This window comes from Trachurus trachurus, assembly GCF_905171665.1.
Source record: "Trachurus trachurus genome assembly, chromosome: 23".
NCBI classification, from domain to species: domain Eukaryota; kingdom Metazoa; phylum Chordata; class Actinopteri; order Carangiformes; family Carangidae; genus Trachurus; species Trachurus trachurus.
The window spans coordinates 10,327,857-10,398,392 of record NC_139912.1 but is presented as its reverse complement, the minus strand read 5'-3'; the positions used below and the strand labels follow the sequence as shown (position 1 = coordinate 10,398,392).

The following is a 70,536-nucleotide window of genomic DNA, read 5'->3' as shown; positions in this document are numbered from 1 at the left end:
ATAAATGATGAATTCAGTATTTAATGCGTAACTAATGCGTAATAGTGTGTACTTATTATAAAGTGTTACGCTAATCTTTGACCCATTATTTACATTGTTTTGTTTCTTTCTGTGTCTTTTCCAGATCAAGTTGGATGACAGAGTGCTGCGTACGGACCAGGGTCTGCTCATACGCAGCCTATCACAGTCCGACACAGGCATCTACCACTGTCAGGCTGTGGAACACGGCTTCATCCAGCCCCTCCTGCGCCTCAACCTCCAGGTCATCCCCACCCAGAGACTGGGCGACATCCTCCCAGGGATTCCCGGTACAGGAGGCGGCGTAGGTCACTCCCCTAAACACCGTGTGTGGTACAGAGATTTCCTCTCTCTGTTGGACCACCCGGACCTCAACAGCGTGGAGGAGTTCTGCGATCGAGTTTGGAAGAAAGAGCGCAAACAGAAAAGGGTGAAGACGCCCAACGCCAAACCTGACGGCGCCGGTGGTGGATCCAACTCTCAGTTAAGGCCCAAAGCTCTGGCTCCCAATGCTCAGAGGCAGCAAGGTAGTCCACCACAGAGCAGGGCCTGGCTTCAGGCCGGAGCTCCGACAGGGGAAGGGGCCGCCCGGGGCCAGAACACCCAGAAAGGTCAGTCCAATCTGGGTATGCTGAGCGGCCAGGCACCTAACAACAACCCGAAGGCACAAAACAGCCAGAAGGGGCAGGGCGGCCTGGGCGGCTCTCAGGCGGCAGCGGGGGGAACTCGGGCGAGCGGCCAGCACACGGCCAAGTGGAGACGGATTCAGGAAAATAAGAAGGGACGCAACAGGAGGACCCATGAGCTCCAGAGACCTCCACGCAGTGTTTGAAAAGAAGCACAGAGGTGCAACACATGCAACCAGATCTACACACACGAGCACAAACCAATGCATCCACACATACTGTATACACACAAACACACTCTATAGATTGTGTATCCAATGTATGATTCAGTGACCTCTCTGTAACAACAGCCAGAACAAAAAAAAGCTTAAAAAATACCCATTAAACACACTTTAAGGTAGACGTACATGAACTGCTCACATGTAACAACAATAAAGCTCTCATTCAAAGACTCATACACAAATGCACACAACCTGTGAAGATGAACAGAGGACGGACTAACTGGAAAGCATACTGTAAATGTGTGAGGATATGGCTGGTTGCCTGGGATACTGCCTGGCAGACACTTCAACCTCCTGTACATAAGCTACTAAAATAAGACTGGGATGAAAACGTTGCGCGAGGTGTTCGTTGGCGAGCAGATGAACTTAATATGCTGACAGGACAGTCGCAGAGACATTAATAGATACACGGACATTTAAGGAAGCAGGAGCGATGCATTCGTTTGCAACCTGCTGCCCCCGTTTGACCTGAGCATGTGAACTGCAAGATAGTGTACATGGGAATAGATTTAAAACAAAACCAACAAACTTCTTATTTTGAAGAACTCTCTGAGGATTAAAGAAAAACCTTCCATCTAATCTTTCGAGTCGATAACAGACAACAGCGCCTGAGAACGGAGGAACAGGAAGGGTTGCAACTCACCTCCAGGTGTGCGCAGCTTGCACCGGTGGCCCACTCGTTGTTTCAGAACAAACCGAAGCGTTACTACATGCAAAAAAAAAAAAAAAAACTGCAAACAAAACTCATGCTGAGAAAGTGCTTCATCACAACCCTCTCCACCTGTGGCTGGGAAAGCATTGTGCATGTTGTTGTCAATCAATGTTTTAATAAGCTATAGTTATTTTATGGAATTCTAGAGGCTTTTCTTTTTCTTTTTTCTTTTCTTTCTTTTTCTTTTCTTTTTTTTTACACCCTACCTAAAAAAAATTGTTACATGTTTCTTTTTTTTTTTATATTTTCTTTCCTTTCCAAACCGGTGGTTCTATTTTTGGGGGCGGGCAAAAATTACAAGCGACATTGTAGTCCGATTGTGCATTATCCCTTCTGCTCCCGACGATTCTGTGTAAGTTATTATGTCGTTGCTTTTTTTTCTGGGATTTATAGAATCTGGGCTCGAATTCCAGTTGTAGACTAATACTAAAAACCCAGTCTGAAATAGACTGCCACTTGTTTTGTGTACATATATACAACAAACTTAACTCTCTGTGTATATACAGTACATATACAGTACAAGAACACCACTTATTATTTATTGCTCATTGTTTTGTGAAAGGGTTGCATTTATTTTTGATATTATGGTATTTTTGGCTCATCAATATATTGGAGAAACAATGGCAACAGCAACGAAGAAAACTTTGATGGACCAACTGACTGAAATTGTATCACGGAGTCCCTTTTTGGGGATGTTAAGGTTTGAAAGTGATTTAGTCCAGGGATTTGTGTCGTGAAACCGAGATCCCACCAACGATAAGCACAATTTTGTCTCTTTTTGCCTTTCATGACGGTTCATTTTAATTTTCCTTTCTCCCAGATCCATCCGACATGTCTTTTTATTCATCGAGTAGCCATTATGTGTAAGATAATTCCCCAAACTGAAAAAACCTTAGCTGTGAATCTCTGTAAGAAATAGTGGAGAAAAATGTTAATTCTAGTCTGAGGAGAAGACATGTTATAACTGCATGTGAATGCTACCTACAGTAAGTGCATCTTTTTTAATTGTCTCTTTATGTGTTTTGTGTGAGAGGTAAAGTTCCCTTAAAAACCAAGGTGTGAATTACTTTTTGTCCTTTTTTGCCAAAACAGTAATATTAACAACTCATGATACTCTGGCCAAAGCTGTTTGAGATCCAAGCTCCAACAGTGGTTACCCCCCCACCTCTCCCTCCTGTCTTCCCTGTCCCCCTTTAATACATGACAACATAATGTGTCAATGCAATAAATTAGAGCAGATAGTGTCCTGTACCAACACTTCAAAAAGTTTGGTGTGTCCCTAATTTGGGTCTCTCCCTCCGAGTTAGAAAAGCGAGAGAGCTGAAAGTTACCCCTGTTGTAACACAGTTCTTTCTGGCATGCATTCAGTTGTCTAAATAAACATCTCCGTTACAAAAAAAAAAGTTTCTTTGTTCTCATTTCACTCATAAACTGTCTGCACATGGTGTTCTCATTCTGCCTCATTCTGTTCAATAGCAAAACACACAGCCACACGGAGCAGACAATCTGCAAGGAAAGCAAAACACTTGAATGAGAAACCAATGTTCCAGTCAGGGTCCTGGTATTTCTTCACTCATGTGTGTCCATGTGTGGCTGAGACATCGTTTAAAAAACGAGTTTCATCTGTTCATCCTTTGCTGCTGTAACGAGGCTGTTGTGTACAAGGTGTGTTGTGGAAATGAGGCAGAAATCGCACAGATGGTTATTTCAAATTCAAGGTAAGTGAGATTTTTGAAAACTTTAAAACTCACCTAAGAATAAACAAAGTAAAAACAGATCAAATGTATTTTATTTTGAAGGTCCAGTGTGTAAAATGAGGGGAAAACAGTGACATCTAGCATTCCGATTCTATTATTTATCTATTAAATAATTCTATTGTTCATATATGAATGTGAAACTCTTGAAACGTGCTCTCTGATTGGCTGGATTTTCCATTCCGTACAAACATGGCGGCACAAGATGGCAACACTCTCTAAGCAAGACCCTTGCTATATGTATATATAAAAGAAGAATTATAACCAAATGGATATCATTTTATAGCGATGATACACTTATATACAAATATATTCATTGGTCGTATGTTCAGATTTTTCCAATAAACCTTGACAAATATTACACACTGTCCCTTTAAGTTGATTTGTTTTGCCTTTATTTAAATAAGTGCAATGCAAGACAAGGAAAGTGCAGGATGTAGAAAGAGGGTGACAAAGGGCCAAAGGTTGGATTCAAACCCTTGTCTGCTGCAGTTAGGGCTGAGCCCACATGGTACATGCTCCACCAGGTGAACCACCAGGAGGACCCCAGATACTTCAGGTAATTTACATCAGGTTACAAAAAGAAATTCAGCCATTGTGCATTTTGTTATCTAAATAGTCTTCTCCTACTGTCACATATCAGGATATCTCTAGTTCAGAAAATAAAAGTCAGATAAAAATCAAATAGAAAGTGGGTTTGTGGCTTCCAGAGGATGTGGTGATTCCAGTGAAGAACCACCAGAGGGCGCTGTTGCAGCGTTTCCCCGCTTTTCCAAGCCCAGTCTGAGGCCTTGAAGTGAGTCCAAGTGGGTGCTGCTGTAACACTGAGACATGTTGCAATATTTTCACAGAGATTTCACACTCAGACACAATTACTTCTTAAAGCAACATGTCCTTGCTTCCTGGCTGATGCTGTTACCATGGCAACTGTCCTTGAATGTCCTGTGTGTGTGTGTGTGTGTGTGTGTGTGTGTGTGTGTGTGTGTGTGTGTGTGTGTGTGTGTGTGTGTGTGTGTGTGTGTGTGTGTGTGTATAACTGTCTGAGTCTTAAAAGTACATACCCTCAGCTGTAGAAAGCAGATGTCTTGACCATTATGTTGGAGGGTTTTATTACTGTGTGTTTAGCTTGAGGCGTCTCCACTGTCTGAAGTGCTCTGCTCTCCGCAGCTCCTCTCAGCTGCAGCACATGTCTGTTTGGAGCAACACTGGCAGACTCATCTACAGGATATAAGAAACCCTCATTAGAGCTCTATTGATCACAGTGTTTATATTGGACCCCCCCCCCCCCACTTATTTTCAAATACTTTATCTACTCTCAAATCAAATTAATTTATTCTCACATCCCACATTTCTTTAGTCAAACAGCGTGTGTTATGGTGACTGCACAATCTTGTAGTGCAGTATAAATTTGTACATGATTTAGAACAAAATTAGTAGTTTCTCAAATCGAATTTTTAGGTTGGAAAAACCACAAAGACTTCTGAAAAAAAAGAAAAGAAAACTCCACTGATATATCATATTCAGTTGTCATTATAAAGGCCTGTTACAATTTCAGTGAAGCTGATGTGAAAATGACTTTGCATTTTCTGTTACAAGAGAGTTTAATGAATAAACTTGAAATGTTAAATACTGTACATACAGACCCTTTGCATTCAAATGAAATCAGTACATTAGTGCATATCAAATGGAGAAGCAGGTTCACATTTCACATCTGATCAGACGACATCAGTTCAACATTTAAATCTCCCTCCATCACAGTGTGTTTTTGTGAATGTGCTTTAGGACGGACAAGAGAGTGGAAAGAGGAGCGACATTGATATTTAATATTATCATGTCGCCTGAAGCTAAACACATTTGAAAATGTGTGAGTGTATGTGTGTGTGAGTGTGTGTGTGCGTCCGAAGCTTCTCACGACTCTCGAAAGTAGTCTCTTTAAAATTCAAAAGCTCTGACTCATTCCTTCTTGCCCAGGAGCAAACCCATGGGATTGTGGGAAACGAAGTCTGTGGGCAAGGACAGATTTAGGTCAATGGCAGGACAGCCCACCAACAGTCTTCTCTTGTTTCTTCTTTCTCCCGCTCTCAGGCTGATGTTGAAACATCTGTAAAGCTCTGAACTCACCTGCAGCTCAGTAATGAACCACTGTGAAAAGCAGTGACACGTACTGTATACGACACATGTACAGTTACCGGCTTTATGTTAATGTGCTACAATGAACTGCAGTGAACTGTGATGTGCATTGCACTAATCTTCAAGTGATCCCATAATTAGGAACCCTGCAGGTGAGTGGCAGCTGCTGCAGAAACCATGGCAACCACAGGGGGGGGATCTGATACAGAGCAGCTCTCGTGGATGATAGATGACATTTTCCATCAAGACTGAATCCCAGTGTGGTTTCCAGGTGCAGCTTCTCTTTCTGCCTCCTCACTGACGCCAATTAGTGGACACAGAAACATACTTTTAAACGAAGGCATCAAATTATAGTCCTCACATTTTTATTATTGCAGAAGTTTAGTATGTAGTAGTGATTTCGTGTGGCATCTATACAAGGCTGGAAGGTTTACAGTCCAAGAAATCTTGGCTTTTTGCTCCAATGGCTCCAAACACTGGATTAGAGCCTACGTTTCCCATAATGACTTCCTTTTGACTGGTAATTGCCAATTCTTTCAAACTGCACAGTCAGCGTTCATTAGACACATTATTTATTTTGAACATTATGTTTTATTGTCTCCCACGCAATCTTAAATTGGCTACATGAGAACTAATAAAACACAAACAAGAAAAGCACACAGTTCATGATAAAGAGTGTAGAAAAAAAGGAAAGTCCGCACACCAGCCGCAGCTCAAAGCCAATAATTTATGATCACCCAGTAGGTGAGTAATGTTTCTGGGAAAGTACACACCTCTAATTATACCCAAGTCATGGGTAGGTAGGTTGGGTACCTGTAGGTTCATAGAATATTCAGAAAGATACGTACAAAGATATAAACAATAAATATTTCTATACACACACATATTATACAAAAAAAGAATATGTGCATTAACATGCTATGCTGCCACAATCAAACTTCAGGCAAAAACTCTGTCATACAGTCATGCAAAAAATCTCAAAGCAATGGCAAATGAAAATTCAGACCATTAACCAGGAGAGTATTGTTACCATATACAGTATATGGTAACATTACTCTAGTATATGATATACTACTACTAACTCATCCAAATACATTGCAATACCAGATACATACAGTATATCACAATACACTCAATCAGACACATATTGTATATGGCTGTACAACCACACAAAAGCTCAACACTTACAGCTGGATAGGCTAAAAAGTAATGTTTTTAACTTCGGAGGAGGACGCTGGGCAGGTTTGAATCCCAGTCATGGCTAGTATGTTGTCGGGGTCAACAAGATCTGCGGTAGAAGACCTTGCTCTGTTATAATGCTGTAAACAATAGCAGACGATTTCACCGATATGACTGATCTTGTTCTATCTCACAAGTTTGAGGCAAGACAAAGGGACACATGGGGTCAAGGAGTCAAGTTTGATTCCCATGTTGACAGGGACCACACCCCGGCAGTATCCCCAGCGCCGCTTTTAAAATGTCTTTTTCTTCTCTCAGGGCATATTTATAGTATGGTCAACTATTATACCACTACTTTTAAACAGTATTTCACTGCAATATTGATGATAAGAGCAAAGAAAGAAATGATTGATGGTGATAAATGATTGGTTCATCTATATTCCCTCCTCGTCCCATTCAATATGTTTGAATATCATGCTGACATCACATCAAGCTGATTTGAGCATTTTTGACCGTTTTACATTTTTGGACCAAAATTGATAAATTGATTAATCAAGGAAATGATTGACATTTCCATTCCATCTCACTGGAAAGCTGCTCAGCTGTGTTTACCACCCGTCTCTCCACTCATATATTCCTCTGGGTTGGACAGTATAGGTGTGGGAGTGCTTGTTTCCACGACTGCTGTTAAGAAGCCGTGATTTATGGCTGTGATCCCGCCTCCTCAACAGTGAGCTACAAGGTTGGGGAGTCATAAACAGAGACGCCTCACAACAGCTGCACAGCCACGGCGTGTGTGCAGGGACAGATATGAACTGACTCTCACACACACCAGTTTGACCTCATCCACGCTCCATTCACTGATTGCTGGGGATTGATGAGGTGATCAATGACCTATTCCTGTCCGTCTCCAGAGGGAGTGGTGATTCACAGTGGGCCGCAGGGTTACGTTCAAGGACTCGGTAAATCAACAAAGACTGCTGAAGCCACTCGGTCCAAACATCACATCAACCACATTATGGACAAAGAAAATAAATGCAAATTTCCCTTTTAGACATATCTGGCTTTAGACTCTATAACCACTCCATAAAATGTTGCTTGTGTGTTTGTATGTAGATGCACATTTGAATTTTCCTTCAGTGTGACTCATCTATGCACAGTCAAGCTCAACACAAGGGACTTACCCCCTTGTTGCAAAGTGATAACGTCACCAGCTGTGACGCACTACCTTGGCAACAGGTGTGTGTGTGTGAGGTCGTGTTAATGATTCATGAACCGCAGGGGTGTGCATGACTTGATTGACACTGAAATCCACATTACTTTGACATCATTTCTCATCCCTTTCTTTCTTAAATAAGCAGGTTTTTTTCCTCCTCTTCCTCTTCCTCCTCCTTCTTCTACTTCTCCTCCTCCTCCTCCTCCTCCTCCTCCTCAGTCCTCAGGACTCACTCCCAGTCCTCTTCCATTACTGATGAATCAGCCCATTAGATCCTGGGGCAACATCAGTTAAGATGTCAGCTGCTGTCAATTCACAAAGAAAAATGAAAGTGGAGTGCGGAGTGAGAGTGGGGGATGAAGAGGACGAAAAACAAATCCATTATAGCTACTGGTGAGGCATGCTTGTGAGGGCAACGTGCAACATTAATTTCTGTTCAACAAGAATATTTCCTAATTAAAGAGAGATTTTACATTGATTTAACCCTAAAGAAGCAGTTTGACATTCTGGGGATTATGTTCATTTTCTCTCTTGGCACTGGCTTGATGAGAAGCTCAGTTAGCTTTAACCTAAAGAGGCTAGTCTGGCTAAGAGATCCAACCATGGATCCATGTGTCCAACCAATTCAATTAACAAAGTTCTTCTGCGAATACGGTGTTAAAGCCCAACCAGAAGTGACACCTAAGTTACCATGGGATATAAGGTGAATAAAACTCACTATATGTTGTTTGTTTCATCCATAAAAAAACTCTCTATACAGTAACTATGTCTCGGAGCTGTGAATTCTTAGAGTTGCTCGCAGACACTCATGCTTTAGCATTGTAAAAACAAGCTGCAGCAACAGTAAAAGCAGTGTAATGGCTTTTATAGAGGTTATGATCAGGAGGTTATTGTGTCTTTGTGAGAAATGCCGATGCAACGAAATAAACAATGTTTTTAGTTCTTATATTTTAGAAGTGCTGGAGGGCAGATTTTATTACTCTGGGACACAGCCAAGCCAGCTGTTGCCCCCTGTTTCAACTCTATTATTTAGCATACAGACATGGGAGTGCTATCTTGGCCAGAAAGTCAGTGTATGTATTTCCAAGTCGATTTCTGCTGCTATTTTAAGGGTTATACTCAGGTCAGGTCACAACATTGTTGGTTTTCTGTCGTTTTTTAAAAACCACAGCCTTGGGGTCTCCAGCGGTTTTTTGACAGACAGATGTGCTGTCAGCAGTTTGTTGGGAACGCACCACAAAAAGAACTTTATTCAATTAGCCTGAGCCGCCATTGGACAGACAAAGAAAACCAAGTCTTGTTCTCACAGGGATTCAAACTTCCAAGAAAAAAGACATCAGAGAGCTGTCACATAGTTCTCAGAGTTTTTTTTATGTACCATTGCTGAGGTTATATCCTCAGCTTTGCCCTTGCACCTTTCACTGGCAAGGAGGTCATATTGCTGTTACAGCCGTCAGCCACTGGTGTGGCTTTGGAGATTGGCCTCCAGACAGTGATCAGTAAATCCTATTAACAGTCCTGTTACCACTTGAAGTTTCCTTCCCATGTCCTTCACCCAAACACCATAATGACCTCCTGGAAATAAACCTCTCCAGACACTGATTTCAGATCTGTTTCACCGTCCAGACATATGATCTCGATCAGTAAAATGTGAGGACGCCCCGGCCTGGCGGTGATCTGCACTGACAGGAGAAATGAAGGTGAACACAGGGATCCCCAAGTGATTCCATGCTCCTTTTAAATCCACTTTAGTCATGATGAGGAGATCGAGATGAGAACAGGTGACTGGGAAACCTTGAGACAACTGAAGCATATAATACAGTTTTCATTCACTGGTTAAATTTTACACATAAAATCCCAAAGACGTATCAATTCAGGCTTTTCAGCAGTCCAACACACACATACACACACACACAGTTGTCTTCTAGACTCTTTATACTCATGCCTTTGTATTTGTGCTGCTGCATATTTGTATGAAACAAAGGGACTTATGTAACGTCGTCACTGCGTTGAGTCTCTGAATCAGATGCCTTTGTGTGTCTTGAGGGAGCAAGGAACATTATTCACAGAGAATTTGGCTAAGAGGAAAAGGCCCATGCCTGCTGCAGGAGGGACATATGGCCTATTTCTCGGATAACGTAGAGCAATCATATATGTTTTCTGTTCGTGTTGAATCCACTTGCCTTCTTTGTGTTTACTGGGCTCAACAGATGGTCGTATCACGGTTCCTCGTGCAGCTTTAGAGGCGTTTGTGTCTGCTGTGAGGGAAAGAAAAGGAGTTCGAGGGTGAAATGTAGTTTGGCATGGGTTGAATAATTGATCCAGGAGGCTTTTTTCTGCTTGTTTGTTTTGTTGTTTCAGTTGATTGCCAGTGAGTTTGCTTGACCCTCAGCTGCAGTGGAGAGTTACAGCAGGACTTCATGCCCTGTGTGTGTACAAGAAAACAGCTTACAGCACCGAGCGGAGTGTGATTGGCCTATCTCTCAGAAGAAAAGAGGATTAGAGGGACCTCTTACGTCTGTGCATGAGCATGTCTTTGCCTGTGTTGCTGCTTGTGTGTGTGTGTTGGCAGCAGGTGCACAACAACTCGCGAGCGCGCGCGCGTGTGCACGTGTGATTACCTGATAGTAAGATTGAGAGTGGAGAGAGGAAGGGAGCCGCTGTGACTTTAAAGGTATTTTTAGTCGACAGTAACTCGCTGGTCAGAAGAAACATGGCATTGAGGGTGGAATTAGGCGCGTGCCAGGTCGCTAATAGGGATGAGAAAGGCTCAATCCTGTCCTAATGTACCAGAAATTAAACATCACTGGTAAGAAGAACACTGTCACTTGGGAGCCGACGCACCTCATCACACACGTTTGAGGATATCACCTGATACACACTCCACACACACAACCCACTGAAGTCAAGGTATGTAACTATTGCTTGCTCGTTGTGCTTCATATGGAAAGAGGAGGAGATTATGGAGTCCAAGCTCTCAGGGAAGGTTCTAGTAGTTTGTTTACATGCCTGAAAAAGAGACATGTTGATACATACAGTCTCAAAGGTGTCCTATATCTAAAGGTGTGTCTTTGGTGAATAGTTTAATGATGTAAACCTGCAACTTGCTGTGTTGGGAAGCTATTGCTAGTGCTTTGAACATGACTTTGTGCCACCATAGGTTGAAAAGAAATGCCCTTTGTTCTGCACTCATACCCCAACTGAGTATTCAAATTTAATGAACTCAGCACTGTGTGTGTTATCTGGTTACCTGACTCAAGTTACATCGGCGAGGCTGTACAGAGCAAACACACACTGTAATCGTCCAGGAGAGGGGCTGATCAAAAAATATGAATTCAGTGGTGGAAAATAAGTTAAATTGCTGTAATTAAATTTAATGTTAAGGTACTTCGGCTTTCTTCCACCTCTAACCCCAATTAACTTCTTATTTAGCAGATTTACCCTCTGAAGATTTCATTTAAATACCTAATTTGAATCTTATTAAAGGCCCAAAGAGTTTAAACTCTTTAATGTTTTCACAGAAAAAATAAAGGTTCAGAGCAAAGTTTTTTTTAAAAATGAATAAACATCTCTAAAGCAGGACTTCATAGTTCCCCACAGTATTTTCATGTGACCCATTGGAGTGGGCCTGACCTCCAGCTGGGAAACAACAAGTAGGCTACATTTTGCAGATATTACCCTAATATTTCTAGTGAAATTGGATTTTTTTTTACTGTGGGTCTTTTGCCTGTAGTATAATATTTGCTGGTACGTTTAACTTATTAAACAGAGGATCTGAATTCTTCTTTCACGACTGGATACATTTCAATAGCTAATATTATATGTTTGTTTTTGTAAGAGATTGTGTGTGCGTGCCTGTGTGTGTGTGTGTGTGTGTGTGTGTGTGTGTGTGTGTGTGTGTGTGTGTGTGTGTGTAATTTGCTGGGTTTGCACGTGCTCGTCCTCAGGCCTGTGTTTGATGTTGTGTATTTACACCTGTGTGTGTTTGTGGGATTGTCCGTCTGAGTGAATATGTTTGCTTTGCATGACTGAATGCTTTAGTCATTGTGTTTATGTGAGTATGTGGGTGAGACACAGAGAAAGAGAGAGGGGGGAGAGAGAGAGAGAGAGAGAGAGAGAGAGAGAGAGAGTGAGAGCGCATGCATGTACTGTATGGACCGCTTCCGCTTCACGGCGTAGAGACAATCAGACCATGCTTCAGTGATCAGTGAAGAAGGGGAGGAGCAGAGCGAACGCTACACTGCCATCATTTATCACTTAAGACAGGAACCAAAACTTATCTTGGCCTATAGGCTACACATACATTAAGGTGAGGAAGAGGAGGAGATGCAGGAAGACATTTTTATACATGAGAGAGCCAAGATGACATACATACGTAGAATTTATGATTATAAATATGCAGAAAAACTTGGTTGGGAAATGGGCATGAAAGGAAACAATCAAGGTTACACCACAGGCCAGATATGAACCCTGTGACTGCAGACTCACCAAGGTCAGCAGCATCTTCACCATATAAACCAACTCCCCCTCATCTACTGTATCAAAGGAACAATTTGACATTTTGGAAAATACCCGTGTTCACTTTCCTGCCAAGTGTTAGATGAGAAAGAATCACACCACTCTCATGAAGCTATAGGGAATAGAGAAAAGCACAAGGCTCTACCAAAATCTATTCACAGCTACTGGCACCTCTAAAGCTCAATATTGGTTTTAAATTGTTTGTTTGCCCACAATGTTGTGTTGGTTATGTGTCTGTCTGACTGTTCTCCAGCCAGACACATATAGTTTTGGCACCTTGGCTAGCTTTAGTTTAGCTAGTTTCTTTCTGTGCCTATAGTTTTTATGCTAAGCTAAATTTACAGCGGCAGCACTGGGCCTTTGTTGCAATGGTTACAACAATGAATGAACATACAATTAAGGTTTATGAAACAGTCATGGTGTGGTTAGCTGAAGGCACAGAAACTGGGGAGGATATCTTGTTGCAGGTTTTGTGACATTCTGTTTCTTTGTAAGGTGCCAAAACCACACTTTCATGTTTCTTGAAGTTTACCATGAACTTTTCGCAAAAAAATGTAGAAAAAAAGCGAGACATACAGTAATGTAGCCTATAACCCTCCATAGCTTATAGCTCGATGGAAAGACAGAAAACGAACCCAGCTTTGGCTAAAGCTGAAATCCGGCTTTGATTGGAGACTTTCCCTGACCCTTTATTGACTGACCACCAGGTTCTGCACAAACATAGGCCTACAGTAGACTACAGGATAGTGGAGGGATGAGTATCATCATCATGGCTGCTTACCCACCATACTCCACTGACTAAAGCTCCGTGGTGCCGTGGTATTGTTACGTCTAGGTGGGATGCTGACTTGGAGGCGTTCAGTCATAATCCCAGAGATGGTGGCTTCACATTATCGCCTCCTCAGCCAAGGACATCTGAATCTGCTCTTCCTCTCGTACTCAGCAGCATTTGTGAAGCTGTCTAATTAACACATTAAATCTTGTTTACTTAATGTAGGCTCTAAAAACTCAAGAAGCTTTTTTATTGGTTATATGCCAGGCCATATTTTTTTGGAAGAGACTTTCCTGAAGTCTCTGCTAGCCGGTTGCCAAGAAAAAAAAAGTAGCCTATGATATGCCCTGTTTTTCTATGGATTAAACAAACAAAATGCTAATTAGAGAGCTTTAGAGGTTCATGTAGATTGATTTTGTTAGCTTTAAACAGAGCCAGGCTAGCTGAAGCCAGTCTTTATGCTAAGCTACAGTAAGCTAAGAAGCCCTTGGCTCCAATTTTATATTTCCACAAACAGAGATGACAGCGATATTGATTCACTCATCTAGCTTTTGGCAAAACAATAAGTGCATTTACTAAAAATGCTGACAGCTATTCCTTTCACAAACTAAAGCAGCATTTAGGCTTACCTTTTGTGCATTAGCTACCCTCATGATTTCTACTTAATCACTATCATTTTTTTTTTTTAGCTAAAATCATAAAATGAAACTTTGCTGCGTAGGTGTATGGAGTCCTTTCAAAACACCCCACAGCAAAGATGTGCAGAGGATGGTATCTAACATCCCACTTACAGGAGCTGTCATCACATCTAAAATGTGGTTTCAATGATGATCTGTAGTGTCACATGGTCCAGAAGCTTTTCCATGTAACAAGAGCAAACACAGTTGATATTGGTCGTTGGTCTTGTTTCCCCTGGTATTGGATCTAGTCACCCAGTCTTCCCCTACACCCCTGCCCAGGTACCGGGGGCTTTGAACTGTGGGTGCAACCAGGACACATCTGCCCCAGAGCTCCACAGACAACACACCAAATGAGCACTCGCTGTCATACCGCTGCACATCTGCTTGACGTACAGTAGAGCCGACGTGTTTTAATAACCTACTCACTGGATGTGGTGGCTGGTCGTGCATATTCTCTGTGCAGTGGAGTGAAATATTGTAGGTTTGTTTTATGGGCTGATGTAATGTAACTGTATTATTATTTATACTGGATGTGTGATGCTGCTATGTGTCAGACACACAGTGAGCTGTTCTCTTCTTTCATTTTATTATAATTTTTTTTATTACACCCTTTTGATCACTGGCAGTGTTCCTCAAGATAACACCAGCAATCAATTCTTCACAGTATGAGTAGAGATAAAGAATTCATAGTGATTTATCTGGCTACAGAAAACCTGATTTTCCCTCAGCCTTCAGCTATACATTGTGAATATGAAGAATTACATATAAAATGACACATCGTCCAGCTGCCAGCTGGAAAAACAAAGCATATGCAGTATTACTCATGCTGTGAGACATCTGAAGCCCTTAATAGTCGTCTTATTTATGTTTTTGAATATTTTATGGTAACAACGTCCCCTAAAAGTGGAAATATGACATTTTGGATTTACACTATTGTTATTCTGTACTTTGAATGCAGTGCCAAGGGATATAAAATGTTATTTATTATAGACTAGTCACTGCACTGACATTCTTTGAGATGGTGTGTGTGTGTGTGTGTGTGTGTGTGTGTGTGTGTGTGTGTGTGTGTGTGTGTGTGTGTGTGTATTCAGGCTATATGGCCCCTGATACTTGACCCATAAACGTTGTTTACAGCAGTTTCCTTTTGTTTTACCTGATTCAAACTCAGAACTAGAATAAAGGAATCAAAGAAAAGCATCAAGGAGCTCGCGTGTCCTCTATGCTCCACTGATCCTCGACTCTTCAAACAATCACACCAGACATATTTAGTGGAGTTGGTCCCCTTTAAAAACACATTTTCCTCCGCTGATGTCTTCTGATCACCTGTCAGAGGCGGAACATGCGCGGTGAGCAGGAAGACACAGGGAGGCTTGCTGGAGAATCTACGTTAAGATAACCAGGGTTAGATAGAAAAGAGCGGAAGTGGTACAATATGGGCTTCAATATAAAAGCCAAGAAACTTGAGGTTAAAGTGAATTAACTCCAAGGGTGGTGAAGAAAAAAAGAAATCGTGTCAGACTTTGAAGCCAAATAGACTTATTCTTACATATTTACCACACGACCAAAAGCTGCTGGTCTGTTCTTTTTTATTTATTGTCTCAGATTTTTAATTAGCCTTATTTATTTTGTGGTTCCGCATTATGTTGTGTAGGGTGCTCAGAAGCTGATGCCTACACCAATGCCAGCTAATTAGGATTTTATTTTGTAAGATCTCCCGGAAACCACCCTCAGTGGTTGTGAACGGTAGTAAAACTGGAGGAGACCCCCCTCACGGTAAACTGTGGTGACTGTGATGTGCAGCTGCAGAAATGCGAGACACGGAAAAAACAAGGAGAAACGAGAGGAAATGTGAAGACAAGACAGAGGGAGGAAGTGACCAGTGAGACAATCATCTGAGATGCTCCGACACACCGAGGATCACCGTGTCCGCTGCGCACTTTGGAGATAAAAAAAATAACGCGGATCGCGCATTGATCCGAATCCGGGGGAACGGGAGGGGTCGATCATGGGGAACGAAGCGAGCCTGGAAGGAGGCGAAGGGCCGCTGTCTGGGCTACCGGAGGGGCTGGCACCTGACGGGAAGGGCGGCTTTGTCCGGGTCTCCGACGGGACTCCGGTCAACCTGAGTGAACTCAGCGAGGAGCAGAGGAGGCAGCTCGCCGCGGCGGTGTCAAGGGCGCAAGGCAGGCAGCCCGGAGGCGCAGCAGCTGCACGAAGGCAGGGCTTCTTTTTTAACCAGCTTATTTTATTTGATGCATTAAGGGAAAAAAACACAATAACCAGATGATGAGACGTAAGAGCGGAAGGAGTGTGGATGTGTTGTGGTTTGTGTGCATCATCATTTGGAGAGAAGGAGGCAGGGAGCATGTTCACGCCCATTTGAAATCCTCCCAGCCGCACCAAGAAACGATCCCGTTCTCAGAGCCCCGTGTAATGGATCATCATCCACATCTGGCGTGACTGAGAAACACCGCTGTCATCCCTATCAAATGCATGCTGCCTCTGATATCAGCTGGGTCTCGTTTTATCGATAGGCTACATCATTGTGTGTGTGTGTTGTTTTCCCACTGATAGGAAAGCTTCATTTTGAATAGCTCATCTAGGCTACAAAACGATGATTGTGTCAGATTTCATATAAAGAAAAAAATAAGCCAGTTGTTTGTGTCAGTGTCCGCGGTTACTCACTGAGTAAGAGACACACCTCCAGTATTTGTGCGAAATTTTCGAAATGCCTGCTGGGTAAGAAAAATCAGTCGTGCCCAGTGTGTTTTTTTCCCTCCTCCTTCCACCATCACAACGACGCCTTAACACCCTGTAAAAAAAAAAACACACATCCACCACCTTTATATTCCGTGCATCCGCTTTCTAATAATATCAATCACAGAATTCCTCTAAATTGATTTTGAATCGGTTATAATGTGAGGGATGTGCTTCATCGTGGAGGAGGTAGTAGGAAGCTGCTAGTGAAAACAATCTGCTACAAGCCCCCATTATTATATTTAATAACTATAATTTCATTATGATGGTGAAGGATTCCTGGATTTCAAATAGAATAGGATGATGTGCAGAGCTGCTAATTGGCTCCAACTGTGGGTGGGGAGGTGGTGGTGGTGGTGGGGAGACAATTGTTATTTATATCCGAGCTAGAGATGGGGGGAGGAGGAGGGGTGGGGGGGTGCATCAATATTAATATGACTATAAATAGCAACAGCAGCGTTAATGTCATCACTCGTAGACATCCCCTCCTGCTGCTTTCTGATTGTTTTATTTTAAAAAAGTCGGTTTCACGTTGTGCTGATGGAGGCTGCCAGTCTGGTCGCTGTCCGTGGTGCTGAAATCCACTCTGCAGAGGAGCATTGCAACATCACTACTTCCACTGTTAGCTGGGTTCTTACTCTGTAAACTCATGTATTACTCGTTGCCCATTGTAAAAAAAAAGAAAAAAAAAAAGCATCAGTATTCATTACAGCATTAAGCTTTACTGCCTTGGAAGGTTATTTATCTCAGGCGTAATGACAGAGGCATCAGGGACAGTAAGAAAGCAATACCACGCTGTATGCTGCGAACAGTATACACGCATCAACAGTAACGACAATATCCAATCAGTCCATTGATGCATTTCTCTAAGGGTCCCGTTGTCTCTCTGTGTGGGTTGTGTATGTTGTCTCTCAGCCTGAGCTAACAAAGACGTGTCATCTTACCCCCATGGAGCTGCACACTTCCCTCTCTATCTCAATGATCTACACTCCATGTCATTCAGTGTTGTTCACTATCCTGTCAGCTTCACCCCGGGGCTGCTAGCTACACATTTTGTGTTCACTGATGTGTTGAAAGGGCCTGAGAGCTAGCGCCATGATCTTAACTTTTATTATTAGCACAGTGATGCTACTGTGTGGAGGCAGCAGAGATGGCTAATATCATGAGCAATGTTGTTTGGGATGGAAAATTGCAAATGGGTTGAAAGCGTATGTAACTCTATTTTAAAGTTGCTGATAGTTGATAATGCTGCAATATAAAAAGAGAAATTGCTTTTTGCTTTTACCATAGTTTGTAGTCTATGTGGTTGTTTCTTGCAACATCCTTTTGTCGGTAGTCGTGAAAGACACATTTGTTGTTTGTATTTTGTATCAGCCTTTTAGCTAGTAGTGTTATTTCTGGGAAAACATGACTGGATGTTTTTGATCTGAGTCTCTAAATTCAGGTTGAAAGTGAATAATTCAAACAGTAGGTTTTTGTTGTCTTGATCTAAATGTCACCAAAGAAATTTTCATCACAAGTTAAGACATAAGGAGCTGAAGAATATTTCAGAAATATCCAGATTTTTAAGTTCACAGTTCGGTCTTTCTATATTTTTAATCTCTGTTTTCTTTTTTTGTTTCCAGACCCTCAGAATCTGATGCCCAGCGAAGCCAGCAGGTAGGGGCCTCCAGGGCCCCAACAGGCCTCAGTAAGAGCCGAACTGTAGACGCCTTCAACCAGGGTCCACCTGGTAAGCCCACACCGGGCCGCAGCCCTTCGTCCCTCAGCCTTTTTGAATCCAGATTCCGGCAGGAGCCAAAAGACCCCGAGACCAAGTCATCCGGCATGTTTGGCTCCAGCTTCCTGAGCGGGGCCAACCCGCTCAGTGCTGTGTCGTCCATGACCTCCTCCGTCTCCTCCTCGATAACCTCCATGGGCGACCAGGTCAACATCCCCAAGTTTGGACTGTTTGGGGATGAAGAGGAGGGAGACGCACCAGAGGCCAAGCAGGGAGGAAAGCCACCGGGGAAGGGCCCTCAGCAGGGCCCGGGTCCGAGGGGACCACAACAGGGTGGACCGCAGAGACAGGGTCAGGGCCCACCTGGACAGGGGCCAAAGCCAGGGCAGGGACCCCCTGGGCAGGGCCCCAGGCAAGGTCAGGGGCCACCAGGGCAGGGCCCCAAACCGGGCCAGGGTCCTCCTGGGCAGGGCCCAAGGCAAGGTCAGGGACCACCAGGCCAAGGACCCCCTGGACAACAGGGCCCCAAACCGGGCCAGGGTCCTCCTGGCCAAGGCCCCCCTGGGCAGGGCCCAAGGCAAGGTCAGGGACCACCAGGCCAAGGACCCCCTGGACAACAGGGCCCCAAACCGGGCCAGGGTCCTCCTGGCCAAGGTCCCCCTGGGCAGGGCCCAAGGCAAGGTCAGGGGCCACCAGGCCAAGGACCCCCTGGACAACAGGGTCCTAAACCAGGTCAGGGTCCCCCAGGTCCAGGTGTCAAACAGGGAGGCCCTCCCCCACAACAAGGACCTGGGCCCAAACAGCAAGGTCCACCTGGCCCCGGGGCTCAACCTGGGGGGCCAGCTAAGAGTGGGGGGCCTCCTGGTCAGCAGGGGCCTGGAAAGACTGGAGGTGGACTCTGCCCACTGTGTAAGACCACCCACCTGAACACTGGGTCCAAGGAGCCGCCTAATTACAATAACTGCACGGAGTGTAAGAACCAGGTCTGCAGCCTCTGTGGGTTCAGCCCCCCAGACTCAGCGGTAAGAGAGTGTTTATCTCCTTTTTTTCTTTTGTCGTTCTTGTTCATTTAAACTGTGACTGCAGAAAAGTGTTACACTGAGGTTATATCGATCTAAATGAGACACATACAGTACACGATTCCAGGTTCACATTTATCTAATAATCATCCAAAGAACAGTCCATGTTATTGAGGGCAGAGGGTGAGAAAGGTCATATTAAGGTCAATATAGAATTGTGCCAAATGATCACTTCCTCTCATTATGCTGCCAAAATATCTATTTACACTATTATTCAGGCATAAAATGTTGTTTTTTAGTTTAATCAGTATCATTAAATGACTCTGTGATACATGTACAGAGGAATTTCTCCAACTGGTCAAAATGAATTGGCAACACAATAATATACAAGGTTGCAATGTGTCTAATCATACCTAACCATTTGTTAAGGTGCACAGTTTTCCAAATCTCGCAGCATATTTAATTTCTCTGAGCCTGACAGAGCGAATGCTTCTCATAAGAGTGGCACACGATTTGAGAAACAGAGAGACCATATGGACCCAGGGAATGTTGATCAAGGTGACTCATGTCATGGCCACAGGAAGATACTGTGCCAGCCAGTGAGGACGGCTCAGTCACACATGGGCTGTAAACGCTGGTGGGCCATGATCACAGCAAACCAAAATGACTGCTTCATTCTGCTCAAGCTTCTTCCTTGGGATTTGTTTCCATGCGATCGAGGCCAATTCTTCAACACAATGGTCAATGCAGGAAGTGGATTCCCTTTGATTTTGAATAAGGTCTCTACAAGTTTAATGCTGTTTGCAGTAACAGTATACTGTACTGTAGTGTGGTGTATGTTTTAAGTTGATTGAATTGACCACATCTCAGTTAACCTTACATTCAACAAGGACCATCACACACAAAAATACACACAATGAAATTCAACTGTTGATCATGGCCTGAACCTTTAAATTCCTCAGACAGAGGGATGAATAAAAGGCCTTGATACATGAATAGTAGTTATCTTTGTGTCAAATGTTGCCTGGTTGACAGGCTTTGTTATAGCTTCACTGAAACAGACGTGTAGAAATGGCTTGTTTTTTTCTTCTAATTTAATTAGAAACAAATAGTTGTTGTGTAAAATTCACAAAATGTTGGTATTGTCTGAATTTATATATCCACCGACTGATGAGTATTATTGTGGCTGCTGCCAAATTTGAATTCCATCATGCTATAAAGAAGCAATTTGGGAAAAGAGGATTCGGCATCATTTGAAACACCAATTAATGGACATGACTCTATATTTGTCTTCATGTTACGCAAAATGAAAAGAATATGGTTCTTTCGAGGGTTTAATTGGTTCTGCCTGCCTGTGTATATTTTCTAATCACACATGCCAGTGGTGTCTGTGCTCACAACAGTGGGGAAATCTGTCCCTGTTAAATCTTACCCATCTTTTGTTCCACTCACAGGGTAAAGAGTGGCTGTGTCTGAACTGCCAGATGCAGCGGGCGATGGGAGGTATGGATCCCCCTGGCATGACGAGGCCCAAACAAGGCTCGGCTCCACCCTCGCCCCAGAGACAAGGACCTGGCAAGCCTGGCAAGCTGCTGATAAAGCAGCAGAGTACCACCGACCCCGGGCTAACACCGCCAACCACGCCGAGGCAGAAGTCGCCGGGTGCTACCTCTCCAGGTCCGCTGTCGCCGGCCTCCTCGGTAGGATCCCCCAAAATTGACCCCAAGACCGGTCGCCCTGTTCAGCAGAAGTCCACCCCCCAGCAGTCTCCTGCTAAGGGCAAACAGGAGTCCAGCTTCTTCGGGGGGTTAGGAGGCATCAGTCTGGGGGGCCTGACGGATGCGGCTAAACCTCCTGCGGCTGCTTCGCAAGCGGCCGAGTCCGTTACAGGGAAACTGTTTAGCGGTTTTGGTGGTTTGATGGAAACGTCGAAGCCTCAGGCACAGGCTCAGCAGAAACAGGAGGAGTCAGTAACTGGGAAGTTGTTTGGAGGTTTTGGAGGGTTGACAGAAGCCACAAAGCCTCCCGCTGCCGCTTCTCAGATGTTCAGTTTCGGATCGTCCCTGTTGAGCTCAGCCACTAATCTGGTCACCGGAGAGGAGGATAAGGCCGCGGATTCTCCCCCTGGGTCACCGCCAGACTCCGAACCGGACTCCCCCTTCTCTCCGCCTGGATCGCCACCCGATTCGGACTCTGCTCCTGACACCCCACCCGCCAGATTCAGGAAGCCCCCCAGAACCATTTCTGTGGAGCAGAAAGAGGAGGCTCCGGCGGTCAAACCTGCCCCTGCCCCTGCCCCTGCCCCAGCATCGGCGACCAAGGAAAGCTGCCCTCTCTGTAAAGTGGAGCTGAACATCGGATCATCAGACACACCCAACTTCTGCCTCTGCACCGAGTGCAAGAAGACGGTGTGCAACCTGTGTGGATTCAATCCCACTCCCCACTTAGGAGAGGTAAGAAACCTTGCTATTGTGGCACTTTTCTTAAGCCCCACAGCTCCTTGTGCTTTCAACACTCTGCACCTACCAGTAATTTATGCGTTCTGTCATATATAAATAGAACGCAAACATCTTCTCGGTGTTTCATTGAAATAGGTCACAGTAGAGATACCATCAGGAGCAGCAGAGTTTTCAGCTGTGCGTTTTTCCCACAAGCATCGAGCAAAGTACTGTGAAATGAGGATAGCATGTTGTTAGTTGGTCTGAGCACATTAGTTCACCTCAGATAGACACTGTAATGACATTTGCACATGTTTGACCACTGAATGAATGGATGTGGTCAATTATGATGCATTTTAAAATGCCAGCCTCATTACTATCAAGCTTTCTATAGAGAGGGCTCCCAGAGATGTGAAGATGAATTAAGTTGTTTAAATGGACAACTCATCATCATCAGAGCACTTCAGACAATTGACACTTGACTCTGAAACTCAATATCGTGTGCATCTGTGTGTGCTGTATATATGTGCGTGTGTGTGTGCTTGTTGTGTGTTTGCTTTTCATACAGAATACACAACTTTCATGCTATGGGCTATTTTATTTTCATTTTGAGATCAGACACATGCCAGGAAAATATGTAAATAGACATGAAAATGTTTGTGTGCGTCTGTGTGTGCGTGCCCATTCATTGTCTTAGTTTGCCTAACGATGACGTGGAAACCAAACACTTTTGGCCTGCTTATCTCCTGAAGTGTGGGGACTGGTTTGGCGGTGTACTGCTGTGTGTTGTCACCATCACACGACTGTGTGTTGAGAACAGATGGTGCTCTATGGTGTAGGATCAGTATATTACAGGAACAGAGGCCAAAAAGTGCTTTCGGTTGAGTGGTTAATCAGCATGTAGGCAAAGCACATTACTACATATATACTATGTATACAATATATTACACCCACGTATGTGAATTATCCTTGTAGTCATCATTATAATGATACTGCATCACTCATTCAGTCAGTGATTTTTCATTCACTGAAATTTAGACTCTGTTTTAAATGGAAAAAAAAAACTGTAGGTCAGTTAAAGTAGGACGTTTGGTTTTGTCCTCTTGACATGGTCATATGATTCAGGCCACGATCACGTGTTTTTTTTAACCAGCAGCTCTATCCTGGCTTCACGTGTTAGCTGCTTTGTTAGCCTTTGGTTTAAATGTGTCTTTAGTAATCTGCTGTTTATTTCTGGCTCTCTGAAGAGCCCTCAGTAACTGAGAGCTCATCTGAGCTGGGACTACTAAATTCTCATAGGAGACCAAATTTTATTTTGTAGAAATATAGGTTGTATCTTTTATATCTTACAAAAAAAACATTGATTTGTTGTCTGTGAACTTTTGAAGGAATAGTTTGGTAACATTAGATGATTGATACCACTCATATCTGTGAATCAAACATAAAGCCACATCTAGCAGCTTAGATTAGCCTAAAGACTTGAGACAGGAGGAAACCACAGCTTGGAGCAGTGACTTATTGGAGTCTGGCACATACCACCTTTAAAACAGTGACTTCATTTAGAGATTTTTGTAGTACGGATTAACCTGTGAACATTCAGACTCATTTAGTTGTCTTTGGACTGAGCCAGACTCCATAGAGAGTTAGACTGGGTCTCATCTAACATCTGCCAGAAAATGAACAGTTGAAGCTCCAAAAAAGTCAAATTATTTCTGCAACAACATTTTGAAATGCCAAAATGCATCCTAGACTGAAAAAAGCTAGAATGTATAGTTTCATATTGCATCTCCCATGCACTTGTGTTGGTGTGACACTGCAGATTGTGGAGTATTTACTGTACTTGTTGTTATGCAACACAATAATGGCATGTTCGATTATGATTAATTCAATTGCCCCCTGCCCCACGGTTAGCACTCTAAAACAAGATGGCTGCCATTTGTTTACAGTGATGACAGGGCTATTAAAGTCTCTAGTTCTTTAAGTTTGGGGATTTTTGTTCTTTTCTGCAGCCCCTTAATTGTACATGCTCGCCGGGATAACGAGGAGCTGAACTGCACAATCACTTAATTGAGGCCAAGCATGAGGAAAAAAATGTAATTATGCTTGAGAGATGGGCATCCAAGCTACTGATGCTGTAATTGGATATAGATGAGTCCTTGTTAACAGCATCTCCTCTGAATGCCAGAATGTGCAGCTCTGTTGTGTTTTTAAGAATGATGGAGCTCGACACCGCTACAGAAATAATGAATCATTTGTGACTCATACAGGATAAAATTAAGTTTAATAATTCAGGGAGCATAGTAGGATTTGATTGAAGAAGTTCCTTATGGAATATTCTGTGGAAGACGCACAGACACACACATACACAACACCTTGGTTGAGTCATCTACCCCCTACGTACCGAGCTTCGCTTCTGTGTCATTGGCTGTCATAATGTTGGCTGTCAGCAAGGGTCCGTTTGCTGACGCATGTGAGTGGGTCAGAGTGTGTGTGTGTGTGAGTGTGCGTGTGTGTGAGTGTACCAAGGAGTATGTTTTGCAAGATTGTTGAGTACTGAGGTGTAGACAGGGGAGGCTGTGGTGAGTTTGCATAGTGTAGGTGTGTTGCTTGTTTAAATGACTTTTCATCACGACAATACGCCCCGTGCGGTGTGAGGATTTGGACCATTTAACTCAATTTCTGTATGTTTCCCTATTAAAAAAACTGTAGGATGAGTGTGCATCCATACTAAGTGTCAACACGTGTGCATGTGTAGGCGTAATCTCAGTTTCCTAAAAGGATTTAAAGGGCAACAGGAAGCCTGTCATTTCTATCGTGGCTTGATCCTACGCTCAGGTGTCTGTGCTTAATCCCCATCAATATGAGTTTAGAAAATAGGCACCCTAGAAGGAGGAGCACTCACCTTAATGGTTTCTTTCTTCCCTGCTTTCCATCACAGCCCTCCATCTTTCTCTGTTGTTTTTGCCACCTTTTCTCAGAATATCTATATATCTTTTCCCTTCTGTATCGTGTCTTCTTTGTCTCTATCCTTTAATCTCCTCCTAACTTTATAAGACATAGAGGCAACTCACTTAATGCCTGTGCTGTTTTTATGCGCTTATCCTCCTTTTAAACACAGTATATTCTCCTCGTCAGGTTCTCACTTAGTCGTGCTACCCCTCTGTTTTTTTCCCCACTGTCACTCCCTTTGATGTGGGGAAATCTGTAAATGTGCATCTGGGTCTAGTGCTGCTCAGCAATGTTACCATTGCTCAGGCTCCATGTCATGTTGCCCTTATCAGTAATGAGTGTGCCCGTCAGAGAAGTCTTACGTAAAATGGGTGAGGCACCACTTTGCTAACAGGGACAAATCAAAGGATCCTGTGAGCAACAGCCTGTATCACCTAGACCGAGGTGGATAACCAACCAGATCTTACCTTTCTTACCAAACCCTAAATATACTAAGCCACTGATTAACAATCTGTGGTTCATTGGTGGAGCACGAGAACACTAACAATTTTGAATAAAACCATTTAATCTTTTGTTCTTTTTGTATATAGGGGCAAACTTATTCCTAGTAACTCTTGATTGGAGGTATGCAGTACTCCCATCTTTTTATTTACCGCTACATCATCTAAAGCAGACGAGGTATTTTACCCACCAGAAGATGTGCTTTGCTCTAATATATCAAACAGTCTCCGAGGCTTTAATTATTCAACGCTGTGAGGCTGTGGGAGAGGAAGATTCGTAGAAACTGAAATGCTTTGTTCCAGATGCCTTTGTTTGGTTTGGTTGGATGAATTTACATTGTGACGGCTTGAGTGTCAAATGGATAAACGAAGTCATACAGTGACTGGTGATCTTTGTATTTTACCAGCTGTAAAGTACAGTAATGTTTTCACTATTTTGGTAAATGGGTCATCGTCCTCAAGTTAGAGGAAGACTGGCATGGCTTTCATCTCAAGGAATTGTTTTGTGTCAGACTGGAAACAGGGGGAAATAGTTAGACCAAAGGAAATGTCACATTTTTATTTGTAGGGGAAAGATCATGATGTGAGTTACAGAGACTTGAGGACCATTTTTTGACATGGATAGAATAGTAAATACAGGGTTAATTTATGGAGATTAGGTTTCAAAGGTAGGAAATAAACAGTGGTAGTCTGTGTGATTATGCCAAACTGAGCTATGGGGCCTTTGTTGCTTCTCTTTCCTCCTTGTCATTATCACTCCGACCACTACAGGTCACTTGACAAAACATATCTAAATTAAATGTGAACCAAAGCCTCTTTTGAGGCTTTATTCCACGTGTGAAACCAGTCCCTGCAGCTCGTTATCTTAGCTTAGCACAAAGACTGGAAACAGGGAAGACGGCGTCGGCTAGCAAGGCTGGCAATTGCACCCTGATGGTAATTCTGCAGGTCGCCATATTTTCTATACAGATTATGTGATGTATCTTTAAAAGAACTATTTAGTTTTGCCATAGCTACATAGTTAGCATTAGCCTCAAAATTTGCTATTTTCTTACAAGACAAACATTGGGAGTTAAGCATCAAACTTCATTCCTTTACTCACCATGATCTGTCTCCAGTGGTGGAAAGCATAACCAATGCTAACTCACATCTCTGTCACATGCTAACCAACTAACTCCGGCCTGTTTCATCCTTCTCCAAAAGCAGCTCCCTGTAGCCTCTAATCTTCCCTAAACAGTGACTGCTAAAAAATACATTCAAAAAAAGATATTTTTCAATGCATGAGAATAAATAAATTGTTTTTAAATGTGTAAATGATGGCGCTGGGCTAGTGTTTTCTCTTGCTAGGCTGAACACGTCTTTGACCTATCTGAGACAGCAAGCAATTTGTTCACACAGTTGCATTGTGGGAATTTACCTCCTATCCAAGTATAAAAGGTGGCCCCCACAAAAACTGTTTAAATGCTAAGAGTTTGGTTTAGTCATGTTCATGTTATTGCTCAGGTTACATAAAACCAGTGAGTGAATTCAAGCTAATTCAAATTCTTGCTACTGTCAAAACCAAGTGTTACTGCATATGAGTGTTACTGTGAGTCTGTATGCCTCGGAGGCCTGATATGCTTATACACACTCACTGCGTGGTGTTTCCTGTGTCCTCCCTCCTCATTGTTATTCTGTGGTCGTGCCCATGCCTCCTCCCACACTCTGAACCCTCCTGAGTCTGCACTGGCAGATAAAGGCTCAGTGGTCATGCATACAGTACACACATATAACATGTAGAGCATGCTTACATCCTTCAGTATTATCCAGCTGTCACACACACATAGGCTACACGCATACAGTCGAGACTCAGTCTCAGCTTCAGCTTGGTGTAATTTATTTTTTCTTCTCTATATAACATCTTGTTGTTATAGGAATTTGTTGTTTACTGTAGTTTAATTCCTGTTTGTGTGCTAGTCTTTATCTGCTCCATACAGTCCAGTTGCCTCTCAGCTCTCCCATCACTTGCCCAGGGGGCTGAGGCGTACAAAAATAGTCACCGCCACAAAGAGGAGCCACAAAGAGGAGAACACAAGCGACTGCAGGGCAGCTCTCTCTCCCTCTCTCCTTCTCCCGTCTCTTTTATAACTCTTTTGTGTTCCCTCTTTCATATTTCCTCCTTTAAAAGGGTCTTTCTGCTGCACCAGGCAACCCACTGAGTTCCCCACATGGCCAACTTGGAAGGCTTGAAATGGACAGTATTTTTAGACATTCAGGTGTGTGTGAGTGTGCGTGTGTGTGTAGTGCTTTGGAAACGACTGCCTGTCTGTTGGAGGAGCAATTTAGCTCATTTGGCATTTGGAACGCTGGTCCATGAATAGGAATATAGTGTAGATATTATTTCTGCTTAAGCATTTGTCCATCACATTTTCCTTTTCAAGCTCTGATAAATGGTTTACTGTTGTTCTAGAGATTGCTATGATGGAAATGAACTGTCTTCAGGCAGCAAACTGCACACTGACTTTTCTTTCCCTTTTTTATTCAGCTCCCACTCCAGCTCCACTACAGAGTGATTTCCAATTATCCCCCTTCTAATTTACTTGTGGTTGCATCCTTAGCAAGGGCCACATTTTACATGTTAGCCACTGAGCCTTTGGTGCCAAGAAATGGGGGGTTGAGACAAGATGTGGTGTTTGCCAGCACTGAGGTTAGACAGGGAGGCAAGGACATGCAGGCGGAGACACAGAGACACTTGGCACAGGCCTCATCTAGTTAGCACAGGGAGCTGTATTTACATCCTGACTGCTGCTCCTCTCTCCCTCACACCTTTACCACAGTGACTGAGGAGGCTCCGATTTGGATGGAAAAAGCAACATGGGCTTTGTTGGACACATGGGGTTGTCTGTCTCTGACTTCCTCCCTAAAAATTGATATTCAATAGATGAGGCCAGCGGCAGAGTCGGGATTAGGAAATGGCTTCACCTCCAAAAATAATTTTCGTGCATTAGAAAACCTGAGAGGCAAGTGGATTAGCGTTTTTTACTCACACATTTAAAGTAGTGCCTTTCATCTTTATTGGAGAATACAATAAAATGGTAAAGAGAAGTGCTGCTGGAGGGTGGTGGTTGGATTGACAGGTTGTGAATAGCAAGCTCTCAAACTGCCTATTTTTTTTTACATTCATTTACAATTAAATAGTGAGATGTGACATCAGCAGAAACACGCATACATCATCTAAGTAGAAAAACAACCGGTGCACATCTCACAATGATGTGAGGAAAAAAAAGATTTAAAAGCTGTGAAGTGAGTAACAAACACACAGACAGATATTGTGGATGTGGACTGGAGGAGCGGAGGCCCACAACAGAGGAGAGTTAGAGACAAGAGAGACGACTGTGACAGGAGGAGGAGTCGAGACGAGGGGATGGCAATGTCACAAAGAATATGGGTGTCGACCTCTGCTGCCCTAAGCAGCGGAGCCCATGACAACCTGACTGTTGTGGTTTGTTTTTAGTGATTGTGAGCGGTGCCTGTGAGTCACATCAAAAGCACCTATAGGCAGAATTTACTGTCAGAGCAGGAACAACTGATGAAGCAGGAAGCGCCATGTCATGCAGGATTTTGTGGGAGTATAGGAAGGAGTCAACACTTAAGATCACTTGAACTCATTCTGACCGTGGTTCAGCGCGGCATGCTGCTGTGTTGATTTGATTAGACTCTGGGAGGCTGAACTGCCTCACTGTGATCAGTTGTGCTTGTTAGAGTAGAAATTTTCTCTGTTGCTGCTGGAGTCAACCAATCAGAAGAAAATATCTAATTTTTATATGTTTAAACCATGACCACTTTGTTTTCCTTGATGAAATAGTGCAGTTGTTTATTGTTGAGGAATATCCATTGTCTTTTCCTCTTCATGAGTTGAAAAAAAGACCTTCCAAGTAAATTTCTTAGGAAAAATAATCATCAATTCATTAATTAGTAACATTTTCTCAGTGGCATCCAAATATAGTCATGGCATTTAAAGTGAAAACATATAATAATTTGTAGCATATATGCAGAATTGTTTGTATTTGCCATAATCCTTCTACATTATGTTTCTTTCCAAGTCTGCATTAAATGTCAAACACAAAACATACATGAAATATTAAGTATGCATGACTTTGTGCTGCTGTACATGGTTGTAGGGCGTATATATAAATAATTTTTATTTCACAGGTTAATTCAACACAGCTGCATGGATACGCAGCAAACGATAATTAACATTCTTTGTTGTGCAACACGCGAGCATGTAATTTCCTCGACAGTTTAATGAAAACACAGCCCCTTTTCTCCCCGATTGTGTGTGTGCGTGTGTGTATGTGTGCCAGTGCCTTTTACATCATATCTTCTTTTTAAACAGCAAAGCTTTGAATGTATTTTTTGTTAAACTGAAGCCCACAGCTCATTAGGTCTAACCTTTTACACAGCATGTAGACGTGGGTGAGACCCCCCCCCCCCCACTCACTCCATCCTGCTTCTTTTTTCATCTCCTCTGTCCTCTCTTGTCTGGCATCTTCCCCCTGTCCACCTGCACTGATAAGCTTATTAGCGGCAAAAATGGAATCATCAGATGATGACGCTGCACACACCTACTGCTTGATATAAATGGGTAACATGAGGCTACATGCATAAAACTGGCGATTATGGTGCTGATTTTCTGTGGTTTCTTCACTCCCTCAGTGTCACATTGATAAAGATTCAGTTAATATAAAGAAAATATTGATAAGTAAAGCTTTAAATAGGTAGGATTACAGACATCTATTTTTGCTGCATGGCTCTTTTGAGTGAAAGTGCACACTGTGTAACATGATAGATGACTAAGGAGTAAAGTGGGTGTGTTTTTTTTTTGCCAAATAAGCCACTTAATAGCCACTGACGGAGGAGAGAATACCAGGTTAAATCCCTGGGTGTCTTATACAAAATTCAACTTCTTCACTTTCGGATGGGAAGAAGACACATGCAGGCAGATTATGAAGTGGGCTGTGGATAAACAAACACAGATGCAGACACAAAATGGCCTGAAACTAATGTGTCTCTTTCTCCTTAATCCCTGGGCTCATAGGCCCAGACTTACACCTCTTCCTTTGTGGCACATCCACTCTTAAAAACATAGACTTGCACACATGAACATGCCACTTGTTGTCTCCTCTGGCACTTATTCATTCACCTGGCAGGGGAATATCAATCCACAATGGAGCAACGCAGCCTGACATTCTTGTCATGAGAGAACAGAAACGTTCGGCCTCGTGTTTGTCATCTGTCAGGTGAAAGATTTGTACACAGAAGTGGATAATTAACTTTTGCTCAACCCTCATTTATCCTGGGAGTGTTTCCTCAGATGGCTTACTCTGGTTTCCTGCAGCACTCTGCTCCACTCATTCGGCTACACATATATCCATGTGGGATCTTCCTAGTACAACCACCGTCCCCTAATGCTGGTTTCCAAGCAGCTGGGTTAAGCTTTTTGATGGCAGGATTCGATTTATTCAACTTCACAGCCCACATTTTGGGATTAAAGCCAACAGTGTGTTGGTTTCAAGCCCAGTTCTCCAACCTTAGGGCCATCACTACTCACATAACATTTAGTCCCATGATTTAAATGAGAATTACATCAACACGTGCAGGGATCAGTCAGAAAAGGTACATACAGCACATTGAACTCCAGAGATGGGAACATCCATAACAGTGGGACATTTATTAGGACAAAGATCTTTTTTGGCTTGCAAAGGAGCTGATGCTGTGATGTTCTGCTCTCAGTCTAGTGCAGTATAATTAAGTTGGCCACTCAGCAACACTCATCAATGAGAAAAGGGCAGCAACTTCCAGTTTTTAATTTTAGCAAGAGCTTTAGCATTGAAAGGTGAATCAAGTGGTGCAGAAAGGACACCAGCTTCTCAACAGCCTTACTACTCGTATAATAAGGACTATATTGTATTTTCATACATTGACTTCTGCTTCTTAAAAAAGGTTGCTAGGCCACATATCTACGTCATGTTGTTGACATAGTCCGTCATCGAAGCAAAGTTGATCAGAAAATCGTAATCATTTTTATTAGTGTATCCTATAGTTGTTGCATGCTGACAAAATGACCTTTTTTTTTATCCTGGTCCAAATAACAAGGTGTTTACTTTTCAGAGCAGTACTCACATATTAGCATATAGATTGAAAACACCAATATTGGGTTTAAAGACATTGTTCATGACATTTTCTTTCTTGTCAAGACTAAGATGAGAGGATTAAAGATTGATGCTACTTGTATATGAAGAAAGTTGCACATATTGCTAAAGCTAGTCAATAGCTAAGCAGAAAAAGGGAGAAACCAAGATCCACAAAGCTTATTTATGAGTGTGTTGTATTTAATGTTGCTCTGGTAGAGGTTTTCGGGGTTTATACATCAGAGTTTTGATTGGGTGTGTGGAGTTTTGTTGTCACCATGAATGTCATCATGCTCATAGGTGGATTTAGTTACCTTTGGATAGAGCTTTGCTCTTGTTATTAGTCTTCATGCTAAGCTAAACTAGTCAGCAGCTGACAATAGCCTTGTTAGTAACAAACAACTATGAGCAGCATCAGTCTTCTCACCAATTAAGCAAGAGAACAGATGAGCTTATTGTCCAAAATAATAACACTCAACGATCACAGCTAATAGGACATATGCTAGAAAGCTGGGTATGACTGTGTGTCGTGTTATGTATAAGTGATGTCCATTAAATTTTTAACCTGCAGTGTAACATTTTGAGGTCATTCCTGGCAGTCATCACGAACAGCAGCTTGTTCTGACTTCCCAGCAACTGATTTGCAGATTTACTGGGTGATAATGTCAAGCCTGTTGGCAGTAGCTGGTGTTGAGTCACCTCCAATGACGATTAAGCTCCGTCACTTCCACTGCTTCACCCTTTCCTTCCTTCACCAGATCATACTCCTTTTCTCCTCCTATCTTTAGTTTAATACTGATCCTTTTTCTACCCCTGTCTCACACATCATTATCCTTCCCACCCTTATATTTCCTCTTCCTCTCTCATTCTCCATGCTCTCATCTGTCTTTACCCATCTGTCTCATCATCCTCTAGATCCTCTACCTCTCCCACTCTCTATGCCAGGCTCCGTCTAAATTTAGCTGGGTAAAACCCTCGTAGGATCCCTTGTCTTAATCAAAGAGCTTCACCGACCTTCACAACGCTCCAGCTCCCAGTTGGAAACAATAACCGAACATGGTTAGAGCCCATCTTGTCTAAATGTCTGGTTGCCGTCTGCGGTTTTCACTCTGTCTTCTCTGTGTCCTTGGAGAAAGTTTGAGGAAGATTGAAAGTTTGAAGCACTCACATTGAATCTGACCTTATTCATTCATGTATGAGCTTGTATTTGTTTGAGAGTATCATGTCGGAAGAGAGCGTGAGTTGTCATTTCCTTCCCAGGTATTTCATTCCTTTCATCGGAGTATGTCTGTTATCAGCTCTGTCACAAACTCTTCTCTGTGGGTGTTGGTGTCAGCTCTTTGCTATCCAAGCACATGTGAGGTTAGAAAACGTCCTTGTAATATGGTGACTGACTCCCCTGCTTTTATGAATCATCCATACTGCTGTTTGCAGAATTTGTAACAATAGATAGGGACACACAGGCATGTCGCAGAAAACCGCTGTTATATAAATACACCTGTCTCGTTAGTGTTAATTGCACGGCAATGTTACGAAGCAAGAGTTTACCAGCTCCGCTAATTTAGACCCTGTGGATTTGTGATGGGTGTGGTGGAACTGGGGAGAAATCTTGTTTCTGATGACTAAAGGAGACAATCCTCATTAAAAAATCTGAACTAAAGCTGGTGCTACTCATTATTGTCATCATCAGTTCTTGCCATGCTAGTGGTGTGGCTTCATGGTTGTCGGTAGAGGTCTGAGGACTTCAATGATCCCCTGACTTTTCCTTATGAGTCACCATGATTCTGACATTTGACTTTTGGTCTCATTCATTCCAATCCCCTGAAAATGAACTTCCTTGATCCCCTTAAGTTTTAGGTTGGAAAAAAAAGTGACCACTTTGATTTTTGACTGAAATACTTCCAAAGCTATAAATACATCCTCAACAGCCTTGGATGTATGTTGTGTTGTTGGCAAACTTTAACATGCTAACACCCCAAACAAACATAATGAACATGAGCAAGTTAGCTTTGTCATTGTGAACATGTAAATATGCTAACATTAGCATCTAGTCCAAGCACCTTAACGCCTAACTACAACATTTCAACATTATTTGAAAATCCGCTGTAGTGACAGTGACAGACAAAGCAATGCTACAGGACATATTTAGCTTTTCCTGTATTATAAAGGCTATCCTGATGAAGTGATAATAAATGCATTCATCTGAAATGTACTGGTTTCTGTGTTTTGACGTCCGATCTACTAAGGTTCACTTGTGTAACTTTAGATAAAGCCAAAAACACACTTGATGATGGCCTTTAAAGATGATTGCTATAAGAAATGTCAGCAGGAAATACAGCAGCGGATGGCCACTTAGCTGTAGTGAGCTAAATTAACATATCTGGAGGTTATTCCGATTTGAAAGGGAGCGATAGCTCTGTCTCACTGCAGCTGTAAGACCATGTGTTTTTGAGGCAGCAGCAAAAGCTCAAATGTGCCTGTTGTGATGTGTTGATAACGTCGGTGATGAGTGGCTCTGAAGTGGCTGAGGCTGACCGGCTGTCTGACTGGAGTGGGTTTTCAGCATTCGCTATCGGCGGCCATCTCTCCGGCTCTCAGTGCCTGCTCTCTCTGGTTTAACTGATAGAACCGTCAAGCTGGAGAAACTCCCATCTCAAGTCCTTCCCCAGCAGGGACGAATGGGAGGGGTCATGTTGATAGAGCATGCTGGTATAAAGCACACACGCAGACACACAAATGCACTCATACCTGTATTGTGTCCATCATCACGTCTGAGGATTAACTGGATTTCTGTCGAGCTGGGGAAGCAACCTACTAACGTCAGCAAACCTTAGAGGTGGAAGGAGCACTGGCATCTCTTTTTATTCGTTGGTCTCTGTCCATTAGTCTGTTTCATTCTATCCTTAAAATGATCTCTTTCATTACCTCCTCTTACATCATGAGCCACAGTTTCACTTGCACTCTTTAAGGTAGACTGTGATAAAAAAAGTCTTTGCTGCCTTTTTATAATTTGCTTCTTGCCACTGAGATTTGTATGCAGGTGTGTCATTGGCTTCCTACTGTTTAGACATCAGCTGTAACAAGGAAGCTCATGCCTTATTTACCCTGACTATGCTGCTGCAGCGTTCCCTCTGTCCTCTTCTTCCATCCTCCTCCTGTCTCCTTGTTTCTCTCTCTCGAGTTGAGCGTTGACACTTGGGGATCGGTGGTTTGTCTGCTGTGCGGCTTAACATGCAGGTGATCTTCTCTGAAGCCCGAATTTTAGCATAAACCTCGCTGTAGAGCCAGGCAGAGGTATTCATAAGGCAAAGAAGAACAGAAACTTTGTAAAGATGTCAGATGAGGTATTTACGTCAGAGTGGAAGCTGGTTGAAAACATGCTGACTACTGCCTCATCTGAGAGTCACTGTATACGTGTGTGAGTGAGACAGATGAGTCTTTGTGTATGTCTTTTTTTCTCAAATCCCATCATGCTGATTGTTTGTCACTACTTTTTATTTACTTGATGTTGAATACCAATAATGGCTGTAGTGTTTGAATAACAGCCCCCTGCAGAGCTTTTTCAGCCTAGATATGCTTCCCTAGAGCCCTGTGTCAGTGTGTACTTGGGAATATACAACATAGATAAGATAGCCATGACAGGACAGATATAGCAAAGCTCTAAGAAAGCAGATTCTTTTACAGTATATGCATGATCTATGCAAATGGCAGCACTGTGAAGATTTGGGCAGGGACTAAATCACAGGTGATTTTAAGGAAGAAATTAAGGTAAAATTATTGCACATGCAAAATAAACAGCATCGAAAACATTATTCAAATTGACCTGTGCTGGCCTTCAGCATTTGATTAGATGTGTAATTGGAACTAAATTAGATGTCCAGGGAGCATAACGTCTTGGGAAAAGTAGTTGTGTCTCACTGCCTAACAGAAAACACCTCATCTTTTCAACCTTGTTTGTTTATTAGTGATTGTATTAGTAGGCTGTATTGTATCCGGTTATAAACAGATTTAGGGAATGCGCACATGCCACTGTCATGATGAGACAAAAACACATTCAAAGGCAGTCTTCCTGTTGAGTATGCTACATGAAATGTCTGCACAAGCCACCCAACCCTTTCTGACATGCATTGGTAAACCCCTGTCCCATTACCATGCATTATGCATGGGCCCATCTCTTAAGTCCCATAAATGTAAAAGCTTCCCTTGAAATAGAAGAAGTTGCACTGGTGCCTGGTCACAGTGACGTTCTAACTACGTAGAGACATTTTGTTTCACATGACTGTGTCAGCACTGAGAGGATACATCTAATTAATATGTGGGAATTGCATTTCACACATGCCTGATCTATGTTAGTTAATTGCTTTCTAATCTAGTGATTTAAAACAGATTTTAAGAATTTATACTTATTACTAACAATTCCCTCTTGTTTTTGTCTTGCAGAAAGAATGGCTTTGCCTCAACTGTCAGACCCAAAGAGCCATGTCAGGCGAACTGGGAGACATGCCACCTCCATCCATGGCTTCCCCAAAGAAGCAGCCACCTGGTCCTGCGCCTGCTCCCTCTGCCACCCCTGCCCCTGCTGCTGTAGATAGCAAACCTGTAGTAGAAGCAGCAGACCCTACCCCACCTGTTCCTGATACCAAGGTAGAAACCACAACCATCCCTACACCTGATGCACCAGTTTCATCTGATCATGATGCATCTCTTTCTAATAGTGCCCCTCCTCTTGATAGCACCCCTAAGGAAGCACCTCAGTCAAATGACCAAAAACCACTGCTAGCAGATGAGGTGCAGGTTCAACCAGTGTTGGAACCTGCAGCTCATCCTGAACAAGAGGCTCTGATTTCAGAAGCTGCACCCGAGAGTGCCCCTGAAATCCCAGCAGGTGAACAACCTCAAAACAGCTCAGAAAAAGTAGCAGAGGACCATCCTGCCCCTGAGACAGAGCAATCTAATTCTGCTGAACACACACAGAGTGCAACTGTCAGTGAAATCCCAGCAGTTGAGCAACAAGGTAGCTCTGAAAAAACAGTAGAGGTCCTTCCTCTTCCTGAGACAGAGCCATCTATCTCGACTGAACAAACACAGAGTGCAGCTGTGAGTGAAATCCCAGCAGTTCAGCAACAAAGTAGCTCTGAGAAAACAGCAGAGGACCATCCTCTCCCTGAGACAGAGCCATCTAATTCTGATCAACAAACACAAAATGCAACTGTGAATGAAATCCCAGCAATTGAGCAACAACAGAGTAGTTCTGAGAAAGCCGCAAAGGATTGTCACTCAAAAATAGAGCCATCTAATGTCGAGCAACAACAAGCACAGAATGCACCTGTCAGTGAAATCCCAGCTGCTGAGCAACAACAGAGTAGCTGTGTGAATGCACAGGACCCTTCCCTCCCTTTGGAGAGTGAGACGCAAAATCTATTGACTAATACAGGTTTAGGCGAGACAACAGTCCCTGCTGAGGTAGAAATTGAGCCAAATCCCAAGATTAGTCAGAGTGAGGCTGCAGCTCCCCTGACAGATAATGAGAAAGTGGAGCCCACTACAGAAAATCTTCCAGATGTGACAGCAAATTCAGTTGAGCCAAGTCCCGTCTTGATCCCAGAAGCAGTTACACAGGAAGTTTCAGTTCACCTTGATTCAAAGCCAGTTTCAGACACAAACAAGGATGAGAAAACAATAGAGGTAGAAACCTGTACTGTGACTGAGAAACCCCAGATAGATGAACCCCAAGCTGCTTTAGCAGTTACAGTAAACACAGATTTTAATGTAGAACAAACAGACAGTGCTAAAAAAACTGAGGCTGAAGCGACTGCAGAAATAAAGGCAGAACCAGAAGCAGTAGTTGAGAAGCCAGCACTCACAGAGGCTGCTCCTCACCTTCCAGTTGAGTCTGTACAAAATGCATCAACTGTAGACCATCTTGACAATGTTGATGTACATAAACCTGACGAGACCCAGCCAACAGTAAAACCTGAGCCATTTAACCCAACAGATAAGTCTGCTCCCATTGCTCCAGGTGAGGGAGAAACTGGTGTTCTTGAGAAAGCAAATGAGGAGAACGTTACTGAGACAAAAACAATTGATGGAGTTGTGACTAAAGAGGAGGCTGGCGACAAAACAGTGAAGGACACTGCTGATGAAAAAATAGATGGGGAGAAAGTTATTGAAAAGGTAACTGCTGAAGAGAGAGCTATTGAGAAGACAGGCACTGAGAATAAATCATCTAATGGCAAAGCCTTTGAAGATGGGGCAGTTGGGATGAATGTGGCTGCAGAGGAGGCTGCTGGGGTGAAAGCTGACGAAGGGAAAGCTTTTAAAGAAGAAGCAACTGAACAGAGCAGAAATGAGAGGGCAAATGACCAGAAACCTCTAGAGGAGGGGCTTAATAATGCAAAATCAAGTCTAGCACCCTCATCTACTGAGACAGAAGCAGCCCAGACTGTCGCTAAAGAAATCCCACAAGAAGAGAAACAAACAAACAAAGAGATAGGAGTAGGAGCAAACTGTGAATCATCAGCTGTCAAGGAAAACGTTGTAGAGACGGTGTCATTGCCAGAGAAGTCAGAGAACAAAGAAGCACACTGTGCAGCACAGAAAGAGGAAGTGCAGGCACCTTTAGATACCATGGTAAAATATGATAAATCTGAGGAAGCAGCAGTTATGTCTGTTCGCCCACCTCCTGATTCTAAAGAGCAAGAAAAGGTCAGTGTTGAGGAGCCAGCGCAAAGTGTAGAGATGGTGTCATCCTCAGCTGTTATTAGTGAGACATCAGACAGAAGTGAAGTCTGCAAAGAGAAACTCATTCAGGGTGAGATAGAACCTGGGTCACAAAAGACAAACTGCACAGCTGAAAATCAACATGAAGTAGAGGGGGAGAAGATAGCTTTAACAGGCAGTGATGAAAAACAGCTTGAGAAAGTTGCAGAGCCGTCAGTCAAAGAGGAGGAAGCCAAACTTGACACAAAAGAGAGCGAGCCAAAATCTGTCGCTGGCAGCATTCAGGAAACTATTCCTTTATCAGAAGTAAGTGCGGTCTGTGACAAAGACAGCACAGCACAGTTTGATGTAGAAGAGAACACAAAATCAAAGACGGATGAAGCGTCAGAGAGGGCTTTTGAAAGTGGAGGTGCTTCTGTATCAGTAGCTTCAGTCCCTGTAGCAGAACCTGAAATCCCAGTCTCTGTAGTTAGTGAGCAGGACAAAGGCCCAGAGGAGGGGAACACTAATGTGGAAGAGAAAGGGGAGGCTAAAGCTCAGCCTCTGGAAAAACCCACTGATGAAGAAGCAGTTGCTGAGGTGACCGTAGTATTAGGCAAAAGTAGTGGTAGATTGTATGATTATCTTAACACATTAGTTGTCATATTTAATAGATCTACTCATACATGGAAATGTATGAAATGTTTTGATCGTGGACATTCGTAAGGAGCAACTAATTGCCTTTTTTGTTGCAATTACTTATTTCTGTCTTTTTTCTTTTTTTTTTATTCAACAGATGAAAACATTGGAGACACTGAAAGGGCCTGGAGATAAAGAAATGGGTCCAAAGGAGAGCAGTCCGACCAGCCCATCAGACCTAGCAAAGCTGGAAAATACAGTCCTTCCCATTCTTGAGGCTCAAACAAACACAAAACCCAAGGATGAGGAGGAGAAACTAACAGACACTCTAAAGACCAGACGTAAATTGGAGGTCCTTCCTCTCTCACCTGACTCACCAAGCTCAGAGGATGACAGAGAGCTATCTGAGAAGAACACCAAAGGTACCACAAAGAAAAAGCTTCTTGTGCCCATGGATGTCAGGGCAGATTCTCTGGACGATAGCAGTGAAAGCTTTGGAAAAGAAAGTCCAATGTCAGGGGATGATGAGGATTTTATTCGAAAACAGATAATGGAAATGAGTGAAAATGAGGATGCCTCCCCATCTGATGAGGAAAACTTAATCCGGCGAAAGATCAGAGAGAATGAGAAGAAACAAATGGAGCAGAAGAAAACCGAAGCTATAGAGAGGAGCACATCAGGAAAATCCCGGCGACTTACCAAGAAAAGCACTATAAGTCCAGATGATGGAGAAGATAAACAACTTCATGGCTCATTGGATAAACCTGACATTGACAAAGAGGCAGGAACAGAATTAAAAGAGGAGGGGCAACAGGGTGGTACTGCAGTTCACAAATTCCAAAGTATGGATCTGAATGCAACCAGCAGCCCTATGCGCATAACAAATGATGATGGAGAGCCTGAAATGGAAAGTCTTACAGACTCTCCAGATGATCGGTCTAGGGGTGAGGGGTCATCCAGTCTACATGCATCCAGCTTCACTCCTGGGACGTCCCCAACATCCCTCTCATCACTGGATGAGGACAGTGACAGTAGCAGCCCTAGCCATATCCGTTCTGATGAAGGTAAACAGCACAGGAAAGCCAAACACAGGCAGCCTGGTCAAATGCTGCCAACTATCGAAGACTCCTCTGAGGAAGAAGAGTTACGGGAAGAAGAGGAGCTGCTCAGGGAGCAAGAAAAGCAGAAGGGCTCAGGGAAAAAATCCAAAAAAGACAAAGAAGAGATCCGAGCCCAGAGGAGGCGAGAGCGTCCGAAGACACCACCTAGCAACCTTTCCCCCATTGAAGACGCCTCACCAACTGAGGAACTGAGGCAAGAAGCTGAAATGGAGGAGATCAGACGATCATCCTGCTCTGATTTCTCCCCCAGTATTGAATCAGATCCTGAGGGTTTTGAAATCCATGCCGCAAAGATTGCAGCTGTCCAGAAAACATATCAACTGCCTACATCAGTATCTCTTCACTCCCCAACAGATGATCAAGACATTGATAAATCACAGAAAAAATCTCTTAAATCTGCTGATGAGGCATATGAGGAAATAATGCTGAGAGCTAAGTCTCCAACACTGGACAAAGGTGAGATTCAACCAGGAAAAGAGTCTCTTTATGGAGGCATGCTCATCGAAGACTATGCCTATTCATCTCTTATTGACAATTCAACTGTTGATTTGGGAGAGCAAGAGAAGATTTCTGTTCCTGCTCAGCCCAAAAAGCTGAGATCACCAGATGAAGTTTATGAGGACATGATAAAAAAGAGGAAGGAATTCATGCAGCTGGAGCAAGAATATCAAAATATGCAGCCGAAAAAGGAAAGCACCACTCCAGAAATTGTGTTGCAACCTGCTGAAAATGCCCTCTCCAAAAGCTGTCCAGTAACACTAGCAAAAGATGGGAAGCCATTGTTGGATGCTGAAACAGCCTATGAAGAGCTAATGAAAAGAGTGCTGACCCCTGGAACAAGTCCAACTCAGCAGGAACCAGAAGTAGAAAGCACTGCATCTAGAAGGGCACTCCATCCCATCCCAGACTTAAGGGTGACGCAGTGCTCTTCAGGAGAGTTGTCCTCTGATGATGAGAGTATGATTAAAAAAGAAGATGAGATGACTCCAGCATCAGACACATCAACAACAGAAACTGAGCCTGTCCAGGCATTTCCTGAGTCTTCTCCATCATCCACATCAGATCAGCAATCTGACACGACTATTGGAGCATCCCAGGCTGATGTTGTGGACTTATCTAGTGCACTCCCAAAAATGTCAGCTCCTGTTATTTCCAGTGTATCGCCCTTACCCACAGTCCCCCAGTACACACCCAGTATTCCCAGCGTAGTGTCAACTGCCCCGCCTGTGCCCCCTAAGCCAAGCATCCTTCGTAGGGCTAACTCTCAGGAAAAAGAAGATGTACCTGTTGCACCACCACTGCCTCCCCCCACTCCACCAAAACCTACTGTTTTTCCTAGGAAACCTCCAGTTCCACTTCCACCTCAGGCTGCAACTGCTCCAATCAGACAGGACACAGTGGCTATGGCTACAACCCAAGGGCCACCTACAAGACAAGCAGTTACACCAACATACAAACCTCATGTTCCTCCCCCTGTTGCCCCAAAGCCATCCATTCCTGCTGGAATTGGCGACAGCCACAGACCAGGGCATGGTGTAAAACCACCAATTGCACCAAAGCCTGGCTCACAGCCTTCTTCACCTGCCCATGTCCCACATCCACCAAGACCAACTGCACTTGCTACTGGTCCTTCTGACATAGCCCTGAATCTGAGCCCCTCCTCTGAGAGCAAGTCATTTCAACCCTCACCAAAGTCTCCCTCCTCTCCAAGATATGCCAGCAATCTTCGAGACACGTATGTGGTTATCACACTGCCATCTCAGCCCAGTTCTCCTGTAGAGAGTATTTCAACCCAAGCTCCCAGTAGCCGTGACCCAGCATCCCCTTCACACCAAGCTCAGCCCCAAAGTTATCACGAACCACAGCCTCAACCTCAGTCATATTCACAGCAGCATCCAAAACCAACCCCTCCTCAAACAGGCAGGGTGCCTCTGGCATTTACACGAGTCACAGAATCCATTGAAAGCCAAGAGATTTGTGGGCCAGAAAAACATGTCTCTAGTTCTTGTCACATTATTGAGGCCATATCTGCTTCAGCACAGCCACCTGTGGTTTTGCCTAACCTCATCTCTCAAGTGGTCACCACAGAAGTCCAAAGGACAACAGTCTCCGTTGTTCATGAAAGGACACCACCACCAGTGCCCGCTCCAAGGGCAAATGGTGTCCCAATCTCGATGGAGAAACCCAAGCCCCAAACGCCTGCACAGAATGGACAGGGTGTCCAACCTTTTGAAGTGGTAGATCTTAGGACTATGAAGGTTGACCCAGAATCACACAAAAATGGTGTGGATCTGTCTTCAGGCCCAGACTCAAGACGTCAGCAATTTGTAACTGATGTCAATCGCCAGAACAGTGCAGTGCAGTCATCTGTGGTCAACCTCAGTGCTGAATCATCAACTGTTTCTATAGTGACAGACAGTATCACCATTGTGACCTGTGCTGCAACAATCCAGCGATCTGACAATGTAGATACCTCTCTAGCATCTTCAGTACCCCTTCAGCTGACAAAAAATAAAGCATTTGAGCCTTTATCTCAAATTATTTACCGGCCAATTGATTCTCAGCCCTCCACTCATGCTGGCACAGAAATTCCCATCAACCTCTCAGTTGGATCAAGCACAGGTGGAGGAACTTTCCAGAGCACCCCTGTCACTATTGCACCAATTCCTATTACAAGTTGTGTTGCCAATGGATTAAATGCGGGTACCACCACAGTGGCAGGAGCTGTTGACCTTAGCACAACAAAACCATTCCACACTGTGGTGTCAGTGGATGGCTCTTCGGCAGAAGTTGTCACAGCTGTAATCACAGATGATGATGGCAAACCAGTGGATCTCACCGCAGGCAAAAGAGCTGTATGCTGTGATGTCGTCTACAACCTCCCATTTGCCAGGAGTTGCACTTCCCAGCAACCCACCACACCTCTGCCTGAAGATCGCTTTGGATATCGTGATGACCATTATCAGTATGACCGATCACCATATGGAATGAGAGGGTTCGGTGGAATTAAACCATCAATGTCAGACACTAACCTAGCAGAAGCTGGCCTGTTCTTATACAAGAGCAAGAACAGCTATAATTTCAGTGGCACCACAGACGGTGCTGTAGATCTTACCTCAGCAAAGATTTCGGATGCAGGTCAGTGCAGTGACATTGCGGACCTGTCACTTAAATGTCATTTTGAAATGCCACCACTCATTCATGGCTAACGTGGCAAAACCATTTTGTTTGTTTTTGCTTTTTGTTTTGTTTTGCATGGACAATCTTTTTTGTTTTGTCATCATCATACTTTTGCATGTGCCTGCATGCTGTTACTGTACATTTTGTTTGCTTGTTGCACCTCTCAACATTGGAGTTTCCCCCCCTTTTCCACCTTTTTTCATGATTTGGATAAAGCATGGCTTGCTTCACCATTGAATAAGTCTGCATTATTTGGACTCAACTGATATTTTTGACTTTTGACAGGTGAAGCTGTTGACTACTCCAAGAAAGGAACTTACGCAGGAATGACAATTCCACCCTATTCCTCAGCGAGAGTTACAAGTGCTGTTGGTACACTCTTTGGTACAAGCAGTGTCTTGAGGTCTTCAAATGGAGTGGTCTATTCTTCTGTTGCAGCACCAATCCCATCTACTTATGCCATTACCACCCAGCCTGGGTCCATCTTTAGTACATCATACAACACCCTGTCAGGTATGCATACCAGTGACACCATGCCTTCCCTGTCCAACCTCCAGAACTTGCCACTTACCCGGTCCCACAGTTTCCTGTCCACCATCTCCACTACTGTAACAGAAGAACAAGGAGATGCCCCACTTAATCTGGAGATCTCTAGAGGGGGTACCACTGCTGCAGATGGCGTCACCCCAGCGACAGCCTCTTTATCCCTTGACACCTACACTGATGCATCACTGGAAGCCATAGCTGCTTCACTGGAAGCTCTGTCTTCACCCATGGTTCCTGGTGATGGCCAGTATCAGGCAGAGCGCGAGAGGCTAGAGATGGAGAAACTCAAGCAACAGCGCCTGGCTGAGGAATTAGAGTGGGAGCGCCATGAGATTCAGCGGTTCCGTGAGCAGGAACAACTCCTAGTGCAAAAAGAACTGGAGGAGCTTCAGGCTATGAAGCAGCATATCCTGACCCAACAAGAAGAGGAAAGACAGGCTCACCTTATGATGCAGAAAGAAACCTATGCTCAACAACAACAGCAACTTGAGCAGATTCAGAGACTCCAAGAACAACTGCGATTGCAACTGGAAGAGCAAAAGCTTCGTCAGATGTACCCTGGTGGGGACATGCCAGGGCATGGTGTGCAGGAGGCAGTTGTCTTAGGACCCGATGGCACAGTGCTGTCTCGTAAAATCACGGATAGCGGGTGCCAGACAGATGATGAGGATGAGACAGTCAGCAAAGCTTACACAGCAGGGAGAAAAAAGAGAAGTGCAAAGAAGAGTGTTGACAGTTGTGTGCAGACTGATGATGAGGATCAAGAGGAATGGGAGGCTCAGACTAGAAACCGACAAAGCCGGCCACGTACGGCCAGGGGTGATAGAGGTGGACAGTCAGAGGTATCTCTTCAAGCCCATACTGAGATATCCATACAAACTGATACAGAGGGGAATATTAGAATGGACACCAGGATGGAGCTGTCTGACTCTGAAAGGACATCACCAAAGAAACGACCTACTCCCTTAGAAATAGGCCAGTCTCCTAACCTCAAAGTTGATTCCTCTACACTTCAAGCCCATCCTAAATCTCCAAAAGTGCTCTATTCCCCCATCTCCCCATGCATATCCCCTAGCAAATCCCTTGAGTTTGTGTCCTATGAGAAATCACTGGGTGATACAAGCCCACAGAAGCTAAGGGGAGGTGCAGATACATCAAAAGGCTCTCCAGCAAGTCCCAGGGGACCAAAATCCATGCAGAGATCTATGTCTGACCCTAAGCCCATGAGTCCAACGGGTGAAGAAAAGGCAACATCCAGCACCCAGCATGGTGAAAGTTATACTGTGAGTACTACATATAGCACTTAAATGTTGTCCAGCTGTGTATCAAGAGCTATTTCTACCTTGAGAAATTTCTTTATTAAATTTCTTCATAAAATACCCCAGTAGTATTTCCAATGAAGACAGATTCACTTGGTTCATTGTGGCAGTAGGCCTTACATAATTTGATTCAGCTTCACATATTGGTAAATAATTGTATAGTTTTCAAATATTATACCCAAGCATTAATACAGTAGAATTCAGGAATTGTTGCTTTATACTCGTCAAGCATCTTGCTGTCCCTTTTCATGTCATGCTCATGTAGCACAAGGAGACATGATGGCTCAGTGATTTCTGCCCTTCAGCAAGAGTTTACATGTTCTCTTCATGTTTGCATGAAGGAACTGGCACATCATACTACATGGCATGTATGTGTGTTAGGTACTGGGAATACTACTGCTGTTTCTGGCCTTAGAAGTGGCCATTCACCCAGGTTGCCACACCATGACTGCTAACTTCTCCTAAACATTTGGGTGAATCGAATTTTATTGGGATGGCCATTCAATCTAATACATCATGTAGTTGGAGAACCTTTTTCTGAGCCTGGTACACAAGGAAGCATGTTTATATGCTGATATCCTGCAATCAGAGCCATACAATTTTCATCCTGTAAATTGGTGTTACCTTATCCCAAGCAGTGGTGGCTGCTGGTCTTTTAAAGAGGGGAAGCTCATTTTTGGCCTACATCATAACATTTGTCCATTTATTTCTATGCCTCCATGCCTAAAGGATATGTGAAAGCTTTAAACATTACAGTATGCATATCTACTTAAGTATGTTTTATTTGTGATAAGCACATAATACAGATATAGTACAAATTATTATTTTTTCCTGACATACATGAGGAAAAATTGAAATAAAAGATACAACTGAACAGGTTGTACATAACCGCTTAGGCATCCCATGTTGCTCCTGGCCCTCATGGAGTATGAAAGTCAGTTTTCTGCTTGGGCAATTCACTGCTGAGAATCTCATACATACATAAAAGGATGTGAAATAAGCTGAGCTTGCAGGAAAATATTGAGCTGTCAGAGATCCATAGAGGCTTAATGTGAATAAATTACTTCTTTTGAGACTACACTTAGGATTGTACAATTTAGCGAAAAGTCAGTGCCATTTAAGGGCATGAATACATATCTTTTGGGATGCACAAAAGTTGATCAGTAAATGTACTTTCTAATAACCTTCAAATACAACATTTACTGTCCTAATTAATTGTCTTAATTTTATATTAGCACCACAGAGAAACCAGAATTGACACTTTTCCTCTTCTTGAACATTTGATAACATACAGTATATTATACCATGGTAAATTTTGGAATTTCAACAGTGCCAATCAGTTTTCTATTATTTTTCTCATAGGGGAAAGGCTCAGGCAGCACACCAACAGGCACTCAAAAGAAGGTGAAGAGGACTCTCCCCAATCCACCGTCAGAGGATGAGTCCACAACAACTGGCCAGACGGCATACAGCACAGGTTCTGCCCGCCGAAGAATGTGCCGCAACTCTAACATGGCACGTGCCAAGATCCTACAAGACATTGATCGTGAGCTAGATCTGGTGGAGCGCGAGTCTTCAAAACTCCGCAAAAGACAAGCAGAGCTTGATGAGGAGGAGAAAGAGATTGATGCCAAGCTTAGGTACTTGGAGATGGGCATTAATCGGAGAAAAGATGCACTGCTGAAAGAAAGAGAGAAGAGAGAAAGGGCCTACTTACAGAGTGTTGCTGAGGACAGAGACTACATGTCAGACAGTGAGGTCAGTAACATTCGAGAGACGAGAGGCGGGCATGGAGCTGGTGAAGATGAAGAGATTGAAGGGCATGGTCTTGAACGTCCCAGGACAGCTCCTCAGTCTGAATTAGATGACTTTGTCCCACCTCAAACCAAGCATGAGTATGGAAAATACTCATATCAATACCCTCAAAGCCAATACCAACAGACTCTCTACCAGACACCCCAGTCCTACCAGTCTCATTCCATCTATTCCTCTGTCCCCTCGCTCACTAGCTCCCAGCAGCAGAGTTACCACCAGATGCTCTTGTTGCAGCAGAAAGCTGCTAGACAAGCAGCCCTCCTCTCAGAGCTGGATGCAACTAAATATGAGGTAATTAGTCGACAGCCCGATCCCACATCTTCAGCTTACCTGGGTGTCAAATATGACAAATATGGCAACCACCTTGACCTCAGAGCCTTGGAGGTGGGAAGCATAGCAAGTAGCCCTATGTCAGCTATCTCTGATTCCTATTACCCAGATGTAGATCACCACACACCTCGGAGTTACATGCTGCTGGAAGATGCTGCAGAACTGGCCAAGGGTTCAACTGGAATGTCTTCATCTTATAGTCTGGCTGAGAGGGAACTAGCCAAGGCAGAGAAGTTGCTACGAAGAAGTGCTGCAGATCTGGGTTCCACTGACTATTTGGGATCCACCTCTAGGCTCCATACGTATGGAAAGACCCCTGATGAAGAGGATACAATGGAGGAACCATATGAACTGAAACTCCTTAAGCAGCAGCTAAAGCAAGAGTTTAGGAGAAGTACAGGTGGGACAGAAAATTTAGAACAACTAGCAGGTCTCTCCCAGCACTACTATACCCCAAGCACTAGCATCTCCAGTTACTCCCAAAGACCATCATATACAAAAACAGACAAGTATAGCATCAGTCGACTTACTCTGGAGAAACAGGCAGCTAAACAACTCCCAGCATCTATGCTGTACCAAAAACACAAGACTCCACTGTTAGATCCTAAAATCTCCTCCAAGTATTCCTCTATTACAGACCGAGGTCTGGAAACAGACTATACCAGCTATCTGGGGTCTACCAGTGCATCACCAAGATCGAGCCGGCTTATGCAGGATGAGATTACCTTTGGCCTACGTAAGAATATTGCTGAACAGCAAAAATACCTTGGATCCACCTTGGGTGCCAACTTGGCTGGGTCATTGAATTTGGGCCAGAGCTTGGGTTTGGACTCTGCTTATCCTAGTGGTAGCCGCTCAAGACCCTCATCCAGACCCACATCTTGTTATGGCTTGGACTTGTCTATGAAAAGGGACCCTTCCAGTTCTTCACTGAGGCTTAAAGGGGATGGTGAAGCATCTGGAGATGGGCCAAGCTATCAAACGCCCTCTGGCCGCACCAAACCCACCAGCCTTCCTATTGTGCAAAGTGGACGTGGCCGAATACCTATAGTAGCGCAGAACTCAGAGGAAGAGAGTCCCTTGAGCCCTGTTGGGCAGCCTATGGGCATGGCCCGTGCATCAGCAGGACCCCTGCCACCCATCTCAGCTGATTCAAGGGACCAGTTTGGTTCCTGCCTCTCCTTGCAGGACTCCCAGCAGCAGCAACATATCAGGGAAGAGCCAACCAGGGGTAGGGGTTATGTGCTTCTGGATGACCTTCAGGGCACCATGTCAGATAGTGAAGGTAAAAAACAGCCTTGTCTGACTGTCTCTCTTTTCCTGTTTAATGTTTCATCCTTGAGAGTCTCTCTTTATTGTTTTTCTTGCATGCATTTAGTATTCATGTGGGTAATGTTTAGCTGTCGTATAATCATTGGAAACTTGCATGTGTTTTTTCATGTTTATCCATACATTTTTTGAATACTTCTTCCTTTAAACTTCTGGTGTCAGTTTATGTGGTCACTCTGATGAGATCTGGTGTCAATGCATACCTTTGTACATTTTGCTCTATGTCTTATATGGTGAGCTTGGATGTGCACTTCTTTATGCATGCATTGTGTTGCTGTCTGCATTCCAGATGTTGTGTAACATCTTCCTAGTTCTCTGCATGGCATGGTACAGTCTAACTTTCTGTTACAGCTACTGTACATTGTGTGGGTGGCTTCCGCTTATGGTCGTCCATATTTTATTTAGAGCATGCTGTCATTTGTAGCTGTTTTTATTCAGATTTTCAAGACTCTCAAATTGTACTTGTTAAGTATACAAGGCTTGAGGCACAATCGTGGAACTTAGTCAAGAATTAGAAATCTATTTTTCCCGTACATCATACAATGAAAAAGTGCCTCCCCACTTGAAAATTTACATAATTGGTCCAGAATCAATTGAATCAACTAAGCCACTTCTTTTAAAAGTACTCATTACAAAAATACAATTTATTGAACTGCAATAACAACATAACTAACAGTACATGGATTATATTTTTGATAGTTGTGTAAAGTGGATAGTGGATATTGTTGGTGTATTTCATTTGTTTATGAATATATTTATGCGTGCAGTTATTATGATAACAAACAAATAAGAAAGATTGGAATTAGTTTAAGGGGGCTCAGTAGGGAGACCTTGTTTTTATCTTTTAAATGCATGATATGTGGTTGCAATGTGTAATAAATATAAAACTTTAACTTGCATGTCTTGTCTTGAATACTTGCTTGTATGTATATATGTATGTGATACATGAGTGACTTTATGTTGCATGAAATACGTTTATGCCTATGAATGTTCTATACACTTTCTTCATACTGCATTTCGTAAAGGTATTACTGCCTTACTTTAAACAAAAAGTTAAGATAGCCCATTATATTTTGTACTTTCTATTATAAAATAGGAAAGAATCTAATGAAAAAATCAATAATGCAAGAAAGCACTGAAAATTAAATGATTTAATTTAACATTTGCTGAGCAAATATTCTGTTCCATTATTTTTATCTACACTTTCTTTTACTGAGAGTATGCTGTATTCCCAGCTGTCATCATTTAGAAGTCCCAGTTTTGGTAAAATGAGAGAAAAGAGACTTGAAGGAAGAGAATACAAAGTTGGATAAATCTCACTTTTGTACAATCTCTGCTTTTTTAACTCATATATTTCTTCTTGGTAAAAGTGAAACTCCATTATAAAAACACAGTAGTTATTGTGATACAGTTTAGTTACTGCTGCAAGGCAATGACAGCAACTTATTTGCAGTATAATTAAATAAAGTACTTTATTAAAACAGCATAGAGCTGGTCAGTGTTTTCATGAAGTATTCATGAATCAAAATATGCCAGTTCTAGCAAGTGCAAACTCGGTTGAAGTTAGGATTATTTACTTATCTTTAAAGGTCCCAATTTGCAGTTGTCTTGAATGCAGCACAACTACTTGTTAATAAATTCATATGGACCCCTTCATTTTGCACTCTAAACTGACTTGCCTTGATTCCAGCCCTTAGTGATTCCCTGATGGCTTTGAACAGAGACGATGCAACCAATGGTAGAGTATTAGTTCAGTTCTTTAGTCATCCATTAGCTAACATATTAACCTTGCACCACAAGTCTACCACATAACAATTGTAACTGAATGTTTGGGATGTAGTTTGTAAACTGGCACATAAATAAGCACATCTTTAATTTAACAAATTCAATTAATTTTATATGCAATTTTACAAATGTCATGAGAAAATGTGTTGTACACATTTTTTGTAAGAAACACATAGTCACCTCCCTAACAATTGGAGAATAATCAATAAATATGTACATAACCAACATACAATCACAGAAAATTAGCACATTAAAAGTTTAGATTTTATATCTATGCATACTGTACTAATACTATTTTTTATTTAAACTGCATTATTTCCCCCACTTATTTTTCAGTACATGTGAAAATCTTTTGATGCTCAGCATCCTTTTTCCTTTTCACGAAAAAAGTGAAGTAATTAATTCAATTTTCTTTTGGCCTTTTTACCTTCCTCCTATTTTATCCTGAGTCACTAATTGGTATTTACTTTATCATTTTTGCTGAATGGTCTGTAATCACCTTTAAATGAAATGAAACCCATCCTCGTTGGTAGGATCTCTCACATTGGTTCTGAAGTAGTGCTTGTTTTTATCCCTGAAGCATACCACCTTAGACGAGAAGAGACAGACTGGTTTGACAAACCAAGAGATGGGCGTTCAGAGAACGGACAAGAAAAGAGACAGGTGAAAGAGGACAAACAAAACACATGCACACACTTTACACTGTTTAGCCAGTCCAAGCTGTAATGAAATGCATGCACCCTCACCCATTCACCTGGATATCTACTGTATATGTGGTATGTACAATCAGATGCTATTGCAAGGTACTTAAACACCACATATATGTTCATGTTGCAAAGAATCCATACCTAACTGTTTTCCATTTACCTTGTACATACATGACATCTCACCATTGTGTATGGACCACAGGGAAAAGGTCCATTCTACCCCTTCCCTCACCTCAGGGTCAAACTGCAGAGGGATCCCAAAGACCGCAGTGTCTCAGGTAAAGTACCACAGTTTACTACATTTCATTCAACAACAACAACAACATCAGCCGGCTACTGCATGAGAAGTAATGTGCATTCAAAGAGGCATGTATTCAAAGCTAATGTGTTATTGACTGTAAGGCATGCATTAGATCTTATTGACCCCATTGCTTACTGACTGCATCAAATATGCACTGTTTACATCACGGACATTGTTTTCCTTTTATTGATCATAAAATAGATTCAAAATTATTTAAAAAAGGGTAAAGGCAGTATACATTAATATTGATTGTAATGTCTCATTAGGTTTACAGAGCATGACTACTATGCTTTGTACATATTATTTACTTGATATTCATGCCAAACCTCAAGAAACTGGCAAGTCACTTCTTCTGCCATTACGTTCCATCACACCGTTCCTCCAGGCTGGGAGCAGACAGACATTTCATTTCCTGGCTTCCCTTTTGATTTGGCTCTTATCCACGCTCATCAGTCATTGCCATGCTCAAGATGGCGTATCCCTCACGCTGAGGATTATCTTTCACAATTAACAAACAGCCCACAAAGGAAGCATTTTGTTTATGAGGGGCCTGGTGGTGATCTGAGTCATTTTGTTTCTCGCTGCAGTAACCATGTTAAAGCGGTTTATGTAGCAAAATGAAGGAGGTTGTGGCTCTGTGTAGGTGAGGGCCTTTTTATGTGCGACCCATGGAAGAATACTATACCTATGCATGAGTTGCAGATAGTCAATAGAGGAGTTGGTGTGTGTGCTGTTACAAATGCAGCACCTACAGAACAGTGAAATGTTTTTCTACCGAGCTATCTACCTAAAGTATATCATTTTATGTCAAAAGCTAAGATGACACTTCTGCTCTCCTAAGCTAGTTCCATTAAGCTGCAGTTTAGCCAAGACTTTCCTATCAAAATTGGGGGGGGGGGGGGGTTTAGCTCTCAATTCAAATTTTTTTTGGAATAAAGATAAGTTAAATTACTATGATTATGTTTTCAACTAGCCTATAGGTTTTAGCTAGAAGCAGATTACAGCTAAAAACAGAAAGTAAATATAGGCTATTCTCGTCATCTAGGCTAGCCCTGGTCTGTTTTGGTGAGTCTGTGTTTGTTAACATGCAAAAGAAACAATAAAGTTAAATGTCAATGTTAGAGATCAAATGCTAATTATTAATGGTACTCACTCGGTCTTTGTGTTTGATCCCAAGCAGGAAATGGTCTGGGTATCCGTGTGGTTGGAGGGAAAGAAGTCCCTGGCAGTAATGGAGACATCGGAGCTTACGTTGCCAAAGTGCTACCTGGTGGAGCTGCAGAGCAAACCGGAAAGATTCTTGAAGGTATGGTTTTTGATGAAATACACTTCCCTTTGTGCAGAAACATGTTGTAATAAACTGATTTTGTAGATATGAAGACAAGGGGGTGAAAAAAATGTATAGGCCATGTCCAATTTCATGCCTTTCTCTTTCAAGGATAGGTTTTAATTTGGGTAAATATGTTTCTCTTTCATACCAAAAGTCAAATGAAAAGATTGTAAAATTTTAAAAGCATTCCATCAAAGATTAACAAAAAAATAGTGACAAGAAAGTGACATTTCCTAATCACACATTTAAACATGTTATTCACTTTTGAGAAAAACAGTGGTGACAGAAAGAGGTCTAACTTTGCATTCAATTTTCATCACATACTGCCAATGGGCTATGACTCATTGGAGTTGTGTTATACATTTTATTGGTTGTATTCAAATACATATACTGTAGACGTATATGTGTATATACATGTAGATGTGGTCTAATATGGCACTGATAATTTTTCCTCTAAAATGGAAGCAACACAGCATACTGTATACTGTATTATATAGGTGGTAGCTGCAACACCTACAGTTAGCTATTCACCTCGTCACCATGTAACCATAATGCACTCACTCACAGATATATGACCTGTGATTTCACCCTTACACACCTCTCACTGACACCACCTGAGGATGAATTGCTGTGTGGTGTATTAACAGGAACACTTTTCACGAGGTGTTATTGATTTCACACGGGGGAGTCTGAGAACAGTTAACCCTCTCACCCTCCCAGTCCATCTGTCTACTCATACTCGCCTTTAATCTCTGTGTTGAGGCACATTGACAGTGTCGGACAATTGGTAAAGCCGTGGCCCGAGCCTTTTTTGATGCTGTCACACTGGTGATCTATGGATGGAGAGAAATGCAGCCCAGCCTGGACCTGCAGAGTGTGTGTGTGATCCATCTGTCTGTGCTCTGTTGATGTGTGTGTGTCTGAGCGTGGGCATTTCTTAATCACACTCTCTGTTCTTGTTTGTCTCTCATTCCATTTCCTCCTTTTTTCAAAATATCCTTTTTCCATGGATGTTTTTCTCTCCATTTATATATCATATCAGGCTATTCTGAGATTTTCTGTGAAGACAGCATCATCAAAAGATGAAGATAAAAAAAATGCAACTGTGAAAAATTGTGGAAAAAGTGGAGCTTAACTTGGCTTAAAGGTTTTGCTTGGATTTAAATAGATTTTTCAATGGGATCTCCAGTGAAACTTAATGGAAAACTAAGTAAAGCAGAGAAATATAAATGTGGATCATGTTTTCAGTACGGTTAAAGATTAAATGAAAGTGGAAATTGTTGCACTATATATTGTAACTTTTACATCAGGAAACAAAAATCCCAAATGATAAATAAATATTTCAAGTTTTAATTAAGGTTTCAATGGTTGAAAAGGTCAGAGAGCACATAATAGATCACACAGTGTAATTTCTCATTAGACTGTACATTTTTTAATTCACCTAATTCAGTTTTATTTCATTTATACATATATCACCATATTGTATCAAACTGTAATGCTTCCTATGTATTTATCTTTTTTGCTACTTTGCTACATATTATGACTCATCTATAATTATTCAGCCCCTTATACACTGTAGTCTTATCTATTTTATTATTCTAAGCACAGACAGCCCTCCGTGGTGTAGGTGAAAGCTGATGATGATTGCTTAGGTCCAGGAGTCAAGATGCATGCGTGACGCTGTTCCCCACAAGGACAACTCGGCCATGACAACAGCCATAACCCTGTCATCAACACTAAGCAGAATGACTGCAAAGTATTTTCGTTCTGCCATTGGTAACGCAGTATCTCCCTCCCCTGTCGTGTGAATATGGAGAAATGTCGTCAGATTCAACAGGCACAGAGGCTTAGTGTCACAGAGGGCGCGTGTAGGAATGCCTGTTTGTTTCTCTGCTGCTGCTGAAATTCAGATTTCACAAGCCTCACAATGGGACCAATGTGGTGAATAATATCAGGGTGAAACTACAGTGCAGCTTCCCTGTCACTCACACATGCAGCGAGGGAGTATCGGCGCAAACAGAGGACCCTCCTGATGAGCTGTTTCAAACGGTGTAAGTCGCGCCAGTGTGCAGGGTGTGTTTTTGGAAGGATTTAGTGGGTTTGCTGTGCTGTGTGGATTCATATAAGCTTTCGCTGCTGAATTAAATATAAATACATGGTCAATTTTATGAGATATTTGTCATAGCTGGAGAATCACCAAAAAGAATCTGATTTGATTTTCTCTTCGTTCCAGGCCATAATGCGTCATGTTTGAATTGTTCTCCTGCAAACTCTAGTTTCTATAGTTGCAATAACACAAGGCCGTTTTCGGGTTGATTTTTTCCTCTGTTTGTGCCTGAGAGCCCCGTGAGCAGCTTTGTCACACAGCTGCTGTTTGGGCTGTCACCAGCATTCATCTCTCTCGTTTTGGCTTGCAGTCTGATGCACATGTCGTTTGAGTGCAAGAATCAAAGCTTGTTTTCTCTCTCAAAAGATTCCTCGCTGTGAGTCAAAGGATGGATTTGAGACCATGAACTGGTCACGTATCCAAGCCAACAGGGATTTATTTTTCCCGTGAATTGATCCCTTTATGCACTCAAAGAGCTTCTTCTCACTTCAAGCTTTTGGTTTCTTTCTGGTTTGAAATGAAATGTTTGTATTACACACTGCATATGGTATTGTTGACTTTTTTTCCCTGCCTATGTAATAGGAATGCAAGTGCTGGAGTGGAATGGAGTTATTCTGACGGGGAAAACCTACGAAGAGGTACAAGGGCTCGTAGGGCAGCCGTGCAGTGATGCAGAAGTGTGTGTCAGACTGTGAGTATAACCTTTGTCACAGTTTGTTTTCTCCGCCCTGTATTTATAGCACTCCATATTCATTCTTCTGCCATTTTTTATTTTCTTCCTCTGTTTATCCTTGATCCAAATCCAATCATTGCTCCTCCTTCATTTCCTGCCTCTTCATCCACCTAATGTTTCACTCTGCTCCTCTTTGTTTTTTGTGGTCTGTTTTATGATTTACAAAATTGCAATTTCCCTCTAAATCACACATCCAATTCTACAAAGCATCCTTCTCTCATTTCATTTTTTAAAAGCCAGTCATGATTGCCAGCATTGCTGTTTCCAATCGAGTTAATCAGAGCTATTTTACCCTCATCTGCGTTATTCTTCAGTTTTCCATTTTAATTTTGATTTCCAGAATTATATGACGCGTTAATTCCTTGTTTTTCAGCGATCTCAACATGCTGGCTGAGTCTGAGGGTTCCCAACATCTGAATTTCCAGGAGCACAGCAAAAGTGAGTTCCAGTATTCCTATAACTACGTCTTTTCACTTCTCACTCACATTTCCTAATTAACTTTTGTCTCTTGCAGTTTTCCGACTCTCTTCTCGTATCACTTTCATCTAAGATTCGCTCATTTCTCAAGTTCAGCCATGCATTACTTGTGGCCTATTTCCTCTGTCTGTCTGCATTAAATTGAACCATTCTGGGAACACTAGATTGTTTTCAAAGGGCTGCTGTAATGTGGTGCCTTAATATTCAACTTGAAGTTTTCTATTTGTGGTTTTTCATGTCTTCTTCGTTTCCAATGAAATTGGCGACCAAAACTTTTCTGGTTTCAACCTCCTGCACAGTGTGTGTTCCTGCTCCATCTTTCCCTTGATAAAGAGCGGCTAAAAAAATAGTTTCCAGCTTAATGTGTTTGTGCTGCTGTCAAAATGCATTGGATTATGTAGGTATGATGCTATGATTATGTATGTACCTTGTAGGTGACAGACCACCCAGGTCTCCAGGGGTTGACCCTAAGCAGCTTGCGGCTGAGCTGCAGAAAGTGTCACAACAGCAGGCTCCCACGTCCGGCTCTTCCTCAGGACTGCCCGCCACCACCTCGGCCACCTCCAGTCCAGCCCAGCCAGGATCGCCATCCGTCAGCAAGAAACGCCACAGCAGCAAGGCCGGTCCACTTTCAAAAGTTGATCACAAATGACAGTACATGTACATCTCAGATGTGTTAATGCCATTATGATCTCAAAATTTAGTTTCTGCTTAAATCTGCAGATTTCTTAATGAAGACGAGTCCCTCACATTTCTGTAACTCATGCATTTCCCAAAAAGCTTTGTTGAGTGATATCAGTCTTTAAAAACACAGTGGTACATACTGTAATGAATATTGAAATAAATGCACAGATGCAACTTGGAGTTTTGCCTCAAGTGCTGCATCAAGTACAGCACAGCACAGTAAAGAACGCAGTGTACAGTATCAACACCCACCAGTAAATTCAAACTCTCCACCCACAGATTTTTTTTTTTTTGCAGGCAGGATCTAAACATGTTGCTTTTATCTCTCACAGACTGCAGAGGGAATGAAGACCCAGTCCCATCCCATCACTGGAGAGATACAGGTCTGTGAAAAGAAACCACGAGTTATGTAATCTTAAAGCAAATATATGGTTATGATAGATCTGGGGTATATGTTACATTGATTATGTGAAATCATTTGTATTTTCAAACCATGGAAGTTGAAGCCCTTTTTTTTAATTGTCACATTTCTACACAGTTTTCAGTGTTTTCTATTGTTTTTCTCCCGAAGTCCATTTGAATTCATTTTCACTCTCTCTGCAGCTTCAAATCCACTATGATAAGCAGCTTGGCAACTTGATCGTTCACGTCCTGCAGGCCAGAAACCTCAGTCCGCGGGACAACAACGGCTACTCCGACCCATTTGTTAAAGTGTATCTCCTGCCAGGGAGAGGGTGAGTCAAGGGTGTGGAACCTGCAAGCACAACTTAGGGGGAAAAAAAGTTAAAAAGAGGGGCAATGTCAGTTTTAATGATGTAATAATACAAAATGAGAAATACATTGGAGGTGTACTAGTATAAACAGATAAATGGGAGTAAGATGTCACTTTTATTTGGTACTTTGCTGTTGTTTTCTGCCACTTTTGGTGTAAGAATTTAAACAGACCTGCTTAGATTTTCCACATTGACATCAGTGTCTATGCAGGCAGCCACTTCGTTAAGCTCAAACCTGATTTCCATTCATTTTAAAATCGATTTACAATTGATTTTGGCTTACCATGACATCTTTCAATGTGCAGCACATGACCTCTCTTTGGTATCTGTTCCTTCAGCGCCTATGTATACACAGTCCATCAAAGGCTATGTTTTATGTTGTAGTTACTTGTTATTGTTATGGGACTAATCATCCCCTTATCACTGCTGAATGACATGAATGCTATGTAAATGATATGAGGTTTAGTGTACTTGTGTTGATGTGGCCCCTGTTGATGGGTGCTCCACTGTACTGTAGGTGTGAGTGCAGTCTGAATCAATAGCTCTCATATTTAGTTGCAATACGATCCTCACTCCCTCATACATCCAGGGCCCCCTTCTCACTGTGATTGCGCTTTAATGTAATTGACTCTCCCACCTTCTCTGCTGTATGAGGTCCCTCGAGAGAGTGTTTTTTTTTGTTTTTTTTCCTGTGATCGTTTCAGATAAAAGCAATAATATATGGCTGTAGGCTTTACAGCCAGCCACCACTCTATCAGGCTTTCAGTTTCACACATGCGCAGATGCCAACATCACTGTGGCTTAGGTTTATGCTGAGGTCACCAGAGAGTGGCAGCCACAAGCCCCCACAGCCACCTTACGAATAGTTGCTACAGAAACATGCACATTTAAAGTGCATGTGCGCACATACTGTATATGCTGCATGTGTATACATGGTCAATCTCACAGCTATCACAGCACCAATGGCAATTCATGCAGAGGCTTTTCAGATGCATCACAGATCTCCTGGCAACCACATGGAGGTCCTGCAGTGTTTTGAATAGTCTGATGTTATTATTCAATGCACAGGAACCAGGAAATAGGAAAACATGGTTACATACATTTACATGTCATTGTTTACAATCTTGATTCTCTGGTCTACATGCAAGTAAAGATACACAGGTGTTGTTTTTGGAAATGTTCAATGTAAGTGTCAATTAGGAACCAGTAACACATTTAGCAAACTAAAAAGTAAAGAAAATACTGGATAAAAATCAGGAGATGGAGATGAAACAAACCACTGCATCCTAGAAACACATGAATAATATTGATTTAACTTTAATTTAAGTTAAATGGTCTGTAAGGTTTCGGGGGTTAGAGGTTAGGGTTAAGGTTAAGGTTAAGAGGGTTCTCTCAGGCCCATGAAGTCGCAGATCTCCACTTGGGTTGCCAAAGGATGCGTAACATCACCTGAAAGTCCTCTTTACACACATACATGATATTCATGAGACACTAAAGCACAAACTTAATCCACCCACTCCAGCATACCACAGCTCCCTGCTCTTGTCCCTCTTCTAAAGACACAGTTAATGAATCACATACAGACTAAAACTACAGTAATTTCCCCTTTCCCATATACCCACTCACAGTCCACAGGCACTCTTTTGACCCCCACCCTCCCTCTGACTATTGTTTCTGTATGTTGTTCTTTATATTTAATGCATGCTGGACCCCCTCAGTCAGGTCATGGTTGTCCAGAACGCCAGGTATGTGACTTGCCCACTTTGGCACTTTGGTTCTGTTTTGGTTGAAATTTGGTTGTCAGTTTGGTGAAGGTTACAAAACATCCAGGTTTTTTTTTTTTGTTCTTTTTTTTAACAACCGATCGTAAGCTCATTGATACACGTCAATTAGCTCAGTCCAACTAACTCCCTTCACCCTGGAACAAGTGTGCATTTTGCCTTAGTCACCATATTCTCATGATATTCCCCTCACCTTAAGTTTTAGTGTCCTTGCATTGCATTTCAGGATGACAAAAATCCCTAAATATTAACATCTAACATATTAACAGCTTAAGATAACACATATAAACATACAATCTGTGCTGACAATTCACGCTTTCCCAGCTGACTTTTGTGTTTTCCTGGTAGATGGTCTGTTTTTGTTCCTACCCATTGTAGTTTGAAACCCTAACATTGAACCTGACGCACTTTAGTTTGTCCCTGTTTTGTGATTAAGACCCCTCAGTAATGTCCTACATCGTGCCCCGACATCATAACGTAACCCTCAGTGCCACGTTCAATACACACTCTCATTATTTTGCTCTGCAGTCCTTTATTCATCCCATTACTTTCCAATATACAGTAGATTGTCCTTGTCTTTACCAAACTAACTCTTACAGACTCATATCCTACAATCTTAAATCGAACCCTACACCCTGCAAAAAACATCCATCTAACAAGTCATTCATTCTACTCCAGTCAACTGTGATGTAAAATATTTTTTTTCTCAAAACAAGTGAAAGAGTCCGTGAGTCAGAGTATATTTCTTCTGACTGCAAATTGACTTATTTAAGTTATTTGATTTAAGTTTAGAAAAATGTAATTAGAAGTGAGACTGCTTCTTCTACTTTTTTTTATTTCCTTTTATTTTACTGGCATTCATTTTCACTTGTTTTAAGATATAGAAATGTTTATGTGACTAAATGACTTGATGGACATCAAAATGGACTTTTTTGCACTACACCTTGACATCGCACCCGGCCGTCCATGCACGTAGGCCCATACATTGTTACTGTCCAAACAATGTGCATCGCATTCATTCTCTCTCTTTCCCCTCTACTGTCACGTTGTGCCCTTTAATTCCAGTAAATTGTGCTCAGTACATTGTGGTGCCTCACTTCCCTGTACGACTCTTGCGTGTCTGTGACCATTGTTGCGATGTGTCCCCCCACCCCTAGTGCTGAAAACAAGAGGAGGTCCAAACATGCGGGCAAGAGCCTCAACCCCGAGTGGAACCAGACTGTCATCTATAAGAACATCCACCTGGAGCAGGTACTGTATGTGGCCCAACACACGCAGTGGCACAGCGCAGCGCAGTGTCATGCTTTTTTTTTTTCATTTTGTAATTAAATGATTAGTAATTTGGGCTAGAATAGACGTGGCATACACACTACATCTAAAGTGTTTGACAGTCAAGTTTAAAGAGTGAAAGAATTTTTGTAACTATATAGCAAAGGCAGTCGGCACAAACAAAGACATTAAATGTGTCAGGTTCTACATTAAAATGATTCAAACACAAAAAAATTGCCTTTTCTCTGCTGGCACTCTGGTGAGTATTATGGCCATTGGTTTTAGTAGAGCAGATGGATATGCCACTGGGATTTAATCATACCATGGTAGAGCCCATTTTAGATTTGTTGGAAAATGATCAATCCTAGCAAATTTGTGAACGTCTGTTGTCGGGTTTTTTTTTAATCTTCCTGAATGACTGCACATTTTTTTTCTTTAAGGTTTATTTTGGTATTTTGTTGTACACTCAGCCAAGATAGGTCACTATAAAGACACATTAAAGGAGCTATTTATACATTTTTGCTAGTGCTACGTAGCCAACATTAGCAACTGTTTACTTACCAGTCTTGACAAGAGCTTCAGTCAGTTGCGTCAGCAACGAGAGGTTATAAAACACCCTCTCAGTGGTGTTGCATCTTCAGAGCAGAGTGGATGCTACAGTGACTCAGTATCAGAAAGGGCCAAGCTAGTTTGTATGTTAGCATGGCCATGTGGGCCCCATAAGGGCTACATTTGGGCTGCAGATAAGGGTCCCAAGTGGGTTTGTCCGCAGTTTCCATGGTGGCCTCACCTGTGTTTGCCCATATGGGTTTCAAGTTGGTTCTGACTGGGTTTCAGGGGGGGCCCAACTTGGAGAGTTGCACAGGACCCATGTGCCCACATGGGCCGAAGAGGGATCAGACTGGACCTTAAGTGGGGCCCAACCAGGCAATTCATCTGAGACCCTTTTAGGCCCCACCTGTGTGACCATACCATGCTAACTTCAGTAGATGGAAAGAAATTACAGAAATAGTAGCAAAAGTGAAGGAATAAAGTTTAATGTTAATATTCTTCTAGATTGGTGAGTGAACAACTGTTAATGCTAATGTTGGTTTAATTTTGTGTTTTCAGCTGAGGAAGAAGACCCTGGAGGTGAGCGTGTGGGACTACGACAAGTGCTCCTCCAATGATTTCTTAGGAGAGGTAAACCCCTTTGACAACACTGGTTTTCAATCAGCTGCGTACAGGTAGGTTTTTTATTTGTATTCCCATTAAAACGCTCTCCGTCCCCAGGTCCTTATTGACCTGTCCAACACCACCCAGCTGGACAACGTCCCGCGGTGGCTCACCCTGATGGAGCAGAGCGAGGCGGAACACCACCGGCGCTCCCACACAGGCCAGGGCCGACACGGTTCCTCTAAACCTTCTTCACAGCATTCCTCCCCCAAAACCGCCGGCTCCGCACATGATATTCAGGATTCCCCCAAATCATCTGTCATCAAGAGCCGAAGCCACGGGATCTTTCCAGATCCGGCCAAGGGTAGGACACGATGAATTCCCCTCCCCCGCTCGACCTGATCACCATCATCCCCTAACAACGCCTGTGAACCTTCTGCTTTTCTGCTATTCTTGTTTCCGTCTTCTCTGTATTTGTTCTCTCCTCTACTTTATTCTTTTCACTTCTCTTACATTGTGGTTTCTTCCTGTCACTGCTTCTTACTTCTGTTTTTTCCTTCTATCTCAGTGTCCACATCTGTCCACCTGTATCTCTCTCTGCAATCCTTCCTTTCTCCCAGCACCTTCCGATGGCCATTTTTGCACCCCCATTGTAGCTTCAGCTCCATGCTTTCTGCTTTCTCATGGTCTGTTCTCTCGGTTACCATGTTGTCACCCCAGCTCAGAGGCCTAGCCTTAGCTTCCCTCTATCTGTCTTCTAACACAGAGGGCAACATGGCCGTGGAAGGCTTTGAATGTCCCCCTAATTTAGAAAAATAACCCTCAAATTTAATAAGGATGTTGGACAATCATAGACTTCTAAGGAAGTTACCGTAACAGCGTTTAACAGCCGGTAACAGTTCACTAAAGTAAAAGATAGTCTCTTTGGTAATTTGGTGAATCTGGTTGTTTTAGACACGCAGGTGCCCACTATCGAGAAATCTCACAGTAGCCCTGGCACATCGAAGCCTTCCCCGTCCGAGGGCCAGAGCCAAAGCCATGGACACAGCCAACACTCTCGCTCGCACGGCGCTTCACGCTCCAGCAAAAGCGCCGCACGGCAACACCATCAGGACAGCGGCACTGGAAGCAGCGGAGGTGCTGCCATAGCAACGGGCGATGCCCCACAGCAGTCACAGCAGCAGCCGCCGCCGCAACGCCTCCAACCAAGTAAACCAAGACGCAAATAAAGCCTACGCAGCATGGCCTCCTCGCACTCATCTGTTCTACCTTCTGTTGGGGTTTTTTTTCTGTTCCTTTAGTTTCCTTTTTCTATTCTTGGTTTCCCCTCACCCTTTTTACACCCTCTGGTCCTCTTCCCCCGTTGTATTCACAGTGTGTCTCTCACCGCTTCTCTGTATGTTCTCACAAGTGTGTAGAGCAAGCACCTCACCTGTACCGTAGCACACTGTCTGTGACTTTCCTGAGTTTGTCGCCCTTTCATTTACCCCAAAGAGGCATAATGGTTGCTTAAAAAAGGCCACTTCTGACTACTTTACCCTACCTAACAATTAACAATTAAATATAGTTTTTGAGGCTATAAATCCTATCTATTTTTAATGCTACTTTAAGTTAAACAAGAAATAATTACTTTTACCTTGGTTGAAGTTAAATATATTAACTTTACTTAAGTAAAAGTATGAAAAAAAAGTAAAGCGCACTGCAATGTCTCCAGCTCACTTTAAAATGACAAGACCAGCATAATCTTTGTCGCTACAAGTCCAGTTAATGTTGTTCAGCTGAGAAATTAATGCTCCCAGGAGAGGTTTAATAATTTTGGATTTACTGATTCAACCTTTAAAACAAAAGAAAGATGCAGTCCCCACCCCCTCCCTAAGATATCATTAACCTCTTTTGGTATTTTTATTTCATTATTCTTTGGATTTATTTTTGATTCTGTTTATCAACAAGCGATGACCAGCTTTTCTGGGGCTCCTCCACTGAGATGGCTGTGCATGCAGTCCACTACCCCTCCCTTTTTATTATTTTTTGTTTTTTTGTTTGTTTGAATAACTACCGGACCCACAATGCACCTCAGTAGATGCTGCACACCCCGCCCATTACTGACATGCGGGAGGGGCGAATGTGCACCGCACACTGTGGCTGCATGTGATTGACAGTCAAGCTGGTTGCCATGGTGAAGATAAACCGCTCTCTGAATCTCCATCTTGCTCCTCCCCCTCCTTCCATCTTGAACTTCGACCCCCATGACCTTTGTTTCCCGGCGTTGACTCCCCTGACATCCGACCTGCGCCTGCGAAAACAAACACTTCCAGGCCAAAGAGGCCGCCTCTCACTGAGGCACCAGAGACACAGCGTAGTGGGCGTGCTCACCATTCAGAGAACCCAGTCCGATTGGCTGCCTGCCCTGCCATCGGTTGTGTCGGCCAAAGGGAGCAGAGCAGACGGCAGACACCTGACCCTCAGGAAAGCTGTGTCAGAAGAGAGGCCGCAGAGCATCGGAGGTGAGAGTTTGCCCAAGAGTCTCCTCCCTGTCGTGTGACTGAAGCACAGATGGAGCAAGGAGAGAGAAAGAGTGAGAGAAAGAAAGAGAGGATGCGATACTACTAACGCACACCTGCAGAAAGAGAGAGAGAGGGGAGTCTTACAAGCTAATAAAAAAAAAGAGACAGGAAGACAGAGAGAAAGTTGCACATCACCAAGGATTCATGCAGCGACGCACACTTCCTCCACGGCCACCAACACGGCTCACTAATACCAGGAAATGAATGTCTCAAACTGTGATCTGATTCACTGAGAGTTAACGCTGTGCAACCGCCACATCTGCTGCGTCATGACTCCCCCACTGCTTCATTGAACTGGTATTAGTGAGCTTTTTGCAATCCGTCAATGACATGGTGTCGAGTGGCCCGAAAGGAAGTCGTGTCGGCATGGATCCTGTTCTGCACCACATCCACGCATCTCATTCATACTCTACCACACTGCCTGATCAGCTGTTGAAATGTAAAACATTTAAACATGCACTTCTTAAAGAATTACATCTAAAATATGTTGTATATTAAAAAGGTTTTTTAAGCATTAATGAAAAAAAAGATCCTTTAAACTCCTGATATGAAACAATATACATGTATTTTAAACTTTTAAACTAAATCAATGCCCAGACTGAGATATTAGATTATTATAAATAGCTCATATAGTAGACTAACAATGTCACTAGGGTCTACGTGCCTCTTGTTTGGTCTGCATAAACATATCTGTGTGATATTTCTCTGGATTTATTTGTCTGTGTCATGTTGAAGCTTTATATGTGAGTTATTCCTGTCTTGTCTTTGTCTGAGAGAAAGTTTCCAATTGCTGTTTGTCCATATGCTTCTTGCTAGTCCTCTGTGTCTGTGTGATTTTCATTGCAATTCAGTCCTGTGTTCTTTAAAGAGTCATCCTTTTGACTGCGACATGAATTATTATGCGTATTAAAGTTGTTTATGATGGATTTTAGTCGCTGCAGATATTAACTAATGCTTCTTGGCCCTAGTTTTTAACGTTCCTGGACCTGGCAGACGTGCAATTTCTCTCCCTGTCTCTTGTCCTTGTCTTGTCGTGATGGATGTGGTCGTATCTCCGCACAGCTCGGTCGAGCTACAGATCCAGCGACGCCCCGGTCACAGCGGCCTCATTGGACAGCGGCCTGAGTGGCAGCGCCTACAGCCTATTGGATGAAGAGGCAGAGACAAACGAGGTGGACAGTGCCATCTTCCAGGTCCCCCGATTGTGAGTCAGCTTATTCTGTGTAATTCTATCTAAAAGGGTATGCAAGTTTTCACATTTTGAATGTATTAGAAACGTTGATCACTGTCACCGCTCTCAGCAAATAAACAAGATTTATCAAATACACAATAAATAAAAATATCTGTTGTAATGTGTAGTTTCCTTTCTCTGATTCCTTCTTTGTTCAGTGGAAAGATCCCAAACGGCACAGACGCGATGAAATCATCCATGGGACACAATGATGGAGAAGGTAAAATAGCCATACTGTATGTGTGAGTGTGTATGTGTGTTCATGTACTGTATGGATATAAAACATATAACACTACACACATTGTTCATTCATTGTTCATTTCAATGCTGAAAATGTAAAATTGGTTTTAGCAGATAAGTTTGATCTTACAAAGTCATCGCAGCTTTTACACTTATGTTATATTTGCATACAAGCAGAAATGTTAATTTCCTCTGTGCTTGTACAGTACTGTGCTTGTGCGTGTGAGTGTGTATTTCACTGTTTCCATAACAATTAGAATATTGAAAATGTTGATTCAACATTAGCATTATACCGTAGACCTGCCAGGATCTAAAGGTTATTTTCATTGTTCTGTCTTTGTCATGTAATTATAACTGATGCAAAGGTGTAAACATCATCTCATATTCACTTTCACACCTGAACTTTGTTTTCAGCTCTTTACTGTACGTTCTCACCACCTACTCCCTGTCTTTATGTTTCATTCTTTCTCTCTGTAACACATGCACACATACTCAGAGGCTACCCCTACCATTTGGCAAGGTCTTGTTGCTTTATTCATTCAGTTGCCAAGGCAACTACAGGACAGGCAAAGCTCCTCATAACTTCTCCCCATCCTTGTTAAACAAATAAATGTGATTGCTTGCAGGCCATGTTTGATATTACTCATCACATGAATACATTTAGTGTCCAGTAGAGGGCGGTGTCATGGAGTAGATGCATCCATCCATTAGCTGTACCACTTATTCTTTTGAAGGTCCTCAAATCCATATGTTGTCGATATTTGACTTTGTTTTACCTAATTTGTGTGTGTATGTGTGTGTATATTTAGGTAAATCCCAGGTAATGGGGGAAATAAAGATTGCACTGAAGAAGGAGATTAAGACAGAGGGTGAGAACTTGGTCCTGGAGATTCTTCAATGTCGCAACATCACCTACAAGTTCAAGTCTCCAGACCATCTGCCTGGTAATGGTGAATAACTGTACTATACATACTTTTATGCATGCACCATCAAATTTATACTTGTCTGCACAAAAACAGAGACTGATTGATTGATTTCTAAATGTATTACTTTTTCAATTATGTTCCTGTAAATCCTCATCAAAATCAAAAGTGTTTAATGATAATTATGTGTGTTTTTTTTATATATTTGACAGCTGTGAAACCCACACAGACACTTGTTCAAAAAGACTGGCATCTGACATACCATAAATTCCTTGCCAGTTTTCCTAGATGCTGAGCTGCACGTGTCTCCAGCCAGCACTCCCTTGTAAAGCAACAGTAGGCATTAGATTTACCTACTATCCAAAGGTATATTCTGTTTGTGCAAGGTTATAGGCTCCATTAAAACAAGAGTAACTCAGATAGGTAAATTGGTATTGAAGAATTTATATAAAGCACTTGAAAATTTCACAATTTATCACAATTTAACCATTAACAATATCAAAATGTAATAGTTAACACCCAGATAACTTAATGTGATGATGCACAATGTATCATGGGATCAAAAACTAGCAACATCTTGAATCACAAGGTCTTCAATCACTGGTATCTACAGTACTGTATATTCAACATGATGATACTATGGACTATATGTTGAACCAACGACTGGACACGTGTCTGTGGTGTACATGGTGAAATCACACTTCTCCACAGATTGCCACCCACCTCACCTCCTCCTCATAATATCTTCGTCCTAATACCCAAGCTGCCCGCCACTTGCTTGATTTGCATTTTGCTTCCAGATGGGATCTGCACACACAAGGCTTCATTTCTATTGATTGCTGCTGTTCTGTTGCTCAGAATTTGCCTCGCTGACTCATAACACCAACACTTAAATGCTAATCTGGATACACACATCGGTACCTGTTGGGGGGACTGGATCCTTGGTGTCTCTTGTCTGTGTGTAATGTGGTTTTAGCACCAGTCTGCAGAGTTACAGCTCTCTTGTTGCCTTCTAGTGGCTGACTGCAGAATAAAATGAACCTCCACCCACCTCAAATAGTAATAACTACAATCCATCTTCTACAGTGCCAAAAAAAAAAGTATCATTGATTAACTTCTTTGGTGCTACATTTTATAATTGCATATTTTATCAGCTCCCACTGTGGTGTGAAATATTTTATAATAAATTCATTAAATCATACTTTCCTACAGACAGTGTGGGTACATGCATGTTTGCATAATTAAGTATACAGAGTATGAGAAGCTTCTGGTTTGGGTTTCTGTTTAGTCTCTCATTAAATGCTGTGAACATAACAAACTGAAAAGCGTGCATACAAAAGATGACACATATATGACACAGCAAGGTTATACTGTATATAGACACACATGCATGACGTAATCGAAAGGCAGTGTAGAGAGCGGCTTTGGATTCATAATGTCAGCTTTGCAATGATGTGTGTGTCTGCAGATCTTTATGTGAAGCTCTATGTGGTGAACATTGCCACCCAGAAAAGGATCATCAAGAAAAAGACCAGAGTGTGTCGTCACGATCGCGAACCGTCTTTCAACGAAACCTTCCGTTTCTCTATGAACCCCACCGGGCATTCACTACAGGTAAACCCAACCTTACCAAAGTAAACAGTTCTGTTTCCCCCCCCACATAACTTGTAAGTATCAGTCATGACATGTGTTGTTCTCTCGGTCTCTCCAGCTGTTCCTGGTGTCCAACGGTGGCAAGTTTATGAAGAAGACCCTTATCGGGGAGGCCTACGTCTGGCTGGACAAAGTCGACCTTCGTAAGCGTGTGGTGAGCTGGCACAAGCTGCTCGCCAGCACCGCCCAGATCCACTCATAGAAGAAGACTAACTCGAAAGGAAATCAAACCTCAGAAGGAACAAAGAGGTTTCTGACATCCGGGGACACTTGGGTCCAACATCTGTGACGCTGGTCCGGTTTCGTTGGGTGGGGAGAAAGGGTGGTATCTCTACGGAACAGGACAAAAAATATCTCTTTCTTCAACCTTTGTTTCAGGGTTCGGATAGCTGGAGTTTTGGAAGGTGAAAAAAAGAAGAGTTCTGGTGATGATTTCTGTCATGTGGGACGTTAGATGTATGAATTTATGTGTTTACAGGTAATGAACACATGTTTACAGGACATACAGTGTACAGTAGTGTGGCCAGGGCTGAGGAGAAAGCAAGTGATGAGTTTGGAGGTCATGTGCGAATCAACCAGGTATTACACACTTTCATTCACACGCACACACACATACACACATGCACACGATTATTTACGACAACTTTGCACACAGTCACTCACGCAGAAGAGAAATTTTAATTCTAAGAGATACAGGGAATGGACACACTTGTAGATCCAAAATTTATTTATTTAGCTGTTTTACCCATGAACGGTTTTCCTTGTTGCTTTATTATGACCTGCAGAGTTTTATTGATTTACAAAGCATTTTGAGAATGAGATATTGAAGACTCCCCTATGGAGACCTCTTATTTATTTTTGTATTATGATATTTAGCGTAGAGTTCTATCATTTGTCTTCTCCGCAATTATTTAAGTACTAAAAAAAAAATCTATCCTGGGAAGGAAGCATAGTATATTTTATAACACACTACCTGTCATTCCAGTTCAAGAAAAAAAAATCCCAGCAAGCATGTTTTTGGATTTATTAACTCCATCTTTTTTCACCTTAAGTGTAAACTAAGTTGAATCAAATTATTGTTTGATAAATGATAAATATAAATATATAGCAAATTGGACACTATATATTGTGCGCATGAGTCTATCTACTGTATTTGGTATGCAGTGCCACATGTTCTGCACAAAAAAGAAAAATCACCTTTAAGGTTCACTTTGTATATAGTGAAGTGTCATAGATGCAAATGAATTATAACATATATAGATAGATATATAGATATCTTTATCACAGACAATCGAGTCTTGATGATTGTGACATAGAGTTTTATTTATCCATGACACCCCTTAGAATGTGAGACATTTACTGTGTGAGAGTTAAGCACCTTTTTTTTTTTTACCTCGCAAAATCCAAGCACATTACGAGTCTTACATTACACAGTCCCGCTTTGGTTCGTAAGGGCAGTCAGCTTTTTTTTTGTGGTATTTTGCACTTTTCCTGCTTAGAATGTAAAACTGATACCATCATCCTGCTAAAAAAAAAAAGATAGGCAGATATTTTTTTTCCAAGGTGAGGAAGTAGAGAGGTCAAGAAATTAAAAAGGCATGACAACAACATCAGGAGATATTGTAGCGAACAAAAAGACAAATACACTGGAAACGTATATGGAAAACCACTATTACCATTCTAAGATGCGACGATGCTATCTCAGTAGCATGTTGATGTTATGTCCCAGCTTTTTTTTGTCAAGTCTGTGTTGTCCTGATGTTATCAGTTACTATTCAAAACTGTAATGTTGTGTCATTAGATATTTATTACACCCCTTTTTACCTAGAGTTGTCCTTATGCTTGTACGGGGGTCAAGAAGCAGAGCGGCTGGTTCATTCAACATTTTCAGTCAAACCTAGCAGCAAAACACGACTAAATATCAGAGTGATTTCTATGCAACGTCTACTGTATAACGGTGATAACTGCATCTTGACTTGCTAGAAGTGTAACACTTTGCGGGAGAGGAAGCATTTCTATTGATTTTTCTGTTGCACTGCTGTGTTTTTATGTCCAACTCAGAAATGGTTACTGCTTTAATATGATTTATTTTATTTTATTTTATTTTATGTATTATTTTATATTGCTGTATGAATCTTAATTTATTGCCTGTGAGACTATTTCATATGTTGTATTATATTTGTTTACAGTACATATCAGGTGTACATAAAAAGAGTTGAGGAATTTTGTTTTTATACACAATGTAGTGCTTGTTTACAATGTTTAGAGGGCCTGAAACTCAGAGAACCAACCTTTTTGCCCTTGTGCACGAACACACACTCACATATGGAAATAAACATGCAGAGATCCTGATTATCATCTAGTTATGAACTAAGATTACAAAAAAAAAAAAAAAAAAAACATTCC

The 70,536-nt window shown here is 42.4% G+C and overlaps 2 protein-coding genes across 3 annotated transcripts in view; both read left to right on the top strand.

Moving 5' to 3' along the window:
* sema3aa (sema domain, immunoglobulin domain (Ig), short basic domain, secreted, (semaphorin) 3Aa) overlaps window positions 1–3,020 on the top strand; it is a 68,274-nt gene extending 65,254 nt beyond the window's left edge. For both annotated transcript variants that reach the window (XM_083999923.1, XM_083999924.1), the window contains exon 17: window positions 125–3,020. In XM_083999923.1, the coding sequence (XP_083856049.1) occupies window positions 125–850 (726 nt within the window). In that variant the 3' untranslated portion in view covers window positions 851–3,020. The remainder of the gene's footprint in view (window positions 1–124) is intronic.
* Window positions 3,021–15,891: 12,871 nt separating this feature from the next.
* Window positions 15,892–68,332, top strand: pcloa (piccolo presynaptic cytomatrix protein a; the record flags this gene model as incomplete). The annotated part of the gene is made up of 26 exons (XM_083999240.1): window positions 15,892–16,103; window positions 18,269–19,385; window positions 20,837–21,835; window positions 35,880–36,083; window positions 38,935–43,036; window positions 43,364–44,907; window positions 46,306–48,373; window positions 50,108–50,155; window positions 50,783–50,865; window positions 51,112–51,187; window positions 52,391–52,516; window positions 55,230–55,338; window positions 55,754–55,818; window positions 56,292–56,476; window positions 56,874–56,924; window positions 57,145–57,275; window positions 59,033–59,059; window positions 60,253–60,346; window positions 61,475–61,546; window positions 61,637–61,883; window positions 62,474–62,728; window positions 65,146–65,287; window positions 65,473–65,534; window positions 66,364–66,498; window positions 67,946–68,091; window positions 68,189–68,332. 26 exons carry the CDS (start codon window positions 15,892–15,894, stop codon window positions 68,330–68,332), a joined length of 12,444 nt encoding a protein of 4,147 aa, XP_083855366.1.
* Between the last annotated feature and the right edge of the window lie 2,204 nt (window positions 68,333–70,536).